Genomic DNA, 72,089 nt, shown 5'->3' with positions numbered 1-72,089 from the left:
TTTCCTTACATTCCCTACACACATTGTGCTGAATCGACTTTACTCACTATCTTTCTGATCCTGGATATCCCCTCATTGTGCTGTGAGGTTTCACATTCATTTTCCAGCAGAGCTTGGCTCAGCCCAGTGAGAAACCTCACGCTCTTTATTTGTTCATCCAATCCATGCCTGCTGACACCTCATCAGTCAGTGTGGATGGGAAATGGCCTCAATCTTTCCAGCTATTGTTAACGAAAATTATACCCAGGAGAAATTTATCATCTGTCATCTCTAATTTATTTTATCTTCTCACACTGGTGATTTGGTAGTTATTTCAGCTGCCTAATGCAATTATTCAAAAGCTTCAAGGTTGTTTATTTTGTAAACAAGAGTTTCCTCTAGGTCTTTGTGAGTTTTATAATAAACTTGATCTTCTGACTGGTTCTTGCAGGTAGGCGTTGCCCTTGGCCCTCCTCATCTGCCTGAAGTTACTGCTCCAGGCTTTCTTAGGGCTTGTTTTTTTTTTTTTTTTTTTTTTTTTTTGTTCCATTTAACCTTCCAGAAGGTTGAACTTCATCTTCTCTTTCACAAAAGGTTTTGCAAGGATTTCTTTTTCAGATTAATTATTAACTTATTTTTCTTCACACTGAAAGCTTCTGAAAATTCCTTGGAAATATTTGTATTATTTTCCCAGACTCTTGCTTCCCACTACCTTGTTCTGTTTCCTATGATTATTTTCTCCATAGTTTCTCACATTGAGAAATAAATATTTGCAAAAGCTGGGCCAAAACTGCATATCTCTTCCTCAGAGGGAGTTACTTTGTATCTTAATCCCCACACTTCCAGACAAATTTCCTTGGTTGCTTTTATGCTCTTTTCATATTTTGCAAATTTTAAGATTAAGACATTTTGAAAGTTTGTAAAATATTGGGTGATCAGTTGGATATTCTCCTGAAGATATTGGGCTATTGACAAAATCTCAAGTAACTAGTGTTAGTATTGATTCAAGAGGATGTTTCATGAGAATCATACCTGGCTCAGAGAATGTAGCCTGCAAAATCCAGAACCTGTTATTTCTGGCCTCTGTGTGATGGCGCTTCTATATTTGTTTGCTTCTGTGTTTGCAGCCCCTTAGCTTTCAGAGAACTGAGTAACCTCTAACCAATGTAAGCGCCTTTCAAGTCTTTTCTAGCTTGGTTTCTTCATTCTATAATGGCCTCTTAGTTTTCCCTACTCAGTATTGTTCTCATTCCGGTCATTGTTCAGGACTCACTTCCAGGACCCCTGTGTTCTCAATGCCTTATTCCTGCTATACTGAAAAAGAATTGTCCTCTAAAGAGCAACCAGAAACATGTAGCCCAAGGCCCAACCTACCAGCTCTTTCCTGCAGATAAAATTACACTAGAATGTAGCTGACTCCATTCATTTAAATATTGTTCATTCCACTTTCATACTGGAAAGACAGAGTTCTGTAGTCAAAAAAGATGCCATATGATTAGAGGAAAATTGTGACTGCCTGGCATGGACAATTTATAGACTTCTGCTCTGAAATTTTATGATGGCAAGTGCAACTCTTGATGCTAATGACAAAAGTGATGAGTGTCTCCTGCTAGGTCATTCTTGGGTTACTTTGTCTTCAGGTACTGTTCATTTCCTCCCTACTTTCAATGACAGGACATCCATTGAGAAGCAGTTTGTTCTTGTTCTCATCAAATGCCTAACAAAACTTTCTCTCCTTAAGGTATCAAAGTCCCATTTCCTCTAGGGAAACAAACCCCAGCTTTATCTGTGGGCAACAGTGACAAGCTTAAAATAAATTCTCCCAATATCAGGTGGATGTAACGAGTACGGTTTTTCCGCCCGCCGCCGGTATTGTCCTGCCGCCGCACCAGCTCCAAATAATACACAGAGACTCTGTATTTGGTACAATACTGTTGGCCCGGTTACTTGTTTCTTATTGGCTAGCTCTGCCTTTAATTATTAACCCATTTCTGCTGATCTATGTATTTTCACATGGCCTTCTCTTACCGGGGAGGCGGCTGGCGTCCAGCTCTCTCCAGACTCTCCATCTTGACTCCTCCTTCCTACTTCCTATTTCCTCCTTGTCTCCTAGTCCCTCCTATCTTCCTTTCCTATTGGCCAACAGTGCTTTATTATTAACCAGTATGAGAAACATATACAGAATGACATCTCCCATCATCTCCTCTTTTCTGTCTAAATAAAAAGAAGCGTTTTAACTTTAACATAGCAAAATATGTAACACAACAGTTATCAAGTAAGAATCACAGCTAACAATATTTAGTCCATTAACATTTAGCAAGACTAAAAGAAACTATTTTATCATCTATCCTATATTTGTGAATCTAAAGTCCTATATGTAACTTATCTTTAAACCTAACTAAGGAAAACCATAACCATAACTATTTGTCTTCAACTCCATCAAAGACCACAGAAGGATAGTATATAAACTCTAGAAATGACAGAGACAACTCATTGCCTGGTCACCCGAAGTTCTTTTGTAATCTTCCATCTTTAGCCCATAGGCCATAGTGTGTCTAGCAGACTCTTCAGCAAAGCAGGAAACTTTAAACTGTCTTCTTGTATTGGCAGTTTGTCAGTCACTTTTCTCCGTGTCCTGCATACTGTCTTGAAGACTCTTCCATGAAGCAGGAACTCTATAGCAATGTCCATCTTGAATCACCAGTCACTTTTCTGTGGGTTCTGCATGTCCATTTTATACAGCATAAAGTCAAACAGTCCAGACAAGAGCAGTATCTTGTCCAAATGGCTAGTCTTGCCATATTGGAAGCAAACTCCATAACGAGTTTCTTCAATGTCCATCTTCCTTTCTGACGCAGGTGATGTTGCCAGGAGCAATTGTGCCTCATTGTCAAGAAAAACCCTAAACCATTTTAAATGCCATATTCTGTAGGCCTTTGAAAGGTTTGAAGAATGCCTATCCATCTCAAATATGTCTGTATATCTTCCCTTTTCTACAGAAAATGACAGGCCTCACATGTATATCAACCAGCCATGTCATATCAAGTTTAAGACTAGGCACCTCCTCTCCTATTAAGGTTGGACAAGGCAATCCAGTAGGGGGAAGGGTACCGAAAGCAGGTAACAGAGTCAGAGGCAGGCCCTGGTCTCATTATTAGGAAACCCACAAAAAGACCAAGCAATCAACTGTAACATATATGCAGAGGGCTTGCTTAGGTCAGTCCCATGTAAGCTCCCTGATGTTTATTCAGTCTTTGCGAGTCTCTCCCAGGTTAGATGAGCCCAGTTTCATTGATTCTGTGGGTTTTCTTGTGGTGTCCTTGACTCCTATGGCCCCTACAATCCTTCCTCCCTTTTTTCCACAGGATTCCCTAAGCTCTGCCTAATGTTTGGCTGTGTCTCTGCCTCTGTGTTCATTAGAAACCATAATCGTAGATTGTTGCCTAGCCCAATTGTAGGAGCCAAAGATATTGAGGTTATAAGTGTTACGAGCAGTTTTCCTGCCAGCCTGGTCCCACAGTTGCATCAACCCCAAATAACACACAGAGATGCTGTATTAGATGTAAAGCTTGTTACTGGTGTTTCTTATTGGCTATCTAAATTTAAATATTAACCCATTTCTATTAATCTAAGTATTTCCACATGGTCTTATTTTACCAGAGAGAGGGTTCGGATCTCTTCTCTCAAGTCCTTACATCTTGACTGTCCACTATATCTCCCAGAATCCTCCTCGTCTCTTAGCCCTGCCTATCTTGCCTTCCTATATTCCAACAGTGCTTTATTCATTAACCAATAAGAGAAACCTATTTACAGAATTACATCTCCTATCATATAAATTCAGCTTATTAGTTGAGGGTGGGGGAAGGGACAATTTGGTCCCAAACATGAGCTTTAATGAAAGCATTCAGGAAAATTAATGAGAACAGAAGCAAGCTTCTGAATGGAAAAGCTCTGAAAAGCCAAAGGCAATCAACATGGAGACAGAATACAGGACTAGAGACCTCTGTTGCTCAATACAGGGATGAGTGCCTGACCACTGCACGGCTTTGTTATTAGGAAGTTTCCACTATTCTTACCATCAGCATCAAACTCTTGTAGTTTAACAGAGAAATGAGTGGAAAATCTGGTATTTTAAACTCTGGTATTTAAACTCTGGTATTTAAACTATCTTGGAGAATAAAGGCCATACATAGCCTTACCTCTAGAAAATATTAATAATTGGAACACACAGCAAAGTAATTAGAACCTGCTTCTGGATCTTACCCATAAGCAAAATGTGAAGCCGGCAAGAGCTCTGAAGATAATAAGTGAAGTCGGATTGGAAACAGTACTAGGGCATAATTTGCAGAAACATCAAAAGCGCAGTGTTCTCATGAATACTAACAGTGGCATGTCTGCCATGACAGTATCCAGAAATGACAGGGTGGTAACACTAGGTTAAAGAAGAGTGGAGATGCCTGAACCATGCATTATCAGTGACAGGGATGTCAAAATAAGGTTGTTAATTAAATACAAAGCTGGTTAATGTCTACAGGGCAATAAGATAGTTTCATTGCACTGCAGTAAAGGACAGAGACTATCTAAACTTCCCAGTCTCTAGAAGTTAATATTTAACTTTCAAGAAGCTTGGCTTAATCAAAAGTAAATAGTGAATCAAAAGAATTGTATTATACTAAAGATGACATGTCTCGTGTTACATGGTAGCTAATATAATGTGCCTTTTAAAATTTCAAGCTCAGTTGATTAAACTTGCACAAGCTAAACATACAGTTCTTTTGCAGTACTAATCTAGTCATATTTGAAATGTATAAAAAGTGCTTGTGGCGAGTGGATGCCATATTGGACAGCTCACACATAGAACATTTCCATGGCTACAGGATATTCTGTTGGACTAGGCAGTACTAGGACATAAGATGAACCACAGGCAGTTAGTTAAAGGATGCTCTAACAGGAGGCATAAAAGCAGTTCTGAGAAATTTTCCATAATTATAGGAGTAATGGTTTATAGGAACTGAGAACTTTATCAGGTGACTCTGGAGACAGATACTATGTAGTGAAATATGCAAATGGATGCTATAGTAAAGTATTTTTCCTCAATTTCTTTACCTAAACCTCTACATGGGCTGCCCCAGTCACAAAGCATCTTGTGGCATATGTATAAATGTCACATGGTCTTGATGTCACCAACACAGGTCTTTTAATCTACAATTTTGACTAATTTGGAAAAAATATTTCTTTCACAAATCTTAAACAGGCTCCAATAATGTAATGACATTGTTCAATTCTATTTTAACTATATCCAGAGAAATGTAAATATGTCCAAAGGAAACTAATTATAATTTTAAAGTTTAGCATTATCCATTAATAAGAAAAAATTCTTAGTGATAGTAAGAAAATGTATGTGCCCTCTTTTACTGTCTGAAATCAAATTTTTTGTTCTGATTCCTCTAAAGGGTTGTATGGTGAAGTGTTTTATTTTATGTTGGAAAGCTCTTATTATCCTATATTCTTCTATATGTGGAACAGATGGCAATGTTTTTTTGTTGGAAAAGTTCATAAAGCATTAAAGAATTCTAGTCAATAGGAACATAATTGATAAAAAAATCATTATAAAACTTAAAATTTTGGTAACTAAGTATTACACATCAATCTAAAATTCTGTTGCAAGTGTTCCTATTGATAAGATAGTTTTCCCCAGATCATATACTAATGGGTAAATAAAATACTTCCTTATTGCAGGAAGAATGAGTTTGATCATAAGTTCTAATCCTAGCCTTTAAAAAAAGTATAGGGCAGAGGTAGGCATAATGGAGCAGGAAGATTAAGACAGGGAAAGAATAGAGGAGAACAAGAAAAGAGATACCATAACAGAGGGAGCCATTATAGGTTTTAAGAGAAATCTGGCACTAGGGAAATGTCCAGTGATATAAAAGGATGACCCCCAAGTAACAATCTAAGCAATAGTGTAGAACTACCTTAAATGCCCTTCTCCGATAACGAGATTAACAACTACTTTATATGCCATCCTAGAGCCTTCATCTAGTAGCTGATGGAAGCAGAAACAGACACCCACAGCTAAACACTGAGCTGAACTCTTAGAATTCAATTGCAGACAGGAAGGAATGATGAACAAAGGGGTGGAGAAACTCATAGAAACTGCTGACCTGAACAAGGGGAAGCTCATGGACTCCAGTCTGATGTCTGGGAAACCAGCATAGGACCAACCCAGATTCCCTGAGTATGGTGTTAATTGGGATGCCTGGGCAGTCTATGGAGCCTCTGGTAGTGGATCAGTATTTATCCCTAGTATACGAATGGACACTGGGAAGCCATTTCACATAGAGGGATCCTCCCTTAGCCTAGACACATTGGGGAGGGCCTGGGCTCTGCTCCAAATGATATGACAAACTTTGAAGATTCCCCATGGAAGGCCTCACCCTACCTGGGGAGCAAAATGGGGATTAGATGGGGGTTGGTGGGGAAACGGGGAGACAGAAGGATGTGGGAACTGGGGTAGATATGTAAAAAAAGCTTATTTCTAATATATATAATTTAAAAAATTATATATACATATATATACATATAAAAGAAAAAGTATAGTTGCTAAAAATACATAAATTTTAATATAGCATTCAATTATTTGAACATCCCTAGTATGTATCAAAATCATACCATCATCTGTCACAAAAACTCTTGAGGTGAGTATTCTCCTCAATGGCCTAGCACGCATCCTCAGTCAAATCCACAAGACCGCAAAATGAAATGAAGCTGAAACTTGATAAGTCTAACAACTGACATCATTTTTTTTTTCTGGTGGCACACTCTGGTAGGATTTGCTGAAGGAGGCAGAGGCAAAAGGATCTTCAGTTTTAGTAAGCATGTTTAGAAAACCCTCACTTTCAAAAGTATTTCTATTCTAGTCATTGCAACTCCCTAATACGTCAGTTCAAACCTATGAAGAAAAGCACAAGAATTCTGGGGAAGATGGCAAATTTGAGGCTCTGTCTGAGTTAGTGGGTGATTATACTTAAGGAAGCACAGAAATCAATGAAAGTCATCACTCATGCATCTGTTCCTGACACTTCTCTGATGCACTAATTGATGAACAGTAACTATTCATTCCGGTGATCTTCCCTCAAGATCTGGCCTGGTACCCACTGTACCCAGTGCTACTGCCAACACTGGGGACACAGCTGGTGTAGGCACAGTGAGGACTAGCCTCACGTGCCTCTCTGTGTACAATGAAACATTCACAGAAGCAGTTCCACCGGGGATTTTTGGTCAAGAAGAGACCTGGGCATTCACTGTCCCTAGATTTAGCCATTGTAGGAATCAAAGCTAAATACCCCAACAGTAGTGATCATGATGGGGTTAAATAAGCCTTACTGGCTTCATGATAGTGAACACAAAACAAGCTTGCCTGGTCCATGGCTGCTCCAAACTGTCATAGTTGCCACAACTGGGCTGAAAACACCTCAGCTACCAAAATCAGTATAATAGATTCAACTGGATACCCTGTTCTTGATGCATAGAATGATATATTTGAAGTGCTCAAAGACTGTGTCCACCAACACAGACTAACTGTGCACAGGGAGACTGCCATAATTGAAGGGGAAAGAAAATGTTTCCTTGATGAATGTAGTCTAAATGAAGATGAACAGCAACCAAGTACTTGGTGGGGCCTGGAAGGAATACTTGAGACTAAAAAGAAGGATAAACACATTCAGAATATTACCAGAAAAAGTAAATGGTGTTCAGACACTACTAGTTAAGCAATAAGAACTCAGAAAAATCCAAAAACCACAAGATCAATGAGATGGCAGGGATGAATATATACTTTACAATAACTCTGCTTATCAATGGACTCAATCCCCTAGTCAAAAAGCACAGGCTAACACATTGGATTAAGAAACAAGATACACTTTTTTATTACATATAAGAAACATGCCCCACTTTCAAAGATCAGTACTTGTCTTGGGATGAAAAGATGGGAAAAGATATTAAAACCAAGCCAAACCAGAAAATAAGCAGGCTTTGGTGTTAAAATATCTGACAAAAAATGAAAGTCAAAAGAACCAGTTGGAAGTGATAAAGGACATTTTAAACTGATTAAGGGAATAACCCATCCAAAGGACATTACAATTCTGAATGCATGTGCACCGAGCATAGGTAAGCCCAATATCATAAAACAAATGCTACTAGCTAAAACTTCATATATAGACTAACCCCCACCCAGGAACAGTAGGTAACTTCAGTGCCCTTACTCTCAACATGAGATAGGTCACCTGATTAAAAAAATAAACCAACAGTAACATTAAAAGACATAGAATGAATTAAGCAAACTCCACAAAACATGCCACTCAAATGCTATCAAAGCCCAATTCTTTTCAGCACCTAAAGGACTGATTCTAAAGTTGATTACATATTAGATTACAAAGCAAGTCTCGATATATATTGAGAAAGTTGAACTAACTACTTATTTTCCATTAGACCAAAATGAAATTAAAGCTGCAGATAAATGGCAAAAGAAACTACAGAAAATATACAAACTAATGGAGATTAAACTATATACTATTGATTCCTGAATGGATCATTGAAAAAATTAAGAAAGAAAATATAAAATACCTAAATTCAAGTGGAAATGAAAACACAACATGCCAAATATAGAGAATACAATAAAGGTGGTCCTAAAGAGAACTTTATCTCTCTCAGTGACTACATTAAATGACTAGTGATACCTCAAACAAATAACTTAATGATGATGCATCTTTAGTGTAGCATGAGTTCTAACAGGTCTTAATAATAAAAGCCAGGAGTCAGATATAGGGGGAAATGCTGAAAGATCAGAGAGATGAAGGAGCAAGCCACAGTCACACTTTACCTCAATAACTTCCCATCAGAAAAGAGACTGAGCTCCGGTCTCCTCCTACCTGTATTTCTCTCTTCACCTAGCCATCTCACTTTCCATCTGCCTGTACAGACCTCCAGACCTCTAGCTAGCTAATGGCTAGCTCTGCCTTCTGATCTTCAGGCAAGCTTTATTTGTTAGAGTACAAACAAATTATCACCACACTTTAGTCCTTAGAAAACAAACAATCAAGAAACCCAAATAAGTAGACAGAAATAAGTAAGAACAAGGCAGAAGTTAATAAAAGTAAAATACAAAAAAATGAAAGTAAAATTTTGTTATTTAAAAAATAAACAAGATTGACTAAGCATTTGATTAAAAAAGTAATTTTATTCCAATGTTTTTCTTGAAGATGTGCCCCTTTAATTGACAATGCTCCCTACAACAAAAACTCCAGTACCAGGCATGAGAAATTAGTCAGGGTGATCCAAGTAAGCAGAACAGCGTGTGTGTGTGTGTGTGTGTGTGTGTGTGTGTGTGTGTATCTTTTGAGTGTCTCTCAGAGATTGAGGGTAAGCCCCGATTGCTGAAGATACTGAAGATTTAAGACACTCGACTCAGATAATTCAAGCTGGATCTAAGCAGAAAGCTTCTTTCCTGCAATATAGTTGCTATTGTATAAGAAAATATATAAATTGCTGAAAGAATGAAGTAATAAGTAATCTTATCTATTGCAACACCTATGAAACACAACAATGACCAGTATGACAAGATATCTGAAAAAGTACAGTAAGTTGCTTTCAGTATTGTGGTAATCGATGGCTGTCTAATTGGACTTAATGCCCAGCCAACAGGAGATAAATCATACCTGGAACTAGAAACATAGCCAACATTCTGGGTTTAATGAAGTGATAGATCTTACTACTGCCAGTGTGCTACATCAGCATAATTCCTAACTTCATTCTAAACAGTATTCTTATACCCACAGATAACTGCAGCTACCAACTTCATCAAAGAACATTTTCTGTTTATTTCTTTGAAGATGACTTTCTGTTGGTAGAGTATTGAAGTCATCCACTATTACTGCATTGGGGTCAAGTTGATTTAAATGCATTAACAGAACCAATTCCACATGACAAAAGCAAAACATTATTTAATCATACAGACACGTTGTGATGCATTTGAAAATAACCACCCTGTAGATTATCTCTCACATTTCTAAGAACATTTTAAAAATAATTTCATGTCAAGTGATGAAAACACGATGATTATGTGCTTCTTTCCATTATTATTTGGTAATTATTCAATGTAGCTAAGATGATAAATATATTTGACAGGTTAGAATATACTAGAATATTTCCTGTAAGAATTCTGCTTTATACTCATTCATATTTGTTTGAAATGTATATTTATTTGTATATTTGTTCAGGTAACTATGTTATATTATTTTTGGAAAAGTGAGATATGACTTAAATTACAAATTATAATGAGTTTTTAAAATTTTGTTAAAGGTTACAATCAAACTTTATGCAAGCAATTGAAAAGAAAACCATAAACTGCTAAAACAAAAACTGGTTTGATAGCCAGTACATAATTCAATTTAATTTTTAATTGCCAGAAAAAGAATGTGACATTTATAAGATGAAATCTGATAAGGTTACAGTAATCAAGATGAATGCTAATGCTATTATTTGATAATAATGACTATAATTATTATATTTAATAGCAAGAGAAGTTTCTTGAAATTTTCTCAGAGTTTTGTCCAGCATGAGAAAATAATCTTAGAAACAGTCTATTTAAAGTTAAATGACCATGCACTACCAAACCCACATTTTTCATGTATTCAGAGGTGTGGCTCTTCCCTTTCCAGGAATAAAGATTGACAATAGACCAAGTCACTGATTACAGGTAGTGGAGTTCCTTGCAGGAAATGATTTGTTGCTTTATCTTGCAGTATTTCTTATGACCTCCTCCATATTTCATTTTTATGGAATTTACGTGAGACAGTTTCCTCCTGGATTCAGGGATTGAGAAGGTTAGGCGATTCTTTTTTACTGAATCACACAGTACTGCATCTGAACTAAGAAATATTTAGACATGAATAATAATAAATGCAGAGTTGTGTGAAGGCAGTACCTACTGAGAAAAGGAACTTTTATATATTCATATTAGGTATATTAAGTTTTTATGTTAAGATGTATATCCAGGAAAAGGACCACAAACAAAAAGTCAGTTGAGCATTCCAATAGAAAACTTAGAAAAGTTGTTAAAATAACTTCCTTCCCTGCTACAGGGAGGCAGAGTCAGTGAACTGAGGATAAGAAAATATTTTGGTAATGGTAAAATGCCATAATATGGTGAACAACAGAAATATCAGTAAATAGTACTAATTTATGTAAATTCTTTTGACAAAGATTTCTGGTGTGTAGTGACATATTATTTATGATTTATTAAAGCTTGACTGAGGATTCAGAAGATAAAGTCTGCCTCAAGCTATAGAGATCAGGCAGTGTGATAATACACCTTTAACTCCAGAAGCTAGAATCTAGGAGATGGTGGTATACCCATTTAATCCTAGGACTCAGAATTAAAGGATCTTTGTGAGTCCAGGGCCACATAAGACTGATCCAGTCCTAAAAGGAAATAGCTCATACAAAGGTGATCTCAGCATATGGGATCAAACACCTTTAATTCCAGCACTAGAGCAGGGTCTTCAGTAGTCAATATCAGGCATTCATTCTCCTGTCACATTGAGGACAGGAAAACATTGAAGTTTCTGGATTCTCCAGCCATGCTGAGGAAAGCATAGCAGTCTGGAATTATAGTCTGAGGTTTGGTGGATTCAGGATTGCCTTTCAGCCTGAGGTAGAATGAGAGATGGTAGAAGGCTGCTTTGCTTTTCTGATCTTCAGTTAGAAGCTTGAACCCCAATATAAGTCTCTGGGTCTTTTATTTACCATGTTACACTGGTGATAATAAATGGAGATAAAAGGAAATTTACATGTAAATTAAGGAGACAAACTAAAGTAATGTAAAATAGGAAAGAGTATTCTGTATTCTATAAATTCTAATACCTAGATAAAATGAATAAATCTTTAGAAAATGTAATTTGAAAAATTGATTAAATCAGAGATAATTTAATAAATCAACAAAAGTTAAAGGAATTAAAGACATTTATCAAGGATGTCTTCTTTCAAAACACATCATGCATGTTCATTAGGGTTTACAAGTATAATCTAAAATTTTACAAAAAGGTTAATTCTTATCGTTTACCACTTACTTCAGCAATTGCCAACAGATATACACTGCCTCTCTGTGACTAAAAGAGAGAGAGAGAGAATTTCTAAAAGGAATGCATCAGCCAACAGATATACACTGCCTCTCTGTGACAAAAAAAAAAAAAAAAGAGAGAGATTTCGAAAAGGAATGCATCATGCAGGCAGCATTGGATGAATTCAAAAAGCAATTTGATATGAACTGGTTTACAATGGAAAAATGTCACTAGCGCATGGTGTGGTTACCTGCACTGAAAGAAGTTTAAATTGAAACCATAGAAGAACAACCCATGAGAATATTGCAATTGTCAAGATGAAAGATCATAAGAACCATAACACAGAGATGGTAGAGAAGTTGGAGTAGAAAAATTTAAGGAGTACTCTAAATAGACAGATCTTAATAAGTGATTAGAGGCAACGGTGAAGATTCGGACTCCAAGTTTCTGACCCATGAGCCCAAGATTGTGAGAGACACATTTCCACTAACCAAGGTGGAAAAAGAGGTGCCTTGAACAGAGGGAGAAAGTATTGCTTGCCACAGACAGAACTAGAGGGGGAACCGTGCTCCTGATTCTGAGTTGCATTCATAAGGCTCCACAGACTAAGTACTGAGAAGGCATAGCTGAGGTGGTGCAACCAGCACGCAGGAGAGTCAGAAGGCAAGGGAGCAAAGGGCACCATGCGCCAACGTCGTTTTTTCAATGGAACATGCCTGCCCATGTGATGGGTCTCCAGAAGTGCCATTGATCTAAGCATTTCAGCCACTGAACACTGGGACCTGCTGGCACATAGGTTCTCAATCCACAATTCTGCTCTGCAAAGGCATTCTGAGCTGCTTGCCAATGTATCCAGCCTTTTGTCATCGTGAGACAGTATTTTTTTTCTGCAAAGTTCATGCTTCAGAACCACACAATCAAGTTTCAAAATGACCAAACACAGAGAACAGTGCATTCACACACACACACACACACACACACACACACACACACACATGCATACACACGACGTGCCCACACACACACACTAACTTGGAATGTTTTAGGTAGAGCTGTGACTTTGTTTAGGGCCACATTCATCACTATCCTGGAGCTGTAGGCAGTGCAAGCCTGCTGGGTCTCTTGGAGGTTTGTAGTGTGATGGTATACAGTGCCTACAAAACTACAGTGCCTTTTATTAATAATACACCTGTCACCAGCATTGCCTTTCCCTATCTCACCTCCTTGATATCATTTCTGAAATAAACTGTGTACACTTAAAGTCTTATCCCAGGATTTGTCTATTTGACAAAACTCAATCACAGGAGAGAGGAAGTAGCATGAAAGGGGCATAGAGGAAATTGAGAGGGGGGTACCATGAAAAGGGAATAGAGGAAATGGGGGATGGGGTCATTCTGATGTTACACAGGGTAAAGGAGAAAATAAACTTCCCAAAAAGAAAATACAAGAATTTGAGTGGTGGAATTTATGGAGACAGGAGTATGGTCACAATGTAGACAGGAAACAGGAATTTTTAAATGAGTAAATAGTTTCTTTCTTCTTTTTTGATGAAGAACTGATATACAGTAGTTAAGGATGTGTAACACAAAGAAAATTGGATGAGGTAAAAACATTTGTACTACTAGGTTAAGCTGGGTTGCTATCTCAGCTTTTCAGTAGCATGTCCCACAATTTCCAAAATGTTGCTTTAAATTACTAGCAATAGTGGATAGTTATCCTGAACTGGTCATCTCCTGTAACTAGATTGGTAATTACCCTAATTGTCACCAGAGAGCCTTCATCCAGTAACTGATGGAAACAAATGCAGAGTTCCACAGCCAAGCACTGGGTTGAGCTCCAGGAGTCCCGTTGAAGAGCAGAAGGAAGGATTATACAAGGCCAGGAGGTCAAGCTAATCATAAGGGAACCCACAAAAACACCTAACCTGGGTTTATAGGAGCTAACAAACTCTGGACTGATAGTAGGGAGCCTGCACAGGACTGACCTAGGCCCTCTACATATCTGTGACAGTTGTGGAGCTTGGTCTACTCTCGGGACTCCTAGCAGTGGGATCAGGGCCTGTCCCTAATGCTTAAAATGGCTTTCAAGAAACTTTTACCCATACTGGGTTGCCTTGAGCATCCTTAATACAAAGTGAGGATCTTAGTCCTACCTCAACTTGACATGCAATGCTTTGTTGACACCCATGGGAGGCATGCCCCTTTCTGAACAGAAATATTAGGAAGAGTTGTGGTTGTTGTGGGAACTTACTTAGCCAATAGTCTTTGAGATACCAGCTCCTTTGGGGCAAAGTCTCTGGTGCTATGTGCAGACTGGGAAGAAGCTGAAAGACTGTCTTTCTCAATAAAGCCTTTTTTACATTTACTACATTTATAAGGTTTCTATTCTTTATGAATTCCAAAATGTCCTCTAGGATATCATTTATTAGTAAACCATTATATTTCATTCATTACATTTGTAAGGTTTCTCTCCTGTATGAATTCTCTGATGAGTTTTAAGAGAGTTTTAGAGTTGAAACTGCCCCAAAGGAGTTGGTGCCTCAAAGACTATTGGATAAGTGAGTTTCTACAACAAACAGTTGATTTGGGGGGGGGGGGAGGGGACAGCTAAAGATAGGTAGGGAGAGAGAATGGGATGAGAGGAGGGAGGGGAAACTGTGGTTGGGATGAAAATAAATGAATAAATTTAATAAAAAAAAGTATTTTCTGTTTCTTATCATGCACCAGGTCAAAACTATCTCTAGACTCATCAAAATCTGATCTCCAATATACAAGTCTGGAAATGACATATAATTATATCTTTTCTCTGGATCAGAACCTTATCAGTAAGATGACTGAAATGAACATGAAAATATATAACTCTATGTGTCTTATAAATATGACTTTATGACAACACATATAATTAACTTATATTTAAAATATTGTACTAAAGTAATATAATTTAATTATTTTATACTGCATCTTTGTTTTGTCCCAATGGTTGGAAAGTCACTTATTCTTTGCCAATTTCCTTGTTTCTTTTCCTGTGTTATTCCTACATAATGAAATGAACTCAAAGCAAAGAACAATAAAAAGCATAACTGGCAGTGTCCTTAAGGGCTTCAATTGACAGTATTTTTTAAATAAAATATGAAATGTAGATGAATCAACCAAATAAAAGTTTTTAATTTTCTTTAAAGTAGTCCAAAAGAATGACAAATTATACTATTATGAAACTAATGTTCTAAAATTCTCCACTTAAGATTGTTTTATTTGGAGCTGGTATTCATACTTCTTTGCTTATAAGAAAAGAATACTGCCCATTGTTTAGGTAAGTAAAATTTCCATCATGTTTTACTGTTATGAAGATAATCAACTCTGGTACAGAAGAAACTAAACAATTAGGGTTTTTTTTTATTTAAATTAGAAACAATCTTGTTTCACATGTCAGTCTCAGTTCTCTCTCCCTCTTCTCCTCCCCTGCCCCCCCCAAACCTCTATCCCATTCCCTATCTGCTCCCCAGGAAGGGTGAGGCCTTCCATGGGGAGATCTTCAAAGTCTGTCTTATCATTGGGAGCAGGGCCTAGGCCTGCCACCCGCATGTGTCTAGGCTGAGAGGGTATCCTTCTATGTGGAATAGGCTCCTAAAGTTCATTTGTATACTAGAGATAAATGCTGACCCACTACCAGAGGCTCCATAAATTGCCCAGGCCTCCTAACTGACAATCATATTCAGGGGGCTGGGTTTGTCCTATGCTGGTTTCCCAGATATTAGTTTGGGGTACATGAGCTCCCCTAATTGAATATAATGGACCAGATTATTAATGCTTCATTCAGCACAAAAAAAGCAATCAAAGCTCCTTGCCAGTCTCACATATTACATTTTTTTAAAAGGGTATTTTAAAAACTCTTCATATTGCAATAGGACTAATCAGAAAACAAATTTTCAGTGACTTTTCAGCAAATACACACTGGCAAGGACAAGTATTCAAGTTACAATCTGGCAAGTGTGTATCACATGCAGTTATTGGTGTCAAGAAGCCATCCCATTATTTGAATGGCTTAAAATAATAATTGGTATTTAGCTAATAATTCAACTGGAAAGTTATCCATCCTCATGGATTTGTGACAAATAGTAGCTCAACTAATGGGTCTGTATCACATGGTTGGTTAGTGTGGTATGAAATAGTGTAAACACGTCAATCATTAGGTCATCCTTGTTTACATAGACACAGAGACCACAGCAGACAAGAAAAGCATGTTTGGCATCTTCCATTCTATTCTCTGAAATAGAACAGAGTTCTCTTTTCATATTCTGCACAGTAAAACAAGCTAAAGGCTGTCTCTGAGGACAGGAACAAACTGGTTCTACCACTTTAATGAGAGACACTACAAAGTCACATTGCAGCCTGCATGGATTCAAGACCACAAAAAGAATTGAGACCATTTTTGAGCCAGTATAACACACTTATCCATCATGTTGTTGCCATCTTTACTTTACTGAGATAACTTTCCCTGGAGTACAAAAATGCAAGGATATTAATACCCAATTCACCAAACATGGGCCAGTGAAATACAAAAATTAAGTTGCAGAATTCTCTTCTCCCCTGCCCATATAGCCTGTTCAAGACAAGTAATATGCAGAGAAAGATTCTTAATAGATTTTTTAGGCTCGTTAAGGAATAACATTGCAATGGAAATATCATTTCTATAATGCACAAAGGTGAAGCAAGGGGAAAATTTAAAAGACAAAATGTAGAATCTTACATGAAATATTTTGAGGCAATAACCCTTGGCAACAAAAATCACTGGCACCATTCCAAGAGTAACAGCCAGCTGCTAGGCAGATGTTCTTGTGAATGTTTCTGTACAAGGTTGTAGTGTCCTTTCTGGGTCTTTTGAAATAATTGTTGCTGTCAGGAATATGTTCATAAAATCATTCATTAACCTTCTGGATTTGTTAAATTGCTTGGTCATTTAGTTAGTTGGTTACTTGGAACTTAATGTTTTAATTTTAAAGACTGTCAGGGCCTGCTCTGAGATGCTGTCTCTGAAAGGGACCTCCAGAAGACACATGCTATCACATTTAGCTTAATAATAATCTTGTTATCTCTAAAATCTACCTCTTTATACTTTCTTTCTCATTTCCTGAACCTCCTAGTTTATATTTCCTCATTTTCATTGCATTTGTACTTCCCAAAAAGGAACGGAAAGACTAAGCTTTGCCACACAGCCAAGTGTCCTAAAATTTAATGTCTTACGAAAACCTGTATTTATTTAGACTGCAATGCTATAGTTTGGCTGCTTGGATGGGGTAAGGCTAGGTAACATTTCTTTCAGATCTAGACTCACAGATCAGAGTAGGTAGTCTAGTGTAGCTCACCCTCCAGTAGATTAAGTCAGGTGAGATCTCATGGCAACAGAACATCTGTCCAACAGGTGACTGTTAATCTTGGAAATACACTATGGATCAAATACTGTTGAGCTAATATTGATATCTTTTGAAAAATAAAACTCTGTGTTTACAGATATCATCAAAATAAAATCTAGTTGAAATTAATTTATAGATACAAAAGCACAGGAGTACAGCACTTACAGCAGAATATACTTGGGGTAAAGAATGTTTCCTTATAAAAGATTCAAGACCCCAAATTTATAATGGTAAAGATCACCAGATTTTGCTTCCTAATGTTCTCAATCTTCTTTGATGTAGATATGTAAAATGAGTAACAGTCTATAGGACAATTCAGATAACACAGACAATTAAAATACGCATTATTTCTATAACTTTCAAGTTTCCGTTTCAGACAACAAAAATCCACACAAAGAACGTAAATTATATGATAGAACATGTACAGAAACAATGAAAAGAGCAGAAATAATTCCAGTCTCAGAGAGAGTTATTTCACATAGATTTATTTAGGGGTGTGTGTGTGAGTGTGTGTGTGTGTGTGCGTGTTTGTAGAGCACCTGGACATATATGAACACATGTGGAAGCCAATGGAGGATATTGGAGCCTTTGCCAAACACTGTACCTTGACTTTTGAGACAGGGCCTCTCACTGAACCTGCAGTTCAGTGACTCAACCAGATTATCTGGCCCCTGAGCTCCAGAGATACTTTTGCTTTTATCCCCTGGCCCACATTGCTGGGTTACAGAGACACACTGATATGCCTAGCTCTGTACATTGACGCTGAAGATCCAAATACAGATCTTTATTTTTAATTAAATATTTTTTGAAAATTCCATACATTACTATTGTATTAACATGATTTCCACTTCCTTCCCACCAACCCAAAATCTGCCATGACACCTACTCACTCTCTATTATTCTTTCTCTCTCTCTCTCTCTCTCTCTCTCTCTCTCTCTCTCTCTCTCTCTCTCTCATACACCTACTGAATCAATTTAGTGTTACTCATATGTATATGTGTTAAACACTGACTGCTTAGGAGTACATAAGTTGTCATAGAGCTTATTCCTGGAGAAAACTAATTCCTCTTTTCTCAGCAGCCATTGACTGCCTACAGTCCTTCCTCTCTAAGTGCATCCTCATGAAAGTCTCTTGTCATAATGCAGGTCTTGTTTTGGCAATCCCACCCCTCGAATTTCCTGGGTACAGTTTTCCTTTTATATCTAGAAAACAGTGTCTCCAAGCTAGCCTCCAGGTCTCTGCTTCTTTAAATCTTTCTGCTCCCTCTCCCAAAATGTTTTCTTAACTTTTATTGATGGGTTTGCACTGCAGATATGCCAAATGAGCCTGGACACCTCTGCATTTGGATCAGCTGTAGATCTCAGCTTCCTTCATTTGCAAAGAAGAACCTTCTTTGGTGCAAAATGAAAGCTGGGCTTGTCTGTGGGTACAAGGATGATAAGAATTTAGAATAAGAGTTAGACACTATACCATTTTAGAAAATCACAGCAGTAGATTCTCCTTTAGGGTTTATGACCTCTCCAGCCATAGGTAGTTGGCTAAGTTTGCAGTATTGGGCATGAATCTCCTCCTGTTGAGCAGATTGTAAGTCCAAATAACCAAGTTCCCCACAAAATAAGAGTGCTACTATTGCTTCATTGAGGGTGGCTTCGTGGATTAATCATTGTTGTTACTCATATATTATTCAATGGGTAGAACTATTGATTGGTTGTAGCTTGCATAAAATCTTCAGATTCTATAAAAGGCAATACTCAAGATGAAGGTTTTCAAATATTTTCTTGTTTGTTTTCCCTAAGACCTTGTCTGAAGTATGTGGTGTCTTACCTTCAAGTTCTGTGAGGTACCAAGGGCAATCAAAATAGCCTACATTGTTTTGGGAGTCTCTTGTATCTCCCTAACCAAAAACTCAAAGGGATGTTTCCCAAGACTGGCAGTAGGGTATTCATTAAATGGTTTATGAATCTTAGGGGATGATTGTCACCCCATATAGTGTAACCCAAATGAAATATGTGTGTGTGTGTGCATGCATGAGTGCATGTGTGCATGCTTACGTGTGTGTGTGCTTGTTTTAAAGAAAATGTATAAGAAAAATAAGCTTCTCTGTGACTTTTCCAAAAGTCTTAGCTGTTATCTAGCTCTCCTTCCTCCCTCTGTTTTGTCATCCCATCTCCTCAAATTCAGTTTTATTATTTTTTTAAAAGTATAATGTTGACAGAACACAGGAACTCTCACTGAACTGTGAGCTGATGATGAAATTCTGAATATACTCAGGTGTGTGTGTGTGTGTGTGTGTGTGTGTGTGTGTGTGTGTGTGGAAAGTGGGGAAGGCATAAATTTCTTTGGACCAGTATTTACTTTCTGAAATGATCAACTTCCACATCTGTACCTGTCAAAATTTGTTCTATTACAAAGCTTTTTACAAATGCTACACAAGTACATTTTCAAAAAAATCAGCATGGGAAGTCTGTGAATATTAGTAAATATAAAAGTAAACTTCATTACCAAAAACAGTTCATAGTTTAGAAAAACATGCAATACATTCCTTTCCATTGTCTGTATAAAATCTCAATAAGTTCTATATTGTTTGTGTTTTGGCGGGAGTAGATATTCTGGAAGAATACATATCTCACTGTTATTACTTTGGGATAATAGGATCTGGAAGGAAAGGCTTTGCTTCTCACTGCATATATTCTGCTAGTGTTTGTGAATTTTACAATAAGACACAGTGTTCTTGTCACTTTAAAATGTCAGAAGTACCAAGAAATTTGCTGTCAACAGCCATTCAAAGTCTCACATCATCCGTTAAAGCTGCTTTTCCCAAGCCTGTCCACAGTAATTTCCAGGTTATCATCTTAGATCACCTTTGGGGTCTGAAGATTTGCCTGGGAAATCTTCTGAGACTGTGTCTGTCTGATAACCATCAAAGCTTCAAGTGATATAAATTAACCTTGACATTATTCCAAGGACTTTACTGCCCTTAACATAAACTTTGTTGGTCTTAACACTCTCTTTCCAGATTCAGATAAATGTTACATGCTAATGATTGTTACCACCCAGCTCTGCTTCAATATAACCTTGTTAGAGATTATACTCAAAATAGCTGAAAGCACAAATCCCCAATTGTGTTGGCCACCCTTTGACCTAACAAAATAAACATAGACCAAAATTGTGCATGCTTTTGAGAATTAGTAACAACAGCTGATGTTCTTATGTTTCATATAGCTACTTTATTCATTTTCATTTCGGCCTGGTTTCTTCAGGCCCCGGGTTTTTAACAGGAATAAATATCACATAGAACAATTTAAAGATGTTAGTAATTTTAGGCTACCCAGACAAGACACTAATGAGAATGGTAATATGCAGATGTTTTATTTGCATCAAAGCCACAGGGGTTAAACAAATACTCTTTTTCAAAGAGCAATGCCCTAGTTTTGTTTGGCATGAACCTTCTTTACTCTGAAGCTGATTAGAAGAAATGTCCAAACCATTTAGCGTTTGAGGTAAACTGGAGTAATTTCATGTCCACATGCACACACTAGAGGGGAAAATCCTTCTTAATTAGTTTCTGAAATAGGTGGGGAAACAAACTATACCACTTAGAGACAGATAATAATCATTAAAAAATGAGAGAATCAAAATTAAAGTCCTGTATTTTTCTCAAAAGAATTCTTCAGTTTAAACAAAGACACTCAGGTAAAGTTCAGTGGCTAGAAGGGTGTCTTGGAGCATGAGGACTTGAACCTGCATAAAAACCAAGGGTGATGGCACACACACTTATAATCTTAGCACTGGGGAGACTGAGGCAGGCAGATTCCTGAGGCTTACTGGACACCAAGTCTTGGCCAGTTAGAGAAACTTTGTTGAAAAAAAAATACCTGAGATTGTCCCCTGATTTCTATACACTTGTACATGCAATTGCCACACATATGTGAACATGAGCACACATATACATACACAAATAGGAACAAATGTTCATCAAAATTTCTATTTTCTGTGAAAGTCATCTCTGATATAGTTGCCTTGATCTTCATTTCTTGACTTTGAGGTTCTTAACCCACTCCCACCTCCTTTTATCTTCCTGGTGTCTTAAGGGAAATCTAATGTAAAAACTAGATGGCAAGCCTCTGGCTTTGTCTCCTCCAATCTTGACTCTGAAGAAAAGGTTTTCGTGAAGTCTTGCTAATTAACATGTGTAAGGAAAATGGTATTGAAACATTAAAATGAGTTCCTTGGAGTGTGAGCACCCGGTGGCATTGCTGAACTGACAGGGGTAGAAACAACCTGCCTTTAGTTCTCACCAAGTTTAAATCAGGAAAAGTTTTCCTGGGGATGCAGTTCCTCATGGGACCCTGAGTCACACCTATTGTGGCTGCCAAGAATGAGCCAGAACTAGATCATAGAGTTAACAAGACAAGGGGCTGTACTGAAACCCAAGTCTCAGCTCTATCCTCAGGTACTGCTCCCTCACAATAGCTACTTGTTGGACTCTCTGGTATCTCTTAATATCACTGCAGGAAGAAGAGGATGTTCAGTGAGGAGAGCAGCCCCAAGACAAGGAGAGGACTGATGGCCACTCTGTGTGGGTTGTGCCACTCTATGAGGGATGAAGCTGTGGGACGATTGCACAATGAGTCCTGGCCAGGCAGTGTGGGTAACACTTGAAAGGGGGAGACAAGCGGGTGAAAAACAAAAAAGTGCAAAGAGACAACAGTCCTCCTAGGAGTCTGGGTAATTCCACTCAGTAAAACTTTGTTTACTATTTAATCCTTTGCCACTATTTATAAAATTGTAAAAGTTGTTTATATGGTTTCTTTTTAATAAATTTACAATAAAATATGTATCCAGATGTTTGCTGTCACAGAATTATTCAGGTTTTCTTGTCCTCTCACCTGATCTAGATTGCTGGTTCTGGAATGGAGTTAGGGGAGGAGAAGGAGCATGGGAGATCCCTGATGCACAGTATCAGTCCCACATTTCACATTGCTGTATATAAATTCTGTCATCTGTTCACATTGTATCTTTGTGATAGCCAAGTGATTACTCTGAAGTCCTCCTTTATTTTCTAAACCAATAACCAGGTTAATCAACTTGGAATAATAGGGAATTCCCTCCCTATTGCTATTTACTTACAAACTGTTTATCGAATATTTCTATTAATTAGTAACACAAAGTCAACTGTTCTAAATCAAAGGTCAAGTAGAATGAGTACTGAGGATGACTAAGTTGGAGCACACCAATGGAAAGATGGCCCACAGAGATTTGGATAGGGTTGAGGGAAGCAGTTAGGAAGGGATTAGACTACACAGATGAGGAACAGTGAGCACTGACACCATCTCTAGACTCCAGAGGGCAGTGATGATGTCACCACAGCCACCCGATGGCTCAGATGGAGAGTATGAGGAGTTCTCTGCTTCTAGAACTGCCAAAGTGGTGAAAAATTACCTCAAGCCCTTACCTAGCCATGTGACCTCCAGCAGGGTTTCTAGTTGGCTTAACCCACAGGAGCTGAAGAAGAAGGAAAAGAGGTAAAACAGTGAATCCAGAGGCATCAGCCTCCAAGGCACTGAACATAGCTGACAAGGCTAAGAATGAACACGAACATGAAAGAAAAGTAGAAAACACATCCACCTCCCTTATTTCTTAGATTCTTGTCATAAACACTCTTGCAAAACCTGACCTCTTAAAAAATTATCTCGTCCGTTCAATATGGATTCCTGGCTACTCAAGTTGTGAGGTATATGACAAAATCTGAATATAAGAGCAAACTTCAGTCATGAGAGACACATGATTGATATCTGTGAAAAGAAACGTCTGGTTAAATATACTGTGGGAGCAGATTTCTACCACTCTTGCATACTTACTTTAATGTCACTGTCTTCTACTGACTCATATTCGAACTTTATTGTGGGACATGCTTCAGTTAATCATGAAAACTTACATTCCTGGCATTTTGGAGAGTTCAAAATCGGACCTATTTGACACCCTGTTAGCAAGTAAGATTATATATTAATGGGTTTTTTTTTTAGAATCTTAAAAATTCCTTGTTAGTCCATATATTCTTGAAGTCATATCACTATGTGGGATTGGAATAGCAGAAGCAAGCCCTCTTGAACTACATTACTTCAGCTTTATACAAGAAAGCCTTCATTAAGCTACAACTTAATACTCTGGATTTAACCAAAGGTCAGGGTGAGAAATGGCCATGTGAAACATGTTTCTTATTCTACAAAACTTTCATGAATAGCATCTATTTTTTCTCCTATACAAAGCTGTATAAACTCCACTTGCAAGAGTTTTGTGGAAATGCGATTTCCAGTTTTGCTTCCATGTTTGTTGTAATTTCTGAAGCAACAAGATTAAATCAGATTTATTGGTCACTGCTGCCATTAAGTGGATCCTTCATTCATTTTATTGTTTATAATGATGTGTTTTGTGTCTTTGAGAAGCATGTCACCCCAAATACTTCTTTAAAAAAGAAAATAAAATCAAAATTAAGAATGCAAAAGATTACTCATTGTAAGAAATTCAATTGAATCAAACTACAATAACTGTATAAAATCCCATATATGCATATATATGCAATATGTATATATGTGTGTATGTGTACATATATATGTATATACATATATGCTTTCAAGTTTACAGTCACAGAATGTTTACATATATATGTATACATACATATATATTGCACATGTACATCTATATGTATATGCAAGTTTATATAGTGAACAGTATGTCACAAACGTACAAAGATTGAATGACTGAGTAAATCATTCACAAAATGACTTCCAGAAAGTCATGTTGCCTTAAGTAAGACAACTAGGTTTCAGTCATTAGTTTATTAATTTCACAAAATTTTATAGAAGTGATTCTACACATTCAGTGTAGTCAAAATCCCTCAGGTAATACCTCTGTTCTCAAGGATTTTAGACCAGTGGAACAGGATGTGATGGTGAACAAGTAAATACTCTGGTTGCTAAGAAACTCTGGTTATAACAGACAGGAAATACAAATAGAATAGAGGGAACTGAAGTTAATTTATCTCATATTTCCTTCCTAAATAATCAATATTAGAAAACTGGAGCAATATTTACAAAGTTCTGAGAAAAAAATATGTGACTCAAAAATTTTATAACCCTAAGTTCCCTCTAGGATATACAGATAAAAGCATGGTACTGAGTTGTGTAACAGTGTGACAAAAATATACAAGACAAGCAGTTTCTAAAAAGAAAAGGTTAATTTTGGGAGGTTTCAGTTCACGGTCACTTGATCCCATTGCTTAAGGTCTGTGGCAAAGGAAAACATGGTGTGAGGATTGCTTAGCAGAGCAGAACTGCTCACCCCCGGGTGCTGGAAAACAGAGAGGAAGACCCTGAGGCCCTGATAAAATGTTCCTCACTGATCTGTTTCCTTCAGTTCATCTTCAACTCCTAAACTTTCTAGCAATCTCTGATGGCATTACCCACCAGAAGATAGCATTTCAAAGTCTGAGCTTTGTGGGGTACATTTAAGATACAAACTATAAAAGACAGCTCTGTAACCTCAGGTGTATATATGTGCTTGTGCATACATATTCTTCTCAGAAAAGGAATTCTTGAGGATGAGATCCAGTCATTTTAGGCTATTAAAAACAAAAGTGAACACAAACTGGGCTGTGGTCATGATGGATGCATTCCCAACACTTCAAAGTCAGTGGTAGGAGAATCCTAGTATGAAACGTGTGTGTGTGTGTGTGTGTGTGTGTGTGTGTGTGTGTGTGTGTGTGTGTATTAACTTAGATGACCTAAATAAGAATCTATGTAGTAATAATAAAGGCATTTTAACAGAGATTAGTTGCTAATATTACTATTATAAAACTATTACAAAAAGAGCATATAAATATGAAATTGATGAATATATTTCAAGAACTGGACATGAGAATATACTGGTGTCCACATTATTAAAGGTAAAAAAAATCAAGACATGTTGAATATATCTGGATAACATGACTCAATTTTTTATAAATGAAGTTTCAATGATGTTTGAGAAAATTCTCTCAAATGTTGAAAGTAAATGTAAATTTTTACTCAGTCTTAAAAATCTCCCTCCTATTAAACAACTGCTTCCTAAACTGGTAATGGCCTGACACAAATAACCTCATGAGTTCACAGTCCTCCATAGATTACAAAATGCCCTCATATCATTGCTGAATCCCAGACCTTGTGACATCTAAGAGGCTATCATTTATTCCTGAAAGATAAACATTTCTCCTTTCTTTCCAACACTGTTGATGCATGCTGGAATGCCTCAGTGGAATTTCTGTGCCTTCTGCCTTTATTTCTTGTGAGCCAACTGGGAGTCCCGACAAGAAGGGGAGGGTGGATGAGAAGTTATGAAGGGCCATCTCTCCCTTTCTGACACAGAAATGCTCCTATTTTGATAGTCCATTTGGTTTGTGATGGAAACCTAATTAATACATTACTTTTCTTCCATTTTAACCCTTAAATATATTTTTAAAAGACCAGTAGCCTGTGAGATTCTGGACATGTTTCTTTGCTGGCTTGGTTATTGGCTGACTTCCAGAAGAAAAATCTGATGTGCCTTTGGTCCTTTGATAGGAAAAACAAAACCAAAAAAAAAAAAAAAAAAAAAAACAAAATAAAACAAACACAAAACACAAAAGCTAATCACAGAGTTATCATTCTACTCTAGTTACATTAGAAACAAACTCACAATGGATTAAATAATCAATTTCAAATCCAGTTTTTAAACTGAAATGATAGTATACTGGATTGTTGCTAGATATAGAACTATCCATGAGTAAAGAAGGAAGAACTACAAACTGAGGGAAGACTTCAATCCAGGCAACAGGATAAAGAATCAAGGCTGCTATCCACTGACTTTATAAGTTGCTTCAAGCAAAGAACTAAGGAGAGGACCAAGAGGGAGAAGCATTGGATGAAGGCAAAGAGGGTTGTTGAGCATCAGTTTAAAACCATGCCACTAACTTCTACCAAGGGCCTGTATTACTACAGGGCAAGAGATCCTATCTGATCCACTGTTGAAGCCTGTGAACTCCACTGGGAAGCCCTTCAGTGAGCTAAAACTATTAGATTCCAGCTGCTTCCATTGTCACGGGTTCAGAAAAGGGGTACAGCTTATGCTTCCTTGGTCCCATGCAGGATCAGCTGAGGTTTCCCCAAGACCTTGCTTCAGCCCCCATCCTGTGGGTTTCTTCTGAAGGTCACCTCCACACACAGTCCCTTGTCTCTGGCCCTATTTTAAGCCAAACCTTTACATGCTACATAGTCTGTATCCTTAGCCTTCTTCCCCTTATTTCTCTTTCAAATATTTATCAGTCTCTTACAATGTTTGAACAACTGATTTTAAGTAACCAAACATGAGAAAGTCTTGTGGGAGGCTGTCTATCTTCAAAACAACCTTTACTCATATTTCATTTGGTTGACCAGACTCACACAACAAAAGTATAAAGTAGAATGTCCACATTTTCTATTGGTGAGTAGCATATTCATAAAGTTCCTCCAATACTCCATCATTGTAGGCATGTGCTAACAAATACTCTAATTCCATATTAAAGGAAGATAATAATAATATATAACTCTAATGTATATATATATATATATGTATATATATATATATATAATGTATGTGTACACACACACACAGAGAGAGAGAGAGAGAGACAGAAACAATACTTAAGGAAATAATAAGGAAATAAAAGCAAACTAGGTTGGTTAACTGGCTAATGCTATTAGACTGTTAATTTTATTTATTCCTTAAGACAACATACTTACATTATACTATAACAGGAAATCTATTTACATGAATTATTATGGCAAAGAAAAGGTGATATAAAAATCAAGAATTTGTTTCTTCTGAGATGTCTTGAGATGTCTTTTTTAATAATAGGGAACTATTAAGTACAAAACAGTTTTCCACAAAGGTACTCAGGAGAACAAGAGCAGTGTCATGAAAATGAAACCATGACTGAATCCTCCAGGAAAGCTATGAAAAAAATCAGCAATAGAAAATGCCAATAGGTGGTGCTGTTGCTGTATGTAATACATAGAAAAAGAAAAGGCAAGGCCTTGTGGGAAAAACAAACACTGAAGAAAGAACACAAAAGGAAAATAACCCAACTTCTACAATCTCCTATTGCTGACACAGTCGTTTCTTATTGTTTCCTGTCTAAACTCCATTTTTCTGTTTCACTAGACTGAATGAAGCGCTCAACTTTTGTGTGTTAAGGCAAAGCTATTGGCCAACAGGCTGTTTTCATGTGCAGGCTGCAAGTTTCGACAGTGCTCTGGCATTTCTCATCTAACTTGAACAGAAACCTTACCCACAAGCCAAGAATGTGATTGATGCATCTAAGTTCTACAACTCTGGGGACATTGATATCCCACAATTATCTTCTGCTTGGTCAAATGATACTTTTATTATTTTTTTAAATCTATGTTGAAATGATCATTTTGTTGCTAAACTAATATGGTTTTGCACAATTCAAAATAGCTTACAAAGGCCATGACAACTATGCAAAAGATGTTCAATATGGATACCTCATACACAGCAGATTTTTAAAAGCTTGAAGGATTGGATCAGTTCCTTTCTACATGATAAGATTGATTTTCCAGTGTCTGGTTTGTAAAATCAGTTTTCATGGTTCGGAAATCCTGGTGTAGAAAGCAAGTAATTTAGATCAAAACTTCAACAGAAATAATTAAATTGTGAACACATTACCCCAGCAGACATGCATTTTACAACTAATTTGTGGCTACAAATTGTTCTTGACTACAGTAGTCTCACAAGAAGATACTGACCTAATATAGCTAATCTATGAAACATCTTCAATTACTGCTACCTTCAAAGAATTACAGAGAAAAGTAAGTTGAATAACAAACTGAAAAAGAAAGAGTAACAAAAATGATGAGTGATGAATGATAGCTGTGAAGGTCACTTACATTACTTAAGTATGCAAGGCTCTTTACCAGACTATGTATCCATCAATTTTCCCCTTGCAATGACCACATGAAGCTGATGCTATCATGGCCCCTCTATTCTGACAGAAGACATTGACATTGAACAATGATGAACACTTTCCCAAGGATGAGCAACTAATAAGCTCCCCAGAATTTAAATGCACAGACTGAAAGATACATGTATTCATGACATCATTTTTGTAGATGAAAGTGAACATCAAAATGCAAAATTTAAGTCATGAAAGGTGTGACTGAAGTCACAACTGAAATCTGGATGATATGTAGTCTGAAAATCTCTCTCTTGCACTATATTCAGTTGTGTTTCCCTTTAATATAACTGCTGTCTCAATCATGTCAGACTAGCTAGTTCACCTCAGTTATTTCTGTGCATTTGGCCAAAATGCTGTTTGGAATTTCATGCCCAAACATTGCTGTAAGCTCTACTATAAATTCAGATGGTCTAGTTTTCCAATACTCTTCCAACAATATGACTTTTATCATAGGACTGTAAGGGACAAGGAAAAGGAGAGGTTTAGATATTAAATTTCCAGACCTATATTCATCCTAGCAAGAATAGAGATTACTAGGCATTCAACATTACCGAAAACAGCTTGCTTCATGTCCAGTGTCCTACCAAGAATGTATGAAGATGATAAGCTAAGAATCTCAAATCTTGCTACATTTCATTTTTTTTAATTTATTATTTATTTTACAGCCAACCATAGTTTCTCCTCCCTCCTCAACATTTTATTCTTGAGATTTTAAGTTCTTCTGGCTTTTCTTGTATTCTTATTAAAACAGTTATTCAGTTTCTGAGGGAGGGTGCTGATTATATCAGTCAGCTTAGGCTAAATTATTTTTTACCCAAATCTTAAGAGCTTGAATTTCAGAGCTTCCTTTCTTATTCATCTTATACAACAGTCATAGGTCAGCTATGGCTCTTCCAACTGGAACCCACCAGGCTCAAAGATTGTCCCATTTGGGACCAGCCAGTCCAGAAGCTATGGGGAAAAGAAGCTGTGAAACCACAAAGTACAAAACATAGACCTTTTCTTCAAGACTGATTCTCACATTTCTAAGCATGTTTTATTGGCCAGAGCAAGCCATGTGGCCAAGCCTGGTTGGTGTCAATGGAAAAGGAAAACTGAATCCCTCTTTAAAAGCCTGGAGGCTCACCTAATTAGCATTCAGAGAATACTATAGTAATCATATTTAATTGTCTTATCTTAAGCTAGGAAGTTTTCTTCCTCAATAAATTAATGGTGGAAAAATACCAGCAAAATTTAGAACATTACCTCATGTTTATGAAAAAAAATTATAGTGGTAAAGCAACAAAGTGCATCTCTACCTTCCCCACCAGTAACTTGTTGGGGAAAAGTCTTTTCATGGTACATTGTTGACTTGAAAAAACACAAAACATAACTCAGGGGGCAGCAGCATCCCAGGGAGATTTACTCCACCAGCAGCTGCACAGCATGTGTCGGGTCATGCAGCTGTATTTTGTAACATTGTGGAATATTAAAGTCTCATTCTAGCTCACTGCATTGCAGTTCTTTATAAGTATGCTATCCAGAGTTTAAAAACTGCAGGAGGGCAGGGAAGCTGCTGAAAGTCAAGGTACACATAAATCAGGGCACAGCATCATTTGATTCTGAAAAGTTCTTTCCAAACCATTTGGGTGGAAGCAGATTTATGGTGAGTCTTAGGAAATTTGATCTGAAAATTGAGTGATATTAAATGTACAATTTGGCTGCAATAACCAACTGCAACCATTTAAAATGGACTGAAACCTTGATTGCTACTGGTTTAAATTGCATCTAAATAAGGGGATCTGTATCCTGAGAGGATGATTAGAATGAAGGTTTGAATGTTTTTTTTTTTTTTTGAAATCAAAATGAGACCTAATTTACATGTAGGAAAAAAGCTCGTCCATCTGTAAAATGGAAGCACCAAATCACTGTATGTATTATAGTTGTGCCATCTAGCATGCCTATTACTAACTCTAACATGTTTTTTATACAAACATATGTTAGGAAAACAATCATGGTCCTCTTGACTTATGAAAAGAGTTTCCTTGATTCTTCTTCAGCCAGTAATCAAGCTTTGATAGAAATCATCCCAGCTTTTCAAAGAGAGAATGTATACCTTAGTTCCCAGGTTACCTAAACACAGTCTTTTTTTACATAAAGTACATTTAAATTAGAAACAATCTTATTTTAAATATCAATCCCAGTTCCTTCTACCTCCCATCCTCCCATGTCCCCCACCAACCTCCCCTTCCCATCCCCTAACTACTTCCCAGGATAGGTGAGACATTCCATTAGGGATCATCAAAGCCTGACAAGTAATTTGGGACAGGGACTAAGCCCTCCCCACCCTCTTTGAACTTAGGTTAAGAGAGTATCCCTCCATTGGGAATGGGCTCCCAAAGTCCATTCTTGCACTAGTGATAAATACTATTCCACTGCCAGAGGCCCTATAGACTGCCCAGACCTCCTACTAACACCCACATTCAGGGGGCCTGGGTCTGTTCTATGCTGATTCCCCAGCTGTCAGACTGGGGGCCATGAGCTCCCACTTGCTCAGGTCAGCTGTTTCTGTGGGTTTCCCCAGCATGATCTTGACCCCTTTGATCATCATTCTCTGCAACTGGATTCCAGGAGTTTGGCTCAATGTTTATCTGTTGATCTCTGCTTCTGCTTCCATCAGATACTGGATGAGGGCACTAGGATGGTATAAGGAGTCATCATTCTCATTGTAGGGGAAAGGTAGCCTCTCCAATATTGCTTAGATTCTTAGTTGGGGTCATCCATGTGAATCTCTGGGCATTTCCCTATGCCAGAGTTCTTTTTAAGCCTATGATGGCTCCGTCTATTAAGGTATCTCTTTTCTTGCTCTCCTCTGTTCATCTCCCTACTCAGTCTTTCTGATCCCTCATGTTCTCCTCCCTCCTCCTCTTTTCCACTCCTCTTTCTCTTACCTCCCCCACACTGTGCACCCGATTTGTTTAGGAGCTTTTGTCCCTTTTCCCTTCCCCAGGTGACCATGTATGTCTCTCTTCAGGTCCTCTTTGTTTCCTAGCTTCTCTGAAGGTGTCAATTGTAGGCTGGTAATCCTTTGCCAAATGATTCTGAAACTTGCTTTGAGCTGAGAAATGTGTTATAGATCAACAGTTTTAATTTCTCATCAATAATGTACACATTTTTAATTACAATTCCTTTTCAGTCTTCATAGTTGTGTCAATTTATGTTATCTAAATTATCTTTGCTTTATCTCCTATATACCCACATAATGCACTCTTTAAAACTGTTTAGAATCTTCATCTGTGCATATCACATTTTATTTATATTTCTTTAAACACTTATTTAGGAGCAATAGATGAACTTGGCAAAATTTGTATTATAATATTTAAAACATTTTTGGGGTTGGTGAATATCTTTTCCCACTCTGTGGGCTGCCATTTTGTCTTGATAACTTTGTCTTTTGCCTTATAGAAGCTTTTCAGTTTCAGGAGGTCCCATTTATTAATTGTGGATCTCCGTGTCTGTGCTACTGGTGTTATGTTCAGGAAGTGGTCTTCTGTAGCAGTTCATTCAAGGGTTCCTCCCATTTTCTCTTCTGAGAGGATCTGTGTGGCTGGGTTTATGTTGAGGTCTTTGATCCATTTGGACTTAATTTTTGTGCATGGTTATATATATGGATCTATCTGCAAACTTCTCTACACCATCATCCAGTTATGCCAGGACCATTTGCTGAAGATGCTTTCAATTTTCCATTATATAATTTTGGCTTCTTTGTCAAAAATAAGGTGTTTGTAGGTATGTGGGTTAATATCAGAGTTTTCAGTTCCATTGGTCTATTGGTCTATTTTTGTTCCAGTACCAAGCTGTTTTCAGGATTATAGCTCTAAAATAGAGCTTGAAGACAGGGATGGTTCTGGAAGTTCCCTTAGTGTACACATCTGACAGAGGGCTGATTCCCAATGTATACAAAGAACTCACAAAGCTAGTTACCAAAACACCAAATAATCCAATTAAAAAGTAGGGTACAGAACTAAATAGAGAATTCTCAATAGAAGAATCCAAAATAGCTGAAAGACATTTAAGAAAGTGCTCATCGTCCTTAACCATCAGGAAAATGCAAATCAAAACAACTCTGAGATACTATCTTACTCTGTCAGAATGGCAAAAACAAAACAGAACAAAAAAGAAAAGAAAAAGCAAAAACAAACAAACAAACAAACAAAAAAAAACCACCAAAGACAATTTATGGTAGAGAGGATGTGGAGAAAGGGCAACTTTTTTCTACTGCTGATGGGAGTACAAATTTGTACAGCCACTTTGAAAATCAGTACTGTGGTTTCTCAGAAAAATAGGAATCAGTCTACCTCAGGATCCAGCAATTCCACTTTTAGGCATATACCCAAAAGATGCACATTCATACAACAAGGACAAGGATAGCTGTTCAACTATGTTCATAGCAGCATTATTCGTAATACCTAGAACCTAGAAGCAACCTAGATGTCTCTCAAATGAATAATGGATGGAGAAAATGTGGTACATTTACACAATGGAGCACTACTTAGCTGGGGGGGGGGAGGGGCAATGGAACCGTGAAATTCAAAGGCAAATGGATGGAACTAGAAGAAACCATCCTGAGTGAGGTAGCTCAGTCACAAAAAGACAAAAAAGGTATGTACTCACTCCTATATGGATTTTAGACATAGAGCAAAGGATTACCAGCCTACAACCCACACTGCCAGAAAAGCTAGGAAACAAGGAGGACCCTAAGAGAGACATACATGGTCCCCCTGAGAAGGGGAAAGGGGCAAGATCTCCTGAGCAAATAGGGAGCATGGGGAGAGGGGAGAGAGAGGGAGTTAGAAGAATTACAAGTGGGGAAGAGGAGGGAAGAGGAGGACATGAGGGAGCAAGAAAATTAAGTCAGGGGAAGAACAGAGGAAAGCAAGAAAAGATATACCATAATAGAGGGAGCCATTATAGGTTTTAAGAGAAATCTGGCACTAGGGAAATGTCCAGAGATCTACAAGGATGGCCTCAACTAACAATCTAAGCAATGGTGGAGAGGCTACCTTAAATGCCCTTCCCTGATAACGAGATTGATGATTGCCTTATGTACCATCTTAGAGCCTTCATCCTGTAGCTGATGGAAGCAGAAGCAGACACCCATAGCTAAACACTGAGCCAAACTCCTGGAATCCAGTTGTATTGAGGGAGGAGTGATGAGCAAAGGGGTCAAGGCCAGGTTGGAGAAACCCACAGAAACAGCTGACTTGAACAAGGGGGAGCTCATGTAACCAAGTCTGATTATTGGGAAACCAGCATAGAACAGACCCAGACCCCATGAACGTTGGCTTTAGTTAGGGGGATTGGGAAGTCTATGGGCCCTCTGGTAGTGGATCAGTATTCATCCCTAGTATATGAATGGACTTTGGGAGCCCATTCTACATAGAGGGATACTTTCTCAGCCTAGACAGATGGGGGAGGGGGGTAGGGCCTTCTCCAAGTGATATGACAGACTCTGAAGATCCCTCATGAAAGACCTCACCCTCCCTGGGAAGCAGAACAGGGATGGGATGGGGATTGTTGCCCAGAGTGGTGGGGTGAGTGGAGGGGTTGAGGAAGAGAAAGAGCAAAGGGTGAGGGAACTGGGATTGACATGTAAAACAAGTTTGTTTAAAATTTAAATAAAAAATATTATATAAAATTTTTTGGCTTTGAATCTTCTTCCAACTATTTAGAAAATTCTAAACCATTACAATCTTATAGAAGCAAAATATATACTATGTATGGTTTATATACTACCTGTATCTTTAAAAGGAAAAGAAAGTGAAAATTTATTTGAAGTACACACTTAATATCATATGTATATATATATATATATATTATGTCATTAAACATTCTTAATGTCATCAAACACAATTATAAATATTTTCATGTTATTTTTGTCAATTACATTTCACATTTAGAGCACATATAAACCCAGACTGCCTGTATTTCAAACATTTAGAGGGTGCAGCGACTAGTGATACACACCAGACCATCTGATCTAGATAAAAAGGCTTACAAATACATCTTGATATCAGGCAATTTTAAACAGACTGATCCCCTGCAGTGAAAATGAAAATGCAACACTTTCTACGACCCATTCTTTCTTATAAATACTGTGATTGTATTTCTATTACTAACCATCTTTATTGTTTATCTGTACCTAGTGCTTATTTCTTACTAGAGAGTGTCTCTTGAATTACAACTATTTAAGACATAGAAATTATTTCTTTCTCTCTAAGTCCCCAGCTATGCTTCCAAAGCTGTCTGTGTCACTACCTTTAGATTGTTGTGTTTATAGCCTAAACATTCTGTTCTATCACCATTGTAGATTAAGTTGCCTTGTGTTGTTTTTAAGACTCTAGACTTATAAATTTAGTAACAGAGCAGATACTGTGGCTTAATGTATGTAAAGTGCTTTCCACCAAGCCTGATGGCCTTTAATTCAATCCCAGGGACAGACATGACAGAAGGAGAAAACCAACTCCCACAGATTGTTCTCTGACCTCCATATGTACACTGTGGTATACACAGACCCCCTTGCACCCATACACACATAAATGAAAGATAAATAGATAATTATGGACCAGAACTTCAGATGGGTACAGATTGGAAAATTTATTATAAAGCCAGGCAGTCTAATTGTAGCAGTTGGAAGCAGGATCACGCTCTTAGAATCTGATGCTTGAAGAAGGATTTCCATATAAAGGACAAATGAATTCTCATTTTTCTGTATTACATAATTTTTCTCTAAAATGTGCTTCAGTTTAGTTTGTTTCATTGAGGACCATGCTTGTTTTACAACTTTATGTTTTCCTTGGTGTTCCATGTTAACTAAGGTGGCCAGCCATTGTATTTTCCATTATCATGCTTTTAGATCATATGAGTAAGTACAGGAAAATGACTGCCTTCTTACCTCCTGTCCAGAGTAACTCTCTGACCTGCTTCTAATTTGAATTTATAGCCTTTTATATCTGCACTGAGCTGTGGCTCCACAACTTAAATTCATGGATCTGTTAGTCAGTGTGAAGCCTTTTTGTTTTTGTTTTAATATCCCAAGGAAATGATGATATTGTTTTCTTAAGTAATTTGAAGAAAAAAAAAATACATGTATGAGAAATAAAACTCTCTGACTCTTTGCATCTATAAAAAAATGGGTTTACTTTGCCTTCACACTAGATCAGTACTTTTCTATTTGCTAAGAAATATAGGATTATTGCAAATTCATGTTAGCATAGTGCCATTGCTCAGAACTCTACAATCCAAGTGAATCACACAGGGAATAAGATAAACCCTTGTGTTTCTGCCCATCATAGGATCAGTGATGAAGCAATAGTCCAGACTTGACATTTAGTCACTGTTTTCTACCAGTTGAGAAATCAAAAATTTCATCATATAGATTCCCTTGGTAGACACTTGGAGAAATTACAACTTCCATTAGAATATTCTGAAAATATCATTTTCTTGACCGTATTTTTCAAAATCTTAATTGCCTAGTGAGTGAGTGATTTGGGAATTTTAAAACTGAACAAGAGGAAATGTAGACATGTTGGTCAAGCTGATCATTTTCTTTGTGGATCTTATGCTTGCTTCTGCCATCGTTGGTACGCTATATGCTGTCTACTTGGTAGTTGCCACGGGTACTTTTATCTTAGCTATTTTTTACATTTTCAAAGGAGACGTGAGAAAAGACTATGACCTCAACAAGGACAGAAACTGGGTGTTAGAATCTACCCATGCTACAGGGAAGCCACTGACTAAAAACACAGAGAGAATCAGCTCCCTGATGCTTACTGGACACATCACAGCCTTCCAGCCCATGGAAAAGTCTTCATTCTGAAGAGTCAGAGTGCAGTAGAAGGACTTCCAAAACGCCATCAACAACTAAAAGGTACTTTTTAAAAGGTGAGGTTGTCATATGTTCAGCAAATTTCTCCTTGATACAAGTGAAATAATTAATATGCAAGCTTCGGGTAGAAAGGATAGGAACTTTCCTTTAAAAAAAAAAAAAAAAAGTTCTGCCTTCTATTTCTCAAAATAGTGCAGTGGCAGCGCCAGCACCTGTATATCTCACAGTAACAGATAGCAGCTGTAAGCCTCATTTACTAAGGAAACTAATGGTTATATTCTGTCTCAGGTATTGATCAAATAGAAGACAAAAGAGATGAGCACTTTTATTCCACCTTCTCTACCAATTTGGTTAAAAGGTTTGACTGGGGGGGGGGGATTTGAGGAACCTGATGTTTTGCCAAGAGGTAGGATTTTCCACTTGATTCCAAGGGGCAAAGGTAATCAGTGTCCTTGAGTGTGTGTTGTGTTTTCAGAGCGGCCTTTATAGCACATGAGTCCTGGTTTCTAGCTTTGCAGCCTTGAAACGGTGGACGTTATAAAGAAAATACATCAGTGTTCTGGAAAGACACTTCAAATGTTGGAATGATGCTGGCTTATAATTCTTTTTTCCTTGCTATATATCACAACTTTGGTTCAAGGAACACAAACAGTTTGATTTTGTGTTGCTTTCTGTCTGATAAATGTCTACCCTGGGTGCCTTGAATTGGAGTTCTTATGGGTTAGTCAGTATATTTTATATTCATACATATAGTCTTGCTTGCCAAAGATATTGAGTCCATTTTTTAGGCACAGTATAACTTCTTAAAGCTAATCCTTGTCTCTCATATCTTGCCCCATCCCTATCTTTTGTATTTTCTGACATCTTACCTTTTTAAGTCAGTTCTTTCCTATAAAATGAAGAGTAATTTTCATCTCTGTATAATACTCAGATGAATGCCTTACATGAAAAATAGTAAAAAAAAATAGTCAATAAGGAAAATGAACAGCTTCACTCCACAGTCAGTAAATGGCTAGACTCCTAGATATCAATAAATTCTAACTAGTTTGATGTTATCCACTCCCCAGTTCTGGAGTCTAATATCACCTCCCCAGGATAAAGATGACAAAATTTGATTAAATGATTATAGATTCTGGAAAGTGATTTTAAAATAGCCTCATTACACAGCTTCTAAGTTTATACAGAGATACAAAGGGGCTGATCCAACTGGTAAGAAATAGGGTATGCTGCTGACACACCTTGAAAGAGTAGCCCTAAGCACTGATTACTTACATGTTTTTTGTTTGTTTGTTTGTTTTGCATGTCTGGACACTGTTTTTCAATTCTAAGAAAATATGACTGTTGTGAAAACATCATTCAAGAAGATTACCGAGTCATTTCTACTCATTGGCATGCCACCAATTCCTGCCCTGACGTTATCTAGGAGGACTGGGGACATGAGGTATAACTCACAGCCTAGATTTGAGGTCATGGATTGTAGGAAAGAACAGAAGAGCAGGGATAAGAAGATGACTGTGAGAGGACAAGAACAGGAGCCCCTATGTAAACTCTGGGTGTAAGAAAACTGTAGGAAGCCCGGGAAAGGGTTCATATTGGACATGAAGGAGTTTCTGAAAACCCAAGAAGAGTCAACTGTCTCTGTGGTAATATTCAGGGTTAGTGACTATGGCTGCAAGCCACTAAAGGGTCCTCGGATGAACGTTGCCTTTTTTTTTTTTTTTTTTTTTTTTTTTTGTATGTAAAGGATAAATTTGATGGAAATGGTGTAATAACAAATGATACAAAAATTGTGGTTCTACCTCATATCAGAGCCTTCTGAAACCAGAGTCATCCCTTGGACTATAGGTGGATTCCAGAAACACATAAATACTAAATTCAGTTAGGTGAAGATTCATTTTTAAGGTTTATGTACCAATGAGACTCAACCAGGGGAACTCTGGGGTCTATGTTATGCTCTTTTGACTCAAAGGTAGCCTGGCAGTTGTCTACTACACTTCTCATCTAGCTGAGAAATATCTTCCGCAATAATCCCAAGAGATAACTTCCCAGTTTCTCCAGGGACATTTGCATCAGAGTCTGTTTCTCACAAGGCAGCCTGTTCTTGGGAAGTTCTTTGTAATAATCAGAGGAAATCTTGAGTCCTGATACCCATGTCTTTGCCCCATTTCTGTTATGCTAAGCAATCCAAAAAAATTGCTGCACTGGAACCCCAGATTCTGAAAAGAACAGAGTGTCTCTCCTTACGAATTTTCCACTCACTGCTTAAAGCAGTGAATAAGTTGGCCTTTTATGTACAGATAGAAGTGGCTAAGATTTTAATGCCCAGGTTATTGTGTGTTTTTCTTCCTTTCGTGTGTGTGTGTGTGTGTGTGTGTGTGTGTGTGTGTGTGTGTGTGTGTGTGCGTCTGTGTGGTGTGTGTAATCTACCAGAGGCTTTTCATGTTCTTTTCTAACTTCTTGAACATATTTCTTAATCAAGAACTTTGAAAACCCCTCCTTCAAAGCTTCTCCAAGATCAGTTTGCCCTGAAGAACAAAATTTTGTTAGCACATATGACACTGTTAAATAATAACTCTATCCAGGTGTTGGTGGGATACACACCTTTAATCCCAGTACTCCAGAAGCAGAGGCATGTGGATTTCTGTGAGTTTGAGTCCAGCATGGTCTACAGAACTAGTTCTAGGACAGGCTCCAAAGTAATACAGAGAAACCCTGTCTCTTGACAAACAAACAAACAAATAAATAAATAAATAAACAAATAAATTTTAAAAAAGTAACTCCAATGCACTACCCCAATTTCACTACACACTGAAAATCTAATTCAACTCGAATGACTTCCATAGTTGTCTGATGATTTTCCAGTGAATGTTGCTATTTGGAAGAGCTTGTGAGTCTGGTCATTTGGAAAATTGCCAGTCTTACCAATACAATATGTTGTGAAAACAGTCGCAACAATGGAGTATTGAGTGAGATATGTTTTCTGTATAGAATGAAGCCCCTGTAATCAAACATAGCTCCATGTGCAGAAAACTGAGTGCAGTACAGCCCAGATAAGGAAGACCAGCTAAGAAGAAGGAATAGTTTCCATGGGCAAGATTGTGTTGCTCCTTCATTACTTTCATGGAAGTTAGTACAGAATCCGAAATCTCTGATTGGTTAAGACACTCTCAGAAGACTAAGAGGGAGTCTTCAGTCCTGTAGTGCATACCTACACATCTCTCTTTTGGTTTTGCTGCAGGTGACCTTTCTAGCAACACATAAGCCTTTAATTTGGTAGTTTCATTAAGATTTTGACATCATTAGCTGGCAGCTTGTGTCAACTTAGTGCCTCCCTGGGCTTCATTGCCCAATCTGTGGAGGAAGGCAGATGAAGCCAGTCTCTTAAAACAGCTTTTTAAGGTCTAAATGCTGCACATTTCAACAAACAAAATGAGTTTTGAAATACAAAGTTAGATCATCACAAATGGTGATTACACAAGATTCTCTTAGCATTTTGACATATGCCTTGCTAATACCTCTGGGATGTATGAGAAAGGGGAGCCCTCTGGGACAAGGTAGCTATTTCTAGTGATGTTTATAGAACTGGGGCAGAGATTCTTCAGACACATTTTAGAGGGTAATCCAGTGTTCATTCTCATATTTCCTTTGCATCACCTGCTCAGCTTAAATGTGACATAGCACTGTCAGCATCCCCAGGGATTTATTGCTGTCCTAACTAAAACCACAAGCTTCTATTCTGAACATAACCATGGCATTTTATACACTTCTTATTGGTTGGTCGCTGAAATAGTTTTTCTCAAGGATCCCAGTCCATAAAATTTGTCCATAAAATAATTGCCCAGAGACACAAACCTGACCTGCCAGCTTCCTGGAAGATTGAATCAGGAAGATTGTAAATCTAAGGCCCATCTGAGAAAAAAAAAAGTGTTTTTAAGGTTTGAATGGGCAACATAGTGAAACTTTGCCCTAAGTGAGCAAAGGAGAAACAGGATATAGCTCAGAGGTAGAGAGTACCTGGTATGTGCAATGTCTTAGTTGAACTCAGAGTACCATACAAGACAGTATGGACAATGATGTCATTAGCCTTTACTGACCTAATATTTCATTACTTTGGGTATATATTGAGATCTTCTGAGAGAACCTCACTAAACAAGACAGAATAGGCAGAACAAAGACCCCTTGTCCTTTGGCTTCATGTGATCCATGACCACACCTGGATGAGATACTTAGGAGAATTAAATCAAATAACTAAGCAAATAAAAAGCACTTTTTCTGTCAAAAATAAAAAATAAAAAAATAAAGGGCAAATTTCAATAAAATTCCACTCTGACAATGGAATCGGGATGTATTCCTAATGCATGAACAAACTTCAGGAGCACATTCCTCATGGAAGGATACCGCCTTAGCCTAGAGACACAGGGGAGGGCCTAGACCCTACCCCAAATGATTTGACAGATTTTGACGATCCCCCATGGAAGGCCTCACCCTCCCTGTGGAGTGGATGGAGGATGGAATGGGGGATGGGATGGGGGGTAGATGGAGGGCATGGGAAGATGGGTTCAAGAGGGAACTGGGATCAATATGTAACATAAGAAAAAAATATTTTAAAAAAATCCAGTCTGTTAGTTTTAATTTTATCTGTTCTTAATATCCTGTGTTCTGAATGACAAAATTAATCCAGGCTGTCCAATTGATTTACATTGCAAATCATCTCTTCTGTTTTAGAAGACATATTTTTGTTAAAAGCAAATGAATGGCTTTGGCAATGATTTCTTGGATGGTACACCAAAAGCATAGGGGGAAAAAAGTAAAAATAGATAAATTAGGCTACCTTAAATTAAAAACTTCTGTGCATCAAAAAACATAATTAAGAGTGAGAAGGCAACCCATATGACAGGGAAGAATATCTTCCAATTATCTATCTGACAGTGTTTGGACTCTGAAATGCAAAAACATACCCCCAATTTTAATAACAACAACAAACTAACTTAATAATGGGGTAAATGTTTTAATAGCCATTTCCCCAGAAAGATGTGCAATGGCCAATGTATACATGAAAAGAGGCTCCATATTAGTAGTCACTATGAAAATACAAATTCAAACCATAATGAAATATTGTCTAATAATAATAAGAAGAATAAAATTTAAGATAAGGAGAATAAGAGATGTTAACAGGGATGTGTAAATTTGGGGAAAAAATGGAACACATGTACTGTTGGTGGGAATGTACAATGATGTGGCCTCTATGGTTCCTCAAAATAATAACAAAAATAGAATTTTCATATGATCTAGCAATCTCACTTCTGGTTAGACAATAAAAATAATTTAAACCACAGTTTTAAAGAAAAATTTTCTCTCCCATGTTCATAGATGCATACTCACAATAGCCAATGGGTGACAGTAATTTGAGTGTGTATGGACAATTAAATGAGCAGTTAAATATAGTATATACAGTCAGTGGAATATTTTCAACCTTAAAAATAACCTTATCTATACTAAAACATGAATCAATCTTGAGGAAATTAAAGAAATCACATTAAAGAAAATGAACCCCAATCAAAAGAAGACAGATTATTTCATGTGATTCTACTTATATGAAGTCTCTAGAGTTGTCAAATTCATAGAAGGAAAGTAGAATGGTGGTTGCCTAGGGCTTGGTAACGGTACAAGGCTCAGTTTGCACAACACAGTAAGTTCTGGAGAAGGATGGCCATGGTTGTAGCAAGATAAATGTCAATATGCTAAAGTCACTGAATGGTAGTCGTAAGCATGGAACTTTATGTCCCGTATAGTTAACATAACTAAAACTAAAAATGAAAAGGAAATAGATGAGTTATAATCCTGTCACAATTTGATTTTGTTTCTGAAATAACATATAGGATAATATATGAATCAAAATACTTTTAATTTTTGTATAACTATAAAAAACAAAACTATAGGAAAAGATTTTCATCACAGAGAAAAAAATTTAAAGAAACATCCTAATTATTTAGTTTTTAAAATTTTGCATATGGCATTATATCCAATTGTTCTGTGCCAAGAACTTTTTAAAGACAATTATTCTGTTTGGGGTAAAAGCCTGTTGCATCAGATTTGGAAAACATCCCTAAGTGGTTGTAATGTGTAGGCAGATTTGTTACACTGTGATAATTTGGCTTCATTTGGCACTGGCAACCAAAGTGCCTCCACTGACTGTCAACTTCTCATTCACTAAGTCCCCTGATGGAACTATGTAATTTAGTACTATGTACTAAAGTGTCCTCAGTGGGTTGAAAACAATTAATAACACAATTCAATGCACAATTGGTAGATTTGCTTTAGCAATAAGAGTCAACACTTCCCTTTCAATACAATTAATTTTTAAGGAAGTATTCAATGACTTTTAAAAGAGCATAACCATGGCACGAAGCTTTTACCTAAAGACACCTGCTAAAGGACACTAGAATGAAGACTACTGCAACAAAATTTGCTACAGAATATTCACTATCATATGATCAATATTTTCAGAAACTCTCCAAATAGGTGGTAATTTGTATTATCTTATATATACACCTAACAACTTATAGCATATATATATATATATACATACATACATATGTGTGTGCACATATATACATATATATTATATAACATGTATTATCAATACTAATTGTCTACTTGATTGATCTGGGAAATTCCATGAGATTAATCAACCATGGTGCCTGAATGTATCTGTGAGAGCCTTTTCAGAGATGGACATGTAATGAAAGCCATGATCTCATGAATGTTTTAATCCAAAGATGTATTCAAAACTTGAATTCCTGCTTAGAAGAAATAAGTCAGGAAGAAAGGTCATTGAATGCTATACCTTGTCTTGCCCTTCCAGTTCTACTCTGCTGTTCACCATGATATAAGTTCTTCTGCCATGGCCTTGACACTATAATGGACCCTCTGAAACAGTGAACAAATCTTTCCTTCCCTACGCTGTTTTTGTTGGTGATTTACCAAGTAACGATAAAACTAACATATAACAATATTCTGTAAGACTTGAGCTCATCTTTCCTTTGAGTATGAAGGCATTGATGCCTAAATTTCCAAGCCTGAATCTTTAATGCAACCACATAAATTCTCCATATCTCTACATTCATATTCATAGTCTTATTTCTAAATGGAAATCAAGTAGAGTGCATCTAATGAATCTACTCAATATTATCAACTTGCCTTCACTCATGGGAAATAAACCTAACACAGTTGCATTTAACATTGCTAGGCTGATTTCTAATACAGAATCTACCTATTGATCCCAACTAATGAAATCAGGTCTAGTTGCTAGGTAAAAAATTCAAACAACAACAAGAAAAAAAAATGCTTTGAATCTTGCCCTTTGTGGCATTTTTCAAGAATAGAGGTTGTTTCCTTGTGTGCTCCATCAGCTCTCTTCTCTACCTACATCACCCTGTGTAAGTGCTCAGAAGGACATGAGAGTCTTGGTGGACAGAATAAGGTTTTGGACAGGAATTATCCAGGTCCACTGATTGGTTCTGAACTTAGGCAACTTCTGCAAACTCATAAGTAAAAAACACATTGTGTGGGCTAGTGAAGTTGTTATATTGACTAAATTAAATAATACAGAAAATCACTAATCAGTAAACAGGTAAATTGATTTGTAATTTTTCTGGACTATAGTCTCTAAGGGTCTATATGTTTACCACTGTGTTCTTTTGTTTGTTTTAATTTGTCTCTTCAGCCAGGTACCATTAATAGTAGAGTATTTTCCCTTTATCCATAAATGGCAAGTGATACTTCTAAATTAAATTACTGTCCCTTGAGACTAATAAGTTAAGTAGATTGACAATTTGTATAATTACTTAAATTCACTGCCAATTTTTAGCTGCCAGAGTTTTCAAAACTTTATTTTTTTTTATAGTTCCAGTTAACAGGCATTAACCACAAAGGAGACAATCTAAGAAATCACATAATCAAGTATCTTAATAAACACCTCAGGGCTTACTAAGACCAAATCAAACAGGGATGATAAAGTAGGAACTGGTAACATTCTCCACTTCAATTTATGTTTGAATGGTTTACTGAATGAGAAAAAGAATGATGAATATATAATCTGGAAACATTTTAGCTTGAATTTTGATATCTAGCAATTTCCCTGAAGAACATCTTTATGAACTACTGTGATTTTATGTAATTGTTCATCCCAAAGAGTTCAAAAGGAGCAAATCACAGATTTCTTTGCAAATGAGATTCATGTCTCTGAAGCAGGCATAGCAAATTTAGACACATACATTGGAAAACACTTTTTATCCCTAGAGAACATATGCTTTGTAGCTTGACTTATTTAACTGGGAAATGTTTGCAGTATTGTGGGAAAAACAATATAGACACAGGTCTTGTGGAACACTTATTGTGTTTATATGCTCACAAATCACAGACGTATCAATTGATCATAAAAAGAAAATGAACAATTCCTGAAAATGGAGATGACTGTAATAAAACCTATCAGCAGCTGTACGAATTCAACATTTCTTAAGTTACACTAGTGCCATATAAAATGCAAATTAAATGAATATACAGTTTCTCCAAAAACATTTTAGTCTGAAAATATAGTCTTGTAGAGTTTATAAATTGCTGTGCATTCATTTGCAATGGTCTCAGTGTGCAGAGGGCACCAAGGTTTCAGTGTGAAAGTGCTTACTTCAGTCACAGAATAAAGCATCCTAAGAGCCCTCAGAAGGATTGCAGACACAGCAGGAGCTCAAAACTTACTATTCTCAGTGAGACTGTCTTTAGACCACACCAACCTTAAATGATATGTACCCCCACATTCTATCCTCTTCAGATTTTTTCACCAGTTGTACTACTAAGATTACATACTCACAGAAATTCTTACAAACATATAATCTAAGCAGAACTCTTTCCCTTGTGTTGAAATTCCGCTGAAATCAAATGGTGATAAGCGGTAAACTTGGTGTATTGCATTTTTCTCATTCACTTCATATTCAATTTAATTTTACAGTTACCGGTCAAGCTCTAAACCTTTGTGCAGATGCCTGGAAAGTTCCATGGCCTTAAGCCATGGTGTATGTGTATGTAGTTCTTAATGGATTAAATGAGAGCAACCAGCAACATCACAATCAGTTTCTTTATGCACTACTTTACAGCTGTAGAAAATTTAATTTTGTGTGTGTTCCAAAACACAATGACCTTGCTATTATTACATAGGCTGTTTCCCATTTCCTCTGATTATAAATGATGCTGTGATGTGTGATCTTAAATACAAATCTTTTATGAGGCAGGAGAAAGAATTGCTTTAGAATTAATTCCCCAAAGTGGTATTTCTGCCTCCAAGTGTGTGAAGGTCAGGAAGACTCCTTAACATAGATGGTATCATTGCTTTTCAAAATACTTTCACCTATGATGAGTAAAATGCAAATGCCCTGTTTATTCCCTTATTACCATGGGAGAAAAGGGTGGTGGTGTTGCCAGTCACAAATAACAGTCACAGGGGGCACTACCCTTGGGATTATCTGAGTTTCTGTGAGAACACATTACTATAGAGTAAGACCAGCCACATACTTGGCCCCCTCTGCACAAGCTGGGTTCCTTCTGACTTTCTCAACAATGTCAGAATAAAGGTAAAGGGAACTTTTACCATTCGACAGAGAGACAGACTACTTGATTTTAAGCATCTTTGCCTCCAAAATTGTGAGCTAAATAAAATTCTTTCAAAATATTCCACTTCATATACTTGATTATAGCCAAAGAAAATGTACTAATACATTTTATATAAACACAAATGTAATAAAATAATGAATGGGACAGCTATAAATAGAGTATAGAAGACGGAGATCAAGGCTGCTGCCGCCATCGTGCCAGCCCCACTGGTCTTGGTGAGGTGGGTGACTCTCCAGGATGGGAGACAAGCCAATTTGGGAGCAGATTGGATCAAGCTTTATTCATCATTACTACCAGTTGTTTGATAATGACAGAACCCAACTAGGCACAATTTACATTGATGCATCATGCCTTATGTGGGAAGGACAGCAGTTCCAGGGGAAAGCTGCCATTGTGGAGAAGTTGTCTAGCCTTCCCTTCCAGAAAATCCAGCATAGTATCACGGCGCAGGACCATCAGCCTACACCAGATAGCTGTATCATCAGCATGGTCGTAGGCCAGCTCAAGGCCGATGAAGATCCCATCATGGGTTTTCAACAGATGTTTCTATTAAAGAACAACGATTCTTGAGTTTGCACCAATGACATGTTCAGGCTTGCCCTGCACAACTTCGGCTGACCTCTATCTGGCCAGATACTCCCGCTGTTTCTTCCTCCCTCCTCTTCCCAATACTATCTCACTCCTCCAGATGTTCCAAATATCATACACACACGATCAGGGCCGAGGTGGGAGTGGGTGCAGTGCGATTCTGTCACCACAGCGTTGTGCATGATGTTTGGATGCTAGACTAGTTGCATCTGACAGGAGAAGTTTGTGTTGTACCAGTGCATGCCTTGGAAAGACTTAAGTAATGCAAAAGATTGTCGGTTTTTGTTTTTGTTTTGTTTTTTAATCTACTGACAAGTTGCTCTAGTAACCCAAAGAAGTGAAGGAGAAAGCAGCTGCCTCACCGCCCAGATATTGATTTGTTCAGATGTTTCAATGCCTCATGATACAATAAAACCACAAAATTTTTCTTAACAGTTTAAATTGTTTTAATTAGTTAAGTAGTTGGCTGGGCATCAACAATTCTGGCCCATTGTCTCTTATTTCACCCTCTCACCTCTGCCTCACCTTAACAGTATCTGCTACAAGGAGCAAACTGACTGAAGTTGCCAGTCCCAACCAAGTTTTCTCAAGCCTGCTAGGCCAGAGTTCTCTCCAACCCACTTGGTCTTTGGAAAGCAGGGAAAGCTGGAAGCAGGTCTGGCCTGAAGCTTGTCTTGTACTGAAGGCTCTAAAGTCAGTTCTGTTTGACACCTCCTGTGGCCTCTGCTTCGAGTAGATTCACATCTAGTAGCAGGATAGATGATTCTACTGTAACTTCTAGAAAGCCCTTGATAAATATGGTTTCCCATATTTAGACTCTCCGGGATGAAATCCCAGATGGACCTGCTCCATTCCCAAAAGGGTCAGGATCACAGAATTCCCACATTCCCTAAGCAAAGCAAGAGATGCTGTACTACCTGCTTGGTATGTCAACTGGGCCCCACTAAGTTGGAGTATAAATTCCACAATACAGAAGAAATCAGTGTGAAGGAATCATGCTCTCGTTCTCCCCTCCAGACTTTTGCAGGGTACACGGTATGCGCTCTTCAAATCCCAGAAGTCTTAACTATTAGGGCAGTTTCTGCCCTGCTCCTTAGTTTGGGCACAGGTCTTGCCCAGTACAAATCTAGCTTTTCATCCTTGAGACCTCTGGATAGTATAAAGCTGGTATCAAAATAGCAGCTGCAGCCTAGGATTGGTTGGGCATACCTGAAAACTCTCCCCTCCCCCCAAATCTCGCACTGTGGGGGGAGTAACTTTCCTCATACTCCACAGGTTGCCTGGTTACACCAGCACAGTTCTGGACAGCACACAGGAGGTATCAGTGGGACTGATCTCTAAGCTGCTGTGTATTGGGGGAAGTAGGGGTGGGGGAGAGGTAGATATCATCTGCCTCTTAATCCACCCTGTATAAAATCTGCAATACAGCTTCTTCCATGTACCTGTGCCTGAAATGTCTGCAATAAAGAAGTGTTTGTAAAAAAAAAAAAAAAAAAAAAAAAAAAAAAAAAAGACAGAGATCAAGGAGTCAGGCTGGCTATGATGGTACATGAACTGAAGAAAAGGGATCTAGAGATATGACCGGGTAAAGTTGATCTAGAAGTAGAGGTGTTTCTATTTAAAGAAGGAGACAGGTGGCAAGAGGTCAGGGCAAGACTAAAGCAAGAAGAGAAAGGGGCATGTGACTTAGCACAGCTCAGTGCCACAAAATATGAACACCTCTGAGCATCATATGTGTCTGCTCTGGGATGACCGATTATTTCAGGTACCCCACTGACATTACTAGGAGTTTCTGGTAGTTCTAAAAGTAGACCATACTTTTTATTTAAAAAGGGAAAGCAGGGAAGGGGTATACTTAGATGAAGACCTATTGGCAGTTAAACACTGCTGAGAGGAGAAATTAGCCTTCCTCAGAGAGGAACCCCTAAATACTTATCCGAACCCAAGTGGCTGGCCCTGAAAACAACACACAAGCAACACTAAATGGACTCAATGGACTGCTTTCATAAATTTACTTGCAAATAACAATATGTACACACAGACATGTAACAACAATAATTAAAGAATAAGAATTTAATGAGAGAATGGGGATGTGGGAAGAGTTTGGGGGAGAAAGGGGGAGGAATGATAAGATCATATTTTAATTCAACCTTTAAAACGTCAAAGTATTTACTTATATTTGGGAAAGTTATTCTATTTGCTAGATATTTAACCTAGTTGGTGGTCGGAACTACTTGTCTCACTGTTCTCCACTTTGGACATGCTTTGTATCCAGCAGAACAGTTGCTTACGCAAATCTGTTTGTTCCCTCTGCAATGAGAAATTAGAAAGGGCATGATATTCATTCAGAGAGAAGCCAGTAAATTCAAATATGAAGACATTATAAATGAGCCAAATAAACACCATGTTGTCTACCAGTTCCTGGACACTGAAGAACAGAAGATGATCATCATCTTCTCTCCAGCAATCTCACATCCTTCCTGCCTTTGCCATTGCTGTGCTTCATCTGATCACCAATTCCCTCCCTTCTTCACTTCAGACTAGGAAATAACCTAGTCTTGAATATTTCCTTCATAGGTGACCTTCCACAGTAAAAGTCTTCTGGACTACCAATGGTAAAATCAACCCCTACACAGTGAATTCATACTGTTTTCTTTTCATACTGGACCAGTTTTGGATTGTGATTGTCTAAGGCCCTTGCCCCTCCCATGACCACCACATGTTGGTCATGGCTCCAATCATTGTTTAGTATTCTGCAGCATCTGCCATGCCATCAAATTAACATTTTTAAAAGCTTATTTTCAAGAAAGTCATTTGAAGTTAAATACTTAAGTATTTTACATGGAATTTAACATTATTAACATGACCAACCCAGTTCTTATGTCTTACATTGGGATCCAGTAAAGATAATCATGACTTATGTCTTGTTAGACACACTCTGAGTTTTAAATGAGACAGTCAGTGATCAAGGCGACATCTTAATGAAGGGAGTAATATTCTATTATGTGCTAATTAGAACTTTCCATGAGAACTGATGGAAAAGAGCCAGTTCCACAAGTAACCCGGCACCCCCATTTTTTCCAGCACATAGATATAGAGGAGCAAGCTTCTATTCCAAATAAGTAGTGAGAGAAACAGACTCGTTTAATGTTAGAAAAGTGTGAGTTGCCCTATGGATCTCTATCTGCCATGGTGACTAATACAGCTTTCCTATGATAGATGACCAACAGAAATAAGGAAATCCTCACAGTATACTGCATAGAAAATATCACTTAAATCACCTGCTACAACATGGAGTTTGTTTCTGAATACATAAGCTAATGACCTTTCCACACCAAAACTGCTTTGTGTTTTGTTCACTTATCTTTGCAGCAAGTAGTCATTTCCCAGGTGCATACACTAGCTGGAGGCATAACAGATGGGCATTTTTAAAAAGTGAGTGGATATGTGACACAATCATCACTTCCTTACCCCAAGGCCTTGATCCCCTCTTTTTGTCCCCATGAATATTTAAAGTTTGTTTGTGAAAGAAAAACCCACAGGTTCTTCTAGAGAATTTGATTGCTCTTGGCTTTCCTGACAGGAATGGTTTGTCTTCTTAATTTCAGTTTTAGGTTTGTTTATTGCTTTGTAAATGGGAGGAAAGTTTTTTTCCTCACCAGAATACAGAATCAAATCATGGGCATCTCCTTCTGTACTGATATCACAACTCAAAAAGAGGGTTGCCACCTTCTAGCTGGGGTTTGTCCTGGATGAACACAGGGAGGTTCAGGGTCTGAGGGGAAAGGTCTTCCCATGAGTCTCACACTAGGATCCCTGATGTTGGTATATGCTCAACTGAAAATCCATGCTTGAAAGTAAGCAGGGAAACTGTACCATGTGTTTAAACCACTTTATCCATTTCTTCACTCTTAAAAAAACGTATTAGGAGATTTAAATGTTGAAATGTCCTAGGTCTCCTCAAGTTTTAAAGATTGAAGGCATTGACTAAGTCATTTGAAGCACGGTCCTGGCTCAGCACTCTTATTCTAAAATCAAGTGTCTTATTTCTTTAATTTTCTCAAAAATCAAAGACCTTATAGTCCAGGAAACTCAATTCCCAGAGCAAACATATCTTCCAAAACAGCATCATAAAGGTTTTTGACAGTATTTATTTACTCATACTACATCTTCCAAGTCAAAGAAAATACAGTATTATATCCCTCACCAGAAGTGTCATCTGTTTGAAATGAGGATGCAAAGTAGGATTCTGTCACTTCCTTATTCCCAGCCTGGTAAGTAGCCCACACCTACTGCCCCCTTAACACACCCACACCCTCTGTCCCTTTACAAGCCAATCGCAAAGTGACACCTCTGTCTCTCTTTATGTCATTCTGTTCTAGAGAAGGGACTGAAACTCTGGGAGAGTCCTAAGAAGAATTACAAAGCTGTGGGAAATGTTTTTTAGTCAGTCCCAATAGTTCTTTTTATGCTTTTATGATTTGAAGTAATAATGCAAAAATGAAAACAGATTTACACAAAATCTAGAGCAGAGAGAGGCAAAATGTGTTCTCTAAGCTCCTGTTCATGTGGGAATTTACTAAAAGCCTAAGGTCTCTTCTTGTCAGATTTTATGTGTTCTGTAATCTGCAGGTACTTAGACAACGGCATTCACTTGTGTAACTGGTCCTGACCCTGGGGAGATTAGGGTAGGCAGGCAACGAGAGTGGAGGTTCTGGGCAGGCAGACCTATTTATGAGAAGACCACACACACCACACTTTCTTAACACAACTACAAATAAGTGAACTCTGTCAGCCTCAGTCCCTCCAGAGTCAGCAAGGCCACCTCACATTAAAGCACCAGAAAATAAAAATATAGATAAATATTCACAAAAGCTAAATGTGGTTGCAAAAGCCTAACATCCTAGCAGGAGGATCAGGAATTTGAGGCAACCTCAATCAACCAAAATGGATATAGTAAAGCAGTGACAAAGTTAATAGAGCCCAATACTATTTTTTTAAAGAAAATCAAAAATTTGCTCTAAATGTTTGAAGATGATAAGCATCCTTTTTTTTTGTGTGGGATAAGTAATATGTGAGCAGGCAGAGAAATAGAACATCTGTAACACCTGGAAAGTAAAGACCAGCTAATTAGAGATAGCATGAATTATGTCATCATTATTTTCATGGTTTGTTTTTTTTTTCTATATCATTCAAACTACCATCCATATGTGAATAACAATAAAATTATCATTTAAAAATAAATACACAAAACCCAGAAATACCCACAAGGTATGGGGAGAGTCGTACTACTCTAAAGCTATCTATTTTAGGACAGCACAGCCTCAGGAAAAATAGAACCTGTAACTCTGAAAGCTCAGCCTTGGAGAGAATGAATACATGTCTGATACACACTGATATGCTGAAATGCTTCACTTACCTCATTCATCATACCCTGTGATTCACTTGTGTGGACTCTTTGTGAGATTCCTACTTTCTCATTGCACTGTTCTTAAACGTTATCAGTGGCATATTAGAAATCCAGTGTTCCTGGCAAACCTCACCACATAATCTATTAAGCAGCATTCCCCAGAATCAGTAAGTCCTCACAAAAAGTACAGCAACAGCTGAAAGCACCACAAATTCCCAGGCAAAGTGAAAAATCAATGAAAACTGACCACTGTTTGGAACTGAAAAGGGTCATTAGGATTTGAAAATATTCAGTAAGAATGTCAACATTTTGAATCACAACTATTTGCTTATGCTAATGGCTTAGTAGGCAGCATAGCCTTTCCTTTTTTACCTTACATACTTTTGTTCACTTTACCCCAAGATTTTAGTATCAGAATCTGATTTGGGGGGAGATATGGAAAGTTATTGGAAAAAAGGGTAAGGACATGTGGTATTGACAGCATAAGGTTCCCTAATATTGAATCTGTGTGTCCATATGTCCTTTGCACACCTCCATCCTCCCTGAAATAGAGGACTGGGCAGAAATAAACAACGTGTTATGCACTCCAATCACACCACGGCCAGAAAAATATCAGTCATGAATCTAGAGAATCAGGTTCTGTTCTTGCCCGAGACCACACTGCAAATCTTTGTGCTGTAATCAGACCAGCATGTAGGGCGCATAGCATGTATCTTTCTATATGTGTGTCTGATATTCAGCTGCAGCTTATTTTAACTTGGGAGCTCTGACAAAGCAACACCATCTGCCAGCCATTTTATCGACACACATAATTAGATTTCTTTATTGCCTTAGGTGTTCTGATTTTATGCACTTTAGGGAAAGCCACCAGTTTCTTAGTTTAAACCCCCCCCAGTCTTAGTTTATGTCCTCTGAAGTTTAGTCTTGAGATAAGGCATGGGTACATTTATGATATTCGTGAGGCCATGGAAAGAACTGGTGCAAGGGAGTGGGGGAATGAGGCAGCCATAAGTCACATGATGATGAAAGTAGTTCAATTTATTTTTGTGGTGCAGGGAGTTGAACTCATGACCTTACACATGTTTGAGCATGAGCTCTACCATTGATCCACTCTCTTAGAAAAGGCACTCAATAAATAAAAGGAGCAAATAAGCAGGTTGCTGCTGTTTCAATGTTTTTCTGCGTGTACCCCACAGAGTCACAGAGAAGCCAGGGTATGTATTTACTGCAGTTACTCACTGTTTGTAGGCTGGGATTGGCACTATTAAAGCCATTTGCATCTGTAGGTGGTGATGCTGGTGGCAGAACGATCTCTCTGAGGAAAAGGCCTCCCAGGTTGAGTCAGGCAGAAAGAAATGAGCAGGTATGGAAGTACCTTCTGATGCAGCGAATCCGGAAACTGGCTAAGATGACTCTCAGGGCATCAGAACCATTTCCTGTCCATTTTGAGATAGTCTGTCAAATGGTGAACCTCTTTAAACATAAAAACAACTTTCTCCTGGAATCTACATGAAAAAAAAAAACCCATTCCTAAAGACAAAAATAACTATGAAACAGATTTTTTTTATTTTATTTATTTATTTATTTATTGGTTAAACTTTATAGACCAAAACTTTGCACTGACATCCCATTTTCTTGATGAAAATCCCCTTTACTGCTGTTAGAGAATAAACCTGGAAGGAAACCAACATTCTCATTGCTTTGGCAATTGAAGGATGTAAAATAACAACTGTTTGGCTTGGTTCCCATAAAGAACACATGGAAATAGTTGGATTTTTTTATTATTATTTTTTGCACTAATCATTGCTCTGGCCCATTACCAATTTGGAAACCGTCAAAGATGAATTCGTTCTGATGAAAAAGCCAGATGCCAAGGATTGAAAATGTGAATTTAGCCAAGGACAAAGCCTGGAAAGGCCACAAACGCTGCAAAGGAAACTTCTTCCACAGTATTACAGATACAACATGGCCACACTTGGACACTTTCCATCATTAGAATTATGGGAGCATATCACTCCTGTGCCTTGTAGTGGACTGAGTGCACAGACCCATACCTTCATCTAAGTAACTTGCCTTGAATACACACTTTGACATAGTTGAATAAGGGGTTTAGACTCTTCATAAAGATGACCACCCATGGGATGGATGCCTCCATTGCTCTAGTTTCTTAAATGAACCAGGACAACCTTTAATAAAAAAGTAAGGACAAAATCTTCTGTTGCACATTGCTAAAAGTTACTATCTCATTTTTTTTTCCAATAGAAAATGAGCTTTAAGTGTGCCATCATGTATAGAAATATGAGTATACAAAAGTCTACATAAATATGACTATAATTATCATAAAGTGATAAATACTGAAGTGAATCAAATGAAATGGTATGCTGTCCTAAAATATAATGGAGATGGACATGAATAGACAATGATTTGAAGGTATTAACTTTTTAACAAAGTACATATTATGGGGCTACACACAAATGCTTTTAAATGCACTTCTAAATACACTAAGTTCTTAATTATGCTGGTCTAATTTTTATTTGTATATACAAAGTATTTAGTATTTCTAGGTATTTAATATCTTGAGAAGAAAGGTGAAGAGGGATTAATAATAATCAGAAGACATTTTACTTTCTTAATGTATTCTTGTCATTATTGAAATTTAGGGATATATTTTACTTGTATGACTCAGTAAAGAATAATTTTAATAAAAATCATTTCCAAAAAAATTAATAAATCATATGCACTATACTTGTTCATCATGCATTTATTAAGGTAACATTTTCTCATAGTTGCAATAATGAATTAAAGTTCCATTACTCAAAATGTCAAAAGGAATCACCTGGCAACTTCTGCAATGCAGACTGTGAGGTCCCACCTGAGACCAGGAAAACTATGCAGTCAACTAACATGATCTCCAAGGGACTCTTGGGCTTGTTAAAGATGCATTCCTCTAAAATAGAAAGCATGTTGGTTTATGTTCCAATCACTGAAAAGTGAACTATTTAAAAAGTAAAATATTTCACTTAAAAATTTTCTTAGTGCATGAAAAACAAACACTTAAATGTTTTTCAGATATGAAAGGTAACGTCTAGAGAGCTTTAGAAAATATTAATTTTGAAAATGTGAAACACTAAATCAAAATTTTTCAGTATCTAAAGAAATAAAGGCCTGGCAGTGGTGATACATGTCTTTAATCACAGCATTCAGAAAGCAAAAGTGGTTCTCTGTCAGTCTGAGGCCAGCCTGGTCTACAAATCAATTCCAGGACAGCCAGGGCTGTTACACAGAGAAATCCTTTCGATAGATAGATAGATAGATAGATAGATAGATAGATAGATAGATAGATAGGTCATTTACCTATTTTAAGAAGCTTAAAGCCATCTTTGTAAATTGTGATTGTTTTCCTTCTACATTCCACTTCCTACATGGAGAGTCAGCCAAGTCCAGATGTCTGAGTCCTTATTTGCAGGGAACTTAGTCAAGAGCAACACAGAGAAGAACACAGAGAAGTGGCCACATAAGGCGTGAACTGACACTGGGCAGAAGGCAGAGCTTCCTGCTTGCACATTAATCAAGTCATCCCCATCACCCCTTCACAGACTCTCACAAAAACCTCACCCTGAGCTCCTTTAGTATTCCTTGGTGGACTCCCTGAATCAGGTGTGATTGTCTCTAGTAATTCCTCACTGCAAAGGCATCATGGCCTGTGGTTCTCCTCCTCACACCATCATTAGCATATGGAAAGTGCTCCCCTCCCGTTGTCCTGGCAACCATAAGTAGCACACTACACCGCTGTGCTTCTTGCCTGTGACCCTGTCTTAGTTTCTGTTATGCTTTTAGATCCTCAAACTTTGTGGTCAAATAAATGCAATGCTTTCACCGCTAGACTCTTTCTATCTCTCTAATTTATTTTGTGTTTATCATATCAATTTATTATATATCATACTGTGTTACCCAAGGACATTTTCATACAGGTGTGTATTGCATGTTGAACTTCTTCCCCCTCCCCTGATTAGTCTTATCTGTTTCCCTGACTTTGCTTCCACTTTCATGATACACATAGCTATAGTTTCATGGTTTTGTATGTCTGTATAAAACCTAGGCAGCACATTTGAAAGAAAATATACTTTCTGTGATTGGATTAATTTTTCTTGTGTGTCTGTCTCTACCTGTCTAGATGATTTGTCTAAATGCTCTTGACTTCATTATTTTAACTTCCCTTATTTCTGTGAATTCCACTGGAGCTGTTTCTTCCTCTAGCGAATTCTCCATTTATGTTGTCTTTTCACTCAAGACAGCCAGCTTGGCAGCATGTTCACCCTTTGATGTGCTTTTCTAAGATACTGTATTCACAAGACAATTCCTTTTTTGAAGTTTCCTTGTCTGTTTTTTCTTCTTTTGTTCCCAGCTAATATAACAACAATGTCCTCTATTATTGTTGCTACTAATGGTAAGCCACATAGAGGTAAACTACACTACCAGTCCTGTATTTTAAAATAATGTTTTGTTTTCAGTCTTGGTTACATACTGGAATCTTTTAGATCATTCTAACAAATAATAAAATTTGAGTTTCATTCTCAGAGATCCATTGCAATTCACCTGACATACAACCTAAACAGGGGATTTTTTTTTCTGAAGGGACAGCTTAGTGCTAAATGCTGGACTAGCATGTTCAAGGCCCTAGGTGCAACCCACAATTTACCCACACTGGAAAACAGTTTTTAACATTATAATCATTGAAAATATGTATATAATAATTGGCTTTGGAATATACTTTGATTGAGTTAATAATCTAGAAAAAAGTTTACAGCTTTTTGTGAGTTATAACTAAGAGTATTTGCTATATCTGCCATTTACATAGAGATGGATATATATATATATATGTATATATATATATACATTATATATATTTTATTTGATAAATCTGTAGTGTAAGAGATAAAGAGGTGTTTAGAAAACAAACCAAGGTTGTATTTCTTTGAGCATGTAGGGATGCTGGGGGTCAACCCTAGGGTTTCATCCATTTTTAACAAGCAATCTGTCCTGTGCTATATTCCCAGACAGTAGAGATAGGTTTTTCTTTTTCTTTTTTAATTTATTAATTAGTTAGTGAGTGTTATATTCTGGCCCCAGTTTCTCCTCGATTCTCCCCCCCCCCCAAGCATTCCCATCCTTTCTCTGTGTCTGCCCCATCCATGCCTCTGTTTCTGATTTTACCGTGAATATCAACAAAACATGGTATATCAAGTTGTAGTAAGACTAAGCACCTCCCCTGCCAGTATGAGGAGTAGGGTCCCAAAGGCCTATAAGGGAGTCAGAGACAAGTCCCTGTTCCCACTGCTAGGACTCCCACAAAAGGACCAAGCCACACAACTGTAGCACATATACAGAGTGAGTGTGTACATTTGAAAATCTTATTGAGTGGTTCTAATGCAGACAAAGTTTGAAAACATGCTAGGTAATAGCTTTTTCAAGTGGACCTGTCCATTCTGTTTTTCTAGACATTTTACAAAGGCAAATTATGAAAGAACCCTTCCCTTTAAGGTTGTTTGTCAATCTGTTGCCCTTCCCACTTCTGTTCCCATATTCTCCAGTGCTCTGGGCATGTGTCACAGAGATGCTGAAACTCTCTGGGCTGTGTTTGCAGTGGCCTTCAGGTGCTGGCGGGTGGGGGAAAGACTTTGACTGCATGCTACCTCCAGCTGTGTCTCTTTGTTTCCTGTTCCTGCCAGAGAGTCTTTAGTATTTTTCATGATCCAGCCTCTGAACCTAATTACCACAGCCTCTTCCTATCCAGGACAGGTATGAATAGTTCACTGCCATAGCAAAACTCTGGCTTTCCTGCCATCCTGCATAGCATATCAGTCCATCCACCACTTCTGTATCTAGTCCTCAGTAAAATTTTCTTGAGTGAAATATTTAGAAAGGAGGCTGGGAAAATGGTTTAGTCAATAAAGTACCCCCAACTCCAATCAGGAGGACCTGGATTTAGATTCTCCAGCACCCACAATAATGTAAAGCCACGTATGGAGGTGGAAATTCTCATTCCAGCTTGGGGTTGAGTGAGACAGGTGGTTCCTCAAAAACTCATTGGCCTGCCAGCTAGCCAGCTGAGCAGAATTAATGAGCCTTGAGTTCAATAAAAGACATTGTCTCAAGAAAAATAATAATTTTAGTTAAAATTTAAAAATTAGAGAAAGATCAAGGAAAGGCACCTGATGTCAGCCTCTGGCCTCCACATATACACAGTTGTACATGTGCATTTACACACTAACAAGTACATGCAACACACACAAGCGATACAACATACAAATAATCAAAAAGCTTATGATTGTGTTTCTGGCAGCAATGTCTTAGCTAAATAATAAAGCACTGTTGGCCAATAGGAAAGGAAGATAGGAGAGACAAGGAGGAAATAGGAAGTAGTAAGGAGGAGAGAAGATGGAGAGTCTGGAGAGAGCTGTATGCGGCAGCCGGCTCCCAGTAAGAAGACCACATGGAAATACATAGATTAACACAAATGGGTTAATACTTAAGACAGAGCTAGCCAATAAGATAGTAGTAATTGGCCAACAGTATAATAACAAATACAGAGTCTCTGTGCATTATTTGGGGCTGGCGTCGTGGAAGCAGGACAAGACCAGGCGGCTGGCGGAAAAACCGTACTCGTTACAACTTTTCTATTACTGTGATGAATCACCATGCCCAAGGCAACTTATAGAAGAAAGTTTATTTGGAGCCTAAAGTTTCAGAGGGTCTGAGTTCATGGCTATTATGGTGGGGAGCAGGCAGCAGGCAGACAGGCATGGCACTGGAGCGAAAGCTAAGAGTTCATATCTGATGCAGAACCATGAGTTCGAAAGACCAAACAGGGAACCATGTGGGCTTTTGAAACCTCAAAGTCCACGCCCCCAGTGACAAACCTCTGCCAACAAAGCCATACTTCCTAAACATTCCCAAATGGTTCCACCAACTAGCTTCAAGGTACTCAAACATACAAGCCTATGGGAGCCATTCTCATTCAAACCACAAGGATCCTGGTAAACAGAATTCCTAACAAACGTACATGACATAAAGTTTCCCAGATGCAGAATTTCTATGGTTCTTCCCTCCAGAGTCCACTATGGTTGACACCCAAGAACAATAGATAGTTTAGATATATAGCATCCATCTATTTACATGGATGAAGCCATTATTTTGAGATAATCATATCAGTCGTTGACTCAAGATCTGTTGTTTAGAGTGACACCTTTGACACTAAAGGTAGATAGAAGAGGGATCTTCCTTCAAGCAGCATGGGCAATGTATTCTGAAGTGAACCTTGGAATGAGTTTTCCAAATATTTGCTGTCCTAAGTGTAGTTTGTGAGACAAAGAGCCTCAACATAACCTGGGAGCTTTGAGAAAACCAGAACTCTTCGATTCTTCTGGTTTTTATTTCCCAAAAAAATGTTGAGATGTCACTATAGTAGGCTTTCTTAGATTGCCAGCACCCAAATCATGACATGTAGACTTAATACTAATTATGAGTTCTCAGCCTTATCTTATCTTGTCACACTAGCTCTTGTAACTTATTTTAACCCTTTTCTCTTCATCTGTTTTGCCTTGGGGCTTTTTTACCTTTCTTTCATTTTATATGTTCTACTTTTCCTGCTTCCACGTGTGTGGCTGACTACCTCATTCTCTCTTCTTTACGGTCCAGTCTAGATTACTCCTTATTCTCTCTGCCTGCCAATCCTGTCTATGCCTCTACTACCTAGCTATTGGATAGTATAAAAAAAAGATCAGCTTTTTATTAGACCAATTGGGTGTCTTAAGCAGGCAAAGCAATACATCTTTGCATCCTTAAACAAATTAAGGATAAACAATATAACACACCTTTATGTCAACAACATGTCACCTTCTATAAAATTTATCCTTTCAAGGGATGTGATTCAATGGTGTTTTCATATCTGGACAACATGGTAGAATATTAACCACTATCTAATTCCAGAGCATTGCCAGAGTTCCAAAAAGAAATCCTGGATCCATAGAGTCACTTTACACTTCTGTTTCCAAGGCAACCATTAATCTATTGCCTATTCTAATTATGTTGTATAAATTCATATAAATTTCATGTAAGAGAAATCTTAAACATTATTTCTAATACTTATCTATGTAATGTAATTAGTAATTTATTTTTTTTACAACTAGACAATATTCTCTTTGTGCACTTCTTAGCTGATGATGATCATGTGGTTTGTATTGACATATTTGCCTGTTATGAATAATGCTATTTTGGTTGTAGGAGATTTTTTGCACACATTTTAAAAAAATATTGGGAACATTCATAGGACTGAAACTGCTTGACAATATTTTGAACTCATGCTGTCTTAGTTTCTTTTCTACTGTTGAGATAAAACACCATGACCAAGGCAACTTATAAAATAAAACAATTACTTGGGCTTGCAGTTTCAGATGCTTATACTCCATTACAGCAAAGCAAAGAAGGCATGGCAATAGGAACAGCGGAAAGCTTAAGTCTCAATCCCCAAGGAGGAGACAAAAACCACACAGAGAGCATATTGGGAATGGCCCTTGAGTCTTTGAAAACCTCAGAGCTGGTTCCCATTGATACACCTCCTCCAACAAGGCTACAACTCTTAATCCTTCCCCAAACAGTTCCACCAATGGAGACCAAGTGTTCAAATATATGAGCCTGTAGAGGCTATTCTTTGTTAAAAACAAAACAAAACAAAAAAAACAGACAAGATTATTGGAAATGTGACATCATTATAATTTGGACTGTTGTTTCCAAATAACTAATGATTTGACCCCTTTTCATATTTATTGTTCATTGTATGTGTTCTTTGCAAACATGTCTATGTAAATGATTTTTTCATTTAGTTCTCTTATATCGTTGTTACAAATTATTAGATACTCTAAATACTTCAATCTTACCAGATATGATTTGCAATTATTTTTTCACATTCTGTGGGTTATTATTTATTTATTTATTTATTTATTTATTTATTTATTTACTTTCCTGCTAGCATTATTTGCAGTTTTTATTTTCATAATGAATGTTTTTTCTCTTGGTGTTTACATTCCAGGTGTCATGCCTAAGAAACCATACCTAATTGAAACGTTATGAAATTTTACTTCTATGTTGTTTGTTTAAAAGGTTCTTTTTTATTTCCATTCAACATACGAAATGCTTATGTTTTTCCCTTCTCTCAGCTCCTCTCAGATCTCTCCTGCCTCCCTAACCCACCCTACTTCATGTTTGTTTATTCAGCCTTCCTCTCTCTCTCTTTCTCTCCCTCTCCTTCCTCTCTCTCACCCTAAAAAATGGAAAATTAACAAAACTTGAAAATCAGAACTAAAAGACAAAAAACGAGTTTTATAACTATGTCTTAATACAGACTTTTAATGACTAGATGTGATTTACATTCTAAATTCATTCTTTTGCATCCTTTTGTGAGAGCACCATTTTTTTGAACAGGCTGGTTTACTAAAATTGAATTGTCCTGTCAATGGTGTCACAAATCTCAGTGTGTGTAGGGTTACTTTTTTAACTGTCCAGTTCTATTTCATTGATTTGTCTATTTTCGCCAGTGCCACAGTGCTTTCTTTACTACAAATCTGTAGGAAGGTTTTGAATCAGGAGCATTAGTTCACCAGTTTTTGTTCTTTTTCAAGATTAATTTTTAAAGTTGTTGTTAACTGACAAGTAAAAGCAAATGTGTACATATTAATGGAATTGTATATAAATTTTTCATACATCCATTTACTAAGTAATATTAGCATGAATCAAATTAAGCATCTTTCCTCCAGCATTTATTATTACATTTTGTAGTGAAAATGTTTAAGATACAGCCTTCTGAATCGCATGGTGCAGAACTCCTCTACCACCATGGCACCCTGAATGGGCCTGCTTTTAGAAGTTGAACAGCCTAGTACAGGGGTGTCATGTGTAATCAGCACAGAGCAGCAGCATCCAGGACTCTTCACTCACACCCAACACTGTTGCCCCAGATGACAGGAAGTCTTTCTTTCCATGGCTGAATTTTGTTCCATTTTATATTTCTGACACACTTCTTTTTAAAAAGTGATTTTACATGTTAGAGTTTGCATGGGGAAGGTGGGGGAGCAGGAAGAGAAAGGAGGAGGGAGAGGAAGAGGATGAAGAGGGGAGGAGAGAGGAAAATAGGGAGGGAGAAGTGGGGGTTGATCATGTGCCACGGTACATGTGTGGGGGTCAGAAGATGTCTTTCGGGAGTTGATCTTTTCCTTGTATAATGAGTTTTGGAAACCAAACTCAGGTCACAAGGCTTGAGGGGCGTATGCTTTTATTGCTAGGCCATTTCACTGGCCCATATGTACATTTCCTTTGTCTATTCTCATGACAGGCACTAGGTTGTTTCAATTTCTCAACTATTATAAGTATAGCTCCAATAAAGATGGCAGTGCTGCAATCTCTCACATGCATTGGACATATACCCAGAAATGGGACTGCTGGAGGATATGGCATCTCTATTATCACACACTTTTTCATGTGTACTTCAGTGCTTTATAGTTCCATGGACAGTGGGAAATTATTTTCCTCATAGTCTCCCCAGTCTAGATGTGTTTGGTCTTTTAATAACAACCAGTTTTTTTTTTCTTCCAAGTCCCTTGAACATCCATAAATATTTTATTGGCTTGTTAATTTCTATAAAAACACATCTGGGATTTTGGAGAGTACTGCATTGAATAAGGAGCTCATTGTGTTAACAAAATTGAGACTTCCTGTCTATAAACATGGTCTTTCTTACAACTGATCTAGTCTTTGATTTCTGTCAACCATGATTTAGAGTATCCATTTACAAGTCTTGTACCTTTGTTAATTTTTTCTAATTTTTGGTACTATAAATTGAATTTTATTAATTTCCAATTAGTGCCCTCACATCTTAAAGATATTAATTTTCAGCAAGACCATTAGATTGATTTAAGCATGATGGCAGTTTAAGAAATAGTGCTATATTGATAAACTCAGCCCAAGAGACATTCCAACACAACATTCCTTGTTCCTTCATCCTGTTACATAAAGCTACTAGCTTTCCAGTAAGGACTTGAGGCATTATAGTACTAGAAAACTGTCTCTGAAACTAGGTGGATGAAAGGGTTTTTTTTTTGTTTTTGTTTTTGTTTTTGTTTGTTTTTGTTTTTGTAAGATAAACCACTCAGATATTATAAGACTGTTCTAATTTACATGCAATAGAAAGTAACCATTTAATTTAAGATGCTATGATGCTAACTTTTTCCCACATTTTGTGAAGACGTAAATCATTTAGAATAGTTATACTGATGATTTTTGACTCTTCATCTTTTTTTGAATGCATTTTCATTTTCTTAGCATCAAAAATTATAGTAATTAGACTCTATAATGAATATGTTTCTCAAACCATTGTTTTAATATTTCTGTTTCCAGGTCTGACATCAATTACCCCCATGATGTTGAACAAACTAGTGTTTCTAACTTAACAATTTTACTTAGCAACAAAGGAACTGAAAAGATATATTTAATGTCTTCTATCCTCTGGCTCTATCTTGGATAACTCTAAGTTTCTGCCATGTCCAATCATGCCATTTAATTTTATGAACTATGTATTATTTTGTCAGGTAGATTTATAAGAAGTTTGATACTAAAGGAAAGATTTGAGGTCTAGTGTGCCCATGAATAACTACAGATAGAGTTAAATTCAGTGCAGCACTTACAGTCATGACATATTCCCTTCTCTTGAAGTCCAATGAAGCAATAGTTGATGATCAAATTAAATGCAGGATCCCTTAACGTCTGTTTAAAAGAGATTTATTTGTGGTTATTCTCAAATTACTCTGTTCTGTACTTTTAACTCATTCCTGTCTCGATCTCATTCATGTTTTGTTTTGTTTTGTTAAATCAGTATTAATCACTATGTTAGGATAGAAGGCTAGTGATGTGATGCTGTCCAAAGCAGATGCAAACATTTTGTTTTATAAAATATCTACAAACTGAGATTTTAGTATTCATTACTTTGTGTGTTCTAGAAAGAACCTATGCTTCAACCAGTGCCCTGCAATTCAACACAGTGGGTTTACATCTGGGTGAATGCAAAGCCAAAATAAGCACAAGCAAGCCACAAAGACTACAGGAAGATGTATGACCTACAGGAGGCAAGGAGAACATGAGTGTCATTTCCAAAGCAGTATTTTCTCCAGACAAAGGAAGCAGGAGGATATATGTATCATGCAGAGGCTTTATGTATGTATTCATGGGGTCAATGCTTCTGGCAACATGCCTAATTTAGGAATATATTCATGAGTCTTCTCAGTTCAAGATCATAATTTAAAAAGAAAACATAATGTATACAATGTTGAGTGAAATTAGCTCAAAGTCACTGAGCACATATGTAAAATGTTGAACTGGTGGAAAGCAATGACTCTGGGCATGCTCAACTCCTACCACATAGTTTTATCTGAAAAAAAAAGGAAAGTATACATTAAATGTGAAATAGCACAGGAGTGTACACTTATGTCCTGCTCTGCCATTAACACCATGAGACTGAAGCAAAAGTAGGTGGATCCAGAATTGCACAAATACAGTGCACTGCCAGCAAGACCACTGGATCCCAATGACTGGGTCAGAAATGGGTTCCATTCAAGATGGTGCCACTGTTCATTTCATAGAACCAAAGATACCAGGAACATTCCAACTACTGCTGATATCACGGCTATCGCTGTAGTTGGAATGTACTGAAGCTCACCATGCAGCCTCATGTTTTGTGTGTGTGTGTGTGTGTGTGTGTGTGTGTGTGTGTGTGTGTATGTGGTGTTTTAAAAATATACCAGGAAAACTGGCCAAGTAAAATACTCTTCTTCCTCTGCTCAAGTCTCCCAAAGGACATCACATCTTGATTTCCAAATACTTCTTGTCCCATATAACAGTCCTACCATACCAGGATGCTCAACAAATTTCAGAACAATATCTTCCGGATCATTGGCCTGACAGTGGGGCATAAACACTTCAGAAAATTTGTTTTGATTGGTATTTTTGTATAGATAAGAGATGTATCTCAAAATTGTGTAAAATATGAGAGGTTCAGTTAGCTCAAGTTGACTAAATTCCAAGTTTTGGGGATTTGCTGTGCTTAGTGTGGCCAGGCAGGCTTTTGTGCTGAGACATTTTATCTGTGTGCCAGAAGTTTACACACTTTCTCATGAGATGTGACCTAGAGTACTCCAGTCAAATCATGGAACCATGGTCTTTTCAATAGCTAATCCCCACTTTTTTTATAGCTCCCATTTCTCTTGGTTTTGAAAGAACTAAAAGTTTTCAAATGCAATATCTAGTCTATGCTAAGATTTTTCTCTGTGTGTTATTAAAATAGTGGGCATACATAGTTAGTCAATTATGTTAGTTGGCTTTAATGTTAATTTGCCACAAATTAAAATCACCTCAGTAGGGGACACACCAGAAAAATTATCATTTTTTATTTGATGATTATATGATAAGATATACCCCACTGTGAGCAGGAACTTCTGGTAGCAGTTCAAGTTAAGGGAGCATGGCAGAAGGAAGAACATCTCAACTTTGGCTTGCCTGGCCTTCCCTCTTAACAACTCTTTTAATTTGATCTGATGCTTATGATGATGCTGATGATAATGATTGGTGAGGATGACAAAGACACCATGATAATGATGAGGAGGAAGACGATGATGATGGTGGTGATGACAACAATAATGATGATTCCTTCAATGATACCAGAACAAGAATTTCCTAGATTTCAAGATTTAATTCTGAAGTAGGGACCAGAAGTCCTCCAGGAACCTTCCAGATTTTTGTTTCCAGATAGAGATTGGTGGACTGAGCAACTGTTGATAGCCTATCCACAGGAGGAGGCAGTCATTATGGGACTGACTACTCACACTGCTGAAGCACTCAACCTCAAGGACAGAATAACTACTGTGTTCTCAGTTCTCAGGGTTATTTAGTTGTTGTTATGGTTAAATTCTTACTAACAGAGATTAAATTAAAATTTTATTAAATGTTGACTCATTAAATGTTTTGTATGTTAATCTAATTGGTTCTTCTCCCCTGGAGTATCCTAACTAACAGATCAATGAAATTAAAGTACTATCAGTATTAGAATACAACCCATCAACTGGTCCTGATGGGATAATCAGTGATGCCATCTTGGTGGAAAAGCTGGACAGACCATAGTGGCCTCTCTATGAAGTCAACAGTTGTTTCTATTGATGAGCAGAACAGGTAGGAAAGCCAGATATCTACATACTACAACAAAGTTCATGCACATACTTTTCTAGGATTTGTTTAACCTGAGCTCTGCAGCACTTTCCATCAAAGCCTACAAACCATAGATTTTGGAGCTTTTTGTTGTTTTGGTTTTTTTTTTTTTTTTTTTTTTTTTTTTTTTTTTATTACTTTACAGGCTCCTGTTGTTTCACTATTTCTTTGCCAGACAGGCTTAGAGTTTCCACTCATTATTTAGTCATAGAGATTCCCTTTAGAAATCTCAAAATTCTTGGGATTCTATTTGCTTCCCTTTAAGAAGTTAAAGGAATAAATTGGAAGTAACTAGCCTTGCTTACACCTAATATCTGCTGGCTTAAATATTGCATGTAGTCTCTTTTCTTCAGAAGCCTATATGAAATGTAGTCACCATCTCTGGGCTCTGGAATACACTACATACAAGTGGTAATTGCATCTCATCTGGAGGTGCATATACAGACTTCTGTTCTCCTTGTGTGACCCAGTTATATTTAGGAAGAGTGTAAGAGCCAAAGTGTAAATTCTCCAAACATTTCCTTCTCCACTCTTCCCTCCCCAACCACATCCCAATTCTGCACCTCCTGCATGATGATAGGAGGTGAGAGAGAGACAAATCATAGCTAATCTACATTGAGTTCCCTATGAACAACTGAGCTGTAGGATGATCGTAGAAAGGCATCGTACCACTAGTATGACTCGCACCTGTATGCACAGGGGACTTACTGGCCTTCCAGGTTCTCAGAATCAAAATCAACATTTTTCAATTAGGTCCCCAAACAATTTATAAGCACTTCAAACATGATCTTACCAGCTTTTGAGCTCACAGAAACTAATTAAGATAAAAAAATCAACAAATTATTAAAATCAAATGTATTCTCAGCTGAAAACCCAAGTTTGTAAACTAAAAGAGGCTCCTGGTCTCTAGGCAAAATTAATTAAGTGCCAACCTAAATACATCTTGGTTGTTTTCCAAAACCAAAATAACAAAGGCAAATATTTCAAATTTTAAGGAAGAAGCAATTATTTACATACAAAGTGGAAAGGAAATTCCATCAAATGTTCAAGAAAACTAAAATACCTACCCACTGGAGGGAAATGTTTGAGGAGAGTAAGAAACATATAGGGTACTTAGGCAAAGGACCTGACACCAGAAATTCAACACATACTGAGATACTCAGTAGAGTGAAGTTAACATCTTCCCAGATTGCAAGAATTCATAGAATCTAGCCTTGCTGTATCCAGATGAGGCAAATCCTGGAGCTACAACTCTAGTCACAGACAAATGATCGAGACAGAAATGTTAGAAATTAAGATGAAAAGAAGAAAAGTATGGCTGGACATGATGACACATACTTGCAATCTCAGTTATTTTAGAGGCTAAGTTTTGAGGCTCACGAGAACTTTGGGTCTAGGCCAGCCTGGATAAAACTGGTTTGTTTGTTGTTTTAGAGCAGAGAAATTCCTAGTGTAAGCTGTTGAATCACACAGCAAAACCAACAGCAAAGTTGTGTACATGATCTATAGTCAACTATATATACATTATCAATTGTTCTTTAAGAAATTATCAATGTAATCCACCGTATAAACAAACTGATAAAGGAAAACCATATGATCATCTCACTAGGTGCTGAAAAAGGCTTTGACAAAATCCAACATCCCTTTCATGATAAGGATCCTGAAGAGATAAGGAATAATAGGAACATACTTAAACATAATAAAAGTAATATACAATAAACCAACAGCCAACATCAAAATAAATGCAGAGAAACTTAACACGATTCCTCTGAAATCAGGCACAAGAAGACAAGGTTGTCCACTTTGTACTTGAAGTTCTAGGTAGAGCAATAAGACAACAAAAGGAGATCAAGGAGATACAACTTGGAAAAAGAAGAAGTCAAACTATCACTATTTGCAGATGATATGATATTTTACATAAGTGACCCGAAAAACACTACAAAGGAACTCCTGCAGCTGATGAGCACATTCAGCAAAGTGGCAGGATACAAGAATAACTCAAAAAAAAAAAAATCAGTAGCCCTACTATATACAGACAATAAAGTAGTTGAGAAAGAAATCAGAGAAACATCACCCTATATAATAGCCACAGAAAACAAAAATATCTTGGGGTAACACTAACCAAACAAGTGAAAGACCTATATAGCAATAACTTTAAGTCTTTCAAGAAAGAATTGAAAGAAGATAACAGAAAATGAAAAGATCTCCCATGTTCTTGGATAGGGAAGATCAACATAGTAAAAATGGCAGTCTTGCCAAAAGCAATCTACAGATTCAATGCAATCCCCATCAAAATCCCAACACAATTCTTCACTGACCTTGAAAGGACAATACTCAACTTATATGGAAAAATAAAAAAGTAGGATAGCCAAAACAACCCTGTACAACAAAGAAACTTCCAGAGGCATCACCATCCTTGATTTCAAGCTCACTATAGAGCTATAGTCCTGAAAACAGCTTGGTATTGGCTCAAAAATAGACAGGTAGACCAATGGAATTGAGTTGAAAACCCTGATATTAAACCATCCACACACCTACAAACACCTGAGTTTTGACAAAGCAGCAAAAATTATACATTGGAAAAAAGAAAGCATCTTCAACAAATGGTGCTGGCATAACTAGATGCTGGCATGTAGAATGCTGCACAAAACTTAAGTCCAAGTAGATCAAACCTCAACATAAATCCAGCCACGCCAACATCAAACTGAATGGAGAGAAACTTAAGCCAATTCCTCTAAAATCAGGAACAGGACAAGGCTGTCCTCTCTCTCCATATCTCTTCAATATCGTACTAGAAGTTCTAGCTAATGCTATAAGACAACAAAAGGAGATCAAGGGCATCCAAATTGGAAAGGAAGAAGTCAAACTGTCTCTATTTGCAGATGATATGATAGTTCACATAAGTGACCCAATAATCTCTACCAGGGAACTCCTACAGCTGATAAACACCTTCAGCAAACTAGCAGGATACAAGATAAACTCAAAAAAATCAGTAGCCCTGTAACGAGTATGGTTTTTCTGCCTGCCGCCGCCCGGTCTTGTCCTGCCACTGCGCCAGCCCCAAATAACACACAGAGACTCTGTATTTGATACAATGCTATTGGCCAGGTACTAGATTCTTATTGGCTAGCTCTGCCTTAGTTATTAACCCATTTGTGTTAATCTATGTATGTCCATGCGTTCTTCTTACCGGGAGCCTGCGGCCGCATACTGCTCTCTCCAGACTCTCCATCTTGACTCCTCCCTACTACTTCCTATTTCCTCCTTGTCTCCTAGTCCCTCCTATCTTCCTTTCCTATTGGCCAACAGTGCTTTATTATTAACCAGTATGAGAAACATACAGAATGACATCTCCCATCATCTCCTCTTTTCTGTCTAAATAAAAAGAAGGGTTTTAACCTTAACATAGCAAAATATATTATACAACAGTTATCAAGTAAGAATCACAGTTAACAATATTTAGTCCATTAACATTTACAAGATTTGAAGAAAATATTTCATCATCTATTCTATCTTTGTGTGTCTAAAGTCTAAGTAACTTATCTTTAATCCTAACTAATGAAAACTATAACCATAACTATCTGTCTTCAACTCCTTCAAAGACCACAGAAGGATAATATATAAGCTCTAGAAATGACAGAGACAACTCATTGCCTGGTCACCCGAAGTTCTTCTGTAATCTTCCATCTTCAGCCCATAGGCCATAGTGTGTCTGGCAGACTCTTCAGCAACGCAAGAAACTTTAAACTGTCTTCTTGTATTGGCAGTTTGTCAGTCACTTTTGTCTGTGTCCTGCATGATGTCTTGCAGACTCTTCCATGAAGCAGGATCTCTGTAGCAATGTCCATCTTGAATCAGCAGTCACTTTTCTGTGGGTCCTGAATGTCCAGTTTATACAGCATAAAGTCAAACAGTCCAGACAAGAGCAGTATCTTGTCCAAATGGCTAGTCTTGCCATATTGGAAGCAAACTCTATAACGAGTTTCTTCAATGTCCATCTTCCTTTCTGACACAGGTGGTGTTGCCAGGAGCATTTATGTCTCACTGTCAAGAAAACCCTAAACCATTTTAAATGCCATATTCTGTAGGTCTTTGAAAGGTTTGAAGAATGCCTATCTATCTAAAATACATCTCTGCATATCTAGAAAAACTAACTCACCTAACTTACCTAGCTATAAGTTTTGACTATTATAGGTAACTATGTAATATCTGTACTAAATTATACATTACATTTTTATATGAGCTATATAAACACAATACATAAAGAGAAATATACATATCACAACATTGACCTTAAATTGTATCAATAAATGAAAATCCATTCCAAAACAAAGTATTCATATCTATACCATAATTCCCTTTTTACCTTTAAAAGAATTGGCTGTGATCATTAACCATTTATAACCAAGCCCATTTAAAAGAAAAAAAAATTTATAAACAATATTTGGAATTTGGGCGTCGTTCTTTCCAAACTACTTCCTGCTGATAGGGGGCGCTGTCATGGGTATCCTAAGAAGACACAGATATCCTGGCAGTAGTCTGCAAGGCTGTCTTGTTCAAGCTGTTTTGAATGTTGGATCACCAGGAACTCTGTTTCAGGGGGTCTGGCTTGATCAAACCACATTAGTCTGGAAGGAATCCACAGCCTTTTATTTTCTGTGGAAACAAAAATAGAAATCCTTTTCCCCAGTAACTTGTCCTTAGACTTAAATTTTTGAATCAAAGCATTTTTAAAATATATAAATTGAATTAATGCAGCAGCATTTCCTTTATCAGTTGTTATTTTTTCAGCAGTCAAACAATGCAGAGACAACACACTAGCATACAGTAACCAGATTCTCTCTGAGCTTTTCATCTTTACGTGGCTTTATTATTACTGTTTATTTTACTTTTATTTTTTCATTTTTTGAGACAAAGTTTCTCTGTGTAACTTTTATCGGTCCTGGAATTCACTCTGCATACCAGGTTTACTTTGAAATCACAAGATCTGCTTGCCTCTGTCTCCCAAGTGGTGGGATTAAAGGCGTGTGCCGCCACACCCAGCTGTTCTCTGTCTTTTTAAAACCATTTTTTCCCCCAAGCCTATCTATTTTTTAAAACACACTGTAAACCTTTAGAGGTTTTTCTTCATATGAATCTGTCTTTACTGTAAATCTTTATCTTTTTCTGGCCATGAGTCTTTATCTGTTAAACAACAACATTGTTAAAATGAAAGTCTTTGTTGTTTCTGCAGCGGTTATCAAAGATGGTGGCTGGTACATTTACCGCCAGCAATGAAAGCTGTGGTCACTGCCCTCGCCATCTCTCATACACACCAATAAATTGTTAGCAGTGCTTTTTTAAAGCCATGCGTTTTTTTTTTTTTTTTTTTTTTTTGCCGCTTATGCTGAGTCAGGAATCTTCCCTTAAAGGAGCCGCGGAAATTTTTGCTTGTCTCACACAAAACAGAATCCAACCGAGAAAAATGCTGCTACCAAGAAACCTTGCTTGTCACTGTTCTTTTGTCTTTAAAACCCTTTTTTAAGTTTCTGTTAAATTTTAAGTGTAAGTTCTTATTAGCCACTTTGGGTGCCATTTGTAAGGTGTACGGTTTTTCTGCCTGCTGCCGCTGGTCTTGTCCTGCCACTGCGCCAGCCCCAAATAACACACAGAGACTCTGTATTTGATATAATGCTGTTGGCCCATTATTTGTTTCTTATAGGCTAGCTCTGTCTTA

The 72,089-nt window shown here is 37.4% G+C and overlaps 1 protein-coding gene across 1 annotated transcript; it reads left to right on the top strand.

Annotated features, from left to right (window-relative positions):
• The first annotated feature begins 46,256 nt into the window (after window positions 1-46,256).
• On the top strand, window positions 46,257-47,100 carry LOC127221386 (nuclear transport factor 2-like). Its single transcript, XM_051183295.1, has one exon. It carries the CDS (start codon window positions 46,309-46,311, stop codon window positions 46,639-46,641), a length of 333 nt encoding a protein of 110 aa, XP_051039252.1. The 5' UTR covers window positions 46,257-46,308; the 3' UTR covers window positions 46,642-47,100.
• Window positions 47,101-72,089: the final 24,989 nt, after the last annotated feature.

Source organism: Phodopus roborovskii, unplaced genomic scaffold, assembly GCF_943737965.1.
Source record: "Phodopus roborovskii unplaced genomic scaffold, PHOROB, whole genome shotgun sequence".
NCBI classification, from domain to species: domain Eukaryota; kingdom Metazoa; phylum Chordata; class Mammalia; order Rodentia; family Cricetidae; genus Phodopus; species Phodopus roborovskii.
This window is presented reverse-complemented; position numbering and strand designations above follow the sequence as displayed.

What these genes read in the sequence shown, in the direction of transcription:
- LOC127221386 (XM_051183295.1), top strand. Translation starts at nt 46,309, where the DNA reads ATGGGAGACAAGCCAATTTGGGAGCAGATTGGATCAAGCTTTATTCAT.